At 32.1% G+C, this 72,089-nt stretch overlaps 2 protein-coding genes across 4 annotated transcripts; both read left to right on the top strand.

The window, feature by feature from the left end:
• The first annotated feature begins 27,792 nt into the window (after positions 1 to 27,792).
• Positions 27,793 to 51,666, top strand: LOC134721507 (ileal sodium/bile acid cotransporter-like). 3 transcript variants are annotated; one of them, XM_063584581.1, is made up of 4 exons: positions 27,793 to 27,905; positions 48,496 to 49,010; positions 49,595 to 49,799; positions 50,466 to 51,666. In XM_063584581.1, the coding sequence occupies exons 2-4, from the start codon at positions 48,544 to 48,546 to the stop codon at positions 50,877 to 50,879; spliced, it is 1,086 nt and encodes a 361-aa protein (XP_063440651.1). In that variant the 5' UTR covers positions 27,793 to 27,905; positions 48,496 to 48,543; the 3' UTR covers positions 50,880 to 51,666. The 3 variants fall into 3 exon arrangements, with proteins under 3 accessions (XP_063440651.1, XP_063440652.1, XP_063440650.1); XM_063584582.1 differs by lacking the exon at positions 27,793 to 27,905 and adding an exon at positions 35,139 to 35,332; XM_063584580.1 differs by lacking the exon at positions 27,793 to 27,905 and adding an exon at positions 35,793 to 35,935.
• Positions 51,667 to 68,176: 16,510 nt separating this feature from the next.
• Positions 68,177 to 71,280, top strand: LOC134723524 (ileal sodium/bile acid cotransporter-like). Its single transcript, XM_063587112.1, has 3 exons — positions 68,177 to 68,693; positions 69,829 to 70,033; positions 70,806 to 71,280. Exons 1-3 carry the CDS (start codon positions 68,227 to 68,229, stop codon positions 71,217 to 71,219), a joined length of 1,086 nt encoding a protein of 361 aa, XP_063443182.1. The 5' UTR covers positions 68,177 to 68,226; the 3' UTR covers positions 71,220 to 71,280.
• The last annotated feature ends 809 nt before the right edge of the window (positions 71,281 to 72,089 follow it).

Genomic DNA, 72,089 nt, shown 5'->3' with positions numbered 1-72,089 from the left:
AGACTCATTAGTGACGCTCGAATCCAAAAATGTTAAAAAGGCCAAATAAAGTACGACGTTGAAGAGCATTGAGGACAAAAAATCAAAAAAAGTTAAGCCAAATACAACTAAGGTAATTTATGCCTGAGGTAGAAAAGCCTTAGTATTTCAAACATTCAAAATTTTGTAAACAGTTAATTTTTAAATAGAATCATATTCAAAACAGTGTGGTCCTGGCCATTGATTGACGACCTAAATTATCCCATTGACTGGGACAGATAAGGTGAACGTTTGTCTGTTACGACCATTGATCAATTCTTACTTACTATAGAATTTTAACTGTGAGGTCACCAAAGATTCTTAACACCTTTAATAATAAAATAATTCGAAAAATTATTCAGGAATAACCTTTGTTTTGCTTCATATTATTGATAAAAATCAACACATCGTATTATTCCGGATTCGTTTTTCGAATTGCTTTATTTAGGTGTTGAGAACCTTTAGTGACCCCACAGATTCAGTGTCTTTAACAAGTACATACTGAGTAGTGATTGTTACAGACAAACGTTCACCTAATCTGTCCAAGTCAATGGGATAATTTAGGTCGTCAATCAATGTCCAGGACCACACTGTTTTGAATATGATTCTATAACCATATCAATGATAAATCATGTCAGGATTGATTGTTGATTGTTGGTTGCTTTACGCCGCATTAGCACAAAAAGGCTATATCGCGGCGAAATCATGTCAGGACGAAAAGTGTGAGCGTTTTTGACGGACACAGGTAGATTTCGTGCTCGTACTCTAGATATATACGTAACACTTCGTTCACGTTCATAGAAGTACGCATAAATGTTTGTTCACGCACCATGGAGGTACGCGTAATGTTTGTTCGTGCAGCTTACCGCAACCAAATATCTGTCATCCGATCCCTGAGTAATAGAATGTCTGTGTCAAGAAAAAAGTAAAATCACAAAAATACTGAAGTTAGAGGAAAATCTAATCGGAAAGTCCATAATCACATGGAAAATTCAAATAACAAAACACATAAAAAACGAATGGACAAGAACTGTAATATTCCTGACTTGGTACAGGGATTTTCAAATGTAAAAAATGGTGGATGGACACTGGTTTTATAGCGCTAACCCTCTCATTTCGATGACAGTCTCATCAAATTCCGTTATATTTATAATGATGCATGAACTAAAAACACATAATAGATAAAATAGTCAAAATATCGGTACAGTAGTCATCGTTTTACAATTTAAAAAGGAACAATTCTACAGAACACAAAAACATCTATCTACAAACACAACCATTGATTCGCGTGTCTAACGTCAGAAAATTGTATACATCACATATATTTGTCCTTTAATGTATATACAAACCGTTTCAAAATTTCACATTGACAATATAAGCATATAAACAGGGTTAAAAAATCTAAAGTAGGTAAGAATTAATTTCAGAAATAGACCGATATACAAAATACTCAAAAAAATATATAGAATTTATAAGAATCCACAACTAGTTCATTCCACTACGCGATTGAATAATTTTGATGTTTGTGATTCAACGTATTTTGTCATTCATAATAGAACTTTTTGTAATTTGACAATATCTGAAAACAAACCGAAGAATCATGAATGAAAGGATACCCATGGCCAAGTGAGAGGAAAAAACCCACTTAAAGTTGAGCAACAGTCAACTGAAAAAATACAGGTATAAAGTAGAGATAAAGTTAAGTCAGGTATCTGGTAGCATTTGAACGATTCATGTATTCCGGTAATTTTATCGAATTTTTATTTGAACCTGCGTATAAATGAAATTGAAAATCAAAATTGCGAAAAAAAAAACACAAAGATAAAATAAATAAAATTCAATTAATAATTGTCAATGTAAACAGATAAACGATTTGAGCGTGAATACTTGAATCTAACACTAGCTATATATAGGAGTAGTACAAACAATAAAAAAAGGTAGCTGTTGGTGTCACATAGTACATTACAAACAATGTACTTTAAGTTGTCTAGACTTTATGTTCGTTTGCATCAAAGTTTAACATTTCCAAGATTTAAACAAGAAACGGAATATCAAGCAGACAGAACATTGAAATATTCTATTGTGCAAATTGAGTATTTGTTTAAAGAAAACAATAACGTTATTTAAATAGTAAAACTATTGTACTTTATAACGTAGTGTCGTTATTACATAATCTTTACTTCTTTGATTGAAATTAAGTTTAAAAAATGATCAATTTCCAGGAAATTGACGGATGAAATAAAACTACATTTTCACCAGATGATGCTGTTCAACACTGCGTAAAGCTTTTATCTTTCCTTACAAATTATTCACATACACCTTATGACTTCCATTCAATTTGATAAACAACTGTCTTATAATGGAAATGGTTGAATACCTACATCAGGAAGAGGTTTGTAAAAGTACAATTATATTGTGTGAAACAGAACACAATAGGACAGTCTGATAGACGATCAACATCTAATTGTTCTGATTTCTAAAGTCGGACAATTGTCGGGATAATAAACATGTTTTTGTTTTGTAGTTAAATTTTGGTATATTTATAGATTATTTATGTTTTTTTAAACGAGATGCATTTTCTCATTCTCATCTCATCGAAGGGCGGAGCCCTGAGATGAGATTAGAATGAGAAAATGCATCGAGTTTAAAGAAAACATAAATAATCTATTTATCGCTATTATTTGTATTTTCGAATATCACTTAATTTAAATTTCAGTAAAAAAAAGTGTCTTAAACGATGATAATGCATTTTCTTTTGTGGTACTATTTTTTTTTTGGCGGAGGCTTATTTGATATAATTATGTAGTCGCTCAGGTAGTTCATTCATTTGAAAAAAGATATCTCATCTGACCATCCGGCGTGTTCAAATATGGCAAAGACCATTTTCATTGTTGATAAGCTGTAATTTGGTGTTTCTACGTATCCAAATGAAGCGAACGGTTGAATATAAAATGTATTTTCAAAGCAGACGAAGAAATATACATGCATGAAGAAATGTACATGCTGACAGACCAACGATGATTTGTCGAATTGAAGTAGACATATGTAAAAAAGGACATTTGTTATTTGTTAAAAACATGAATTGATTACTTTTATTGACTTCCAATAAATTATTTAACGGCGAAATTCATGGTAAAATATTAAAAAGGGAAATCATCTTGTGTTGTTGACATTTCAGCGCGCAGTCATCAGATTACATTTTTTTGTATAGTTCCGGCTAATCTTTTCTGATTGGCCAACACTCTAGCGCATGAATTACATTAATACGCTGTTGCTAAGGTCCTTAGAAACTAGCGATAATTTTCATTCTCACTCTACACGAGTGATATGAAAATTATCACAAAAAAACATCAAAGGAAAAATACAGATAATAGCGATAATTTGGGGTATTGACAAATAGTCATCTAGGTATGCAATTTACTGCGGCCATAGATTGAAAATTTTAATTGATATTTTTCGTACATGTTCCTGCTTTGAAGTATTTACGTTTGTTTTACTGATAAACTTTTGATAGGTAAAATTAACAAAACAGGATATGACAAAATGATATTAAGTAAACCAAAGGTTTGTCTTATTATCAAAATTATGAATACAATTATCAATACAATTGTATTCATTTTATAACATATTTAAAATCCCTTAAAGTTCAGTAAAATAAATATGATGAAAAAATATGTTGTACAGTAAGTGATATTTGCAGTTGTAGTCCTTTTTGAATACAACAGAAAAAGATTCAATCATATGATAAGTGACAACTATTGAATTTAAGTAAATCTACGTCTTTTTCACTAATTTCAGCTTATACTATACTGAGTCACAATTGTATGCGAAAACACCACAAGACAAAAATTACCAGATAAAAATTTAATTCAAGTAAGGTATCAAATGAATAATTTCCGTTTATCTACCTTTAAGATAAAATGTATACCTTTTCAAGGATTTCCCCTTTCAAGTTCAAACTATGGTATGCTGGTTTATTTTATGTTTTGTTCTATAAATTCTCAATCTGACCTGTAGTTAAATTAGAATAATATAATTTAATTAGATAGAAATAAAATTTTGTCATTGAATTTTTTAAAACGTAACGAAATGAAAAAAGATTTTAAATTTAATCGATATCAATTATGGTTGAAAATTGATGTCTCCTTTTTTCTTCTTCAAAATCTTACATGTAGTTAAGATACTCTCTGTAAACGGCATCCTGTGTATTCCGATATCTAGTCTAAGTATGATGTATACTACTCTTAACCACATTAATCATTACCTGTTAAAATTGTTTGTTTCAATTAATTCATCATAATAGTCTTGATCGATATGCAATCAAAACATAATTGTTTATATAAGATGGGCTGCCAGGATATTCAATTAACAAGGTGTTAAACCGTTAATTTACAGTAGTGAGATTTATTCTTTAAAATAAAATACTATTATGATTTTTGTTTAATTGCAGAATAAGTTTACAAAGAGTTTTCGAAATACTGGTTTTCCTTGTTGTGACCTCCGACAGCCATGGCCCAGTTAACCAAGAAGTTCCAGGTGAGGACATTGCAATGTCGAGTTTAGAGGTATCGTTCATTGAATGACAATATTTCGTTCAAGATTAAATTTTGTTTGATAAAAATCTTGATTTTTATTATATTTTACTAGCTTACGAAAAGAACGATGGAAGTCTAACGGCAATCTCGTGGAACAATTCAAGCAAAGCTAGGATTCTGGTGCAAATGAAAACAATACGCTCAAAGTGAAAGTAAAACTGATGAATCGAAAATATTTAATTAATCCAAGTGCCATAGTAATAAAAAGTATATTTAGCATGACAAAATTGAACTTTTCCTTTTGATCTTGGTATTAATCATCACGAATGTGGAACATTATCAGGAAAGAAACTGTTTTCAATTTTATTCTTCTGGAACAGTTTTGATGCAACACAATAATCCAATAATAATGTGAATTTTCAGAGTAATTAAAAAAATTGCACTCATTCATCGATATATTGCTTTTATTGTTATGTCATGAATTTATCAATGCCTATAATCATAAAAGTCCTGCTCTTCAATAGACGTTCAAAGTAAAAAAAATAATCGTTAAGTTTGAATGAATATTCAATATTTAACAACTGAAAATGAAGAATCTTTTACTTAGGCTCTAGGTTTCTTTGCCGTCATTTCGTCCGTCCGTTAACTTAAACAAACTTTTTTTTACTTTACAACATCTTAGCTATAGGCGAATGGATTCGGATTCACACATATTTATAATTTTAATGGCGATGTTCGTTTCTTTGACCTATGAAATAAACTTGATCGCGTGAAAAAAATGTAGTCTAATATTAAGGTACCAGTAATATCCCGCTGTTCGAAAGCCATAAATCGGTTTAAACAAAAACAAATCTGGGTTTCAAACTAAAACAGACGGAAACACATCAACTATCAGAGGAAAACAACGAAGCGAAAGGCTGTCCATTTAACAGTAGATAAATCTTAAAATAAGTTTTAACGGTACTTATTCTGATTTTGATTTTGATAATTTAAAACATAATCATAATTATATATATGAATATGTATGTACAGTTATGCAAAATCATGAACCTACGTCCCACGGATACTGCTCACGTATATTTTGGTATAGCGCAAGGTTACATTGATTTCCCATACTGTTTATAATATCCCTTCACTAAATCCATTTGATGTGTTTGATTTATACCTTAGTATGTGATTGCAATGTCTATGTATTAGTTGTTATCACATTATTATGCTTTGATCTTGCTTTGATTAAACTGTGAGTGTATATTTATATGAGTTTGAGTGTCCCTCTGGTATCTTTTGTCCCTCTTTTATTGTTATTTCCAATGTTATTTAGCTGATCGGGTGGAGCTTACGTTTTAATTTGCATAAAGACAGTCTATGTGAAGATGTATGTGATAAGGATGAATGCTGTTATAATTTCTACTGATTTCTAATCACCTATTAGTGTCATAAAAGGAATTTACAAAATAATTACTGGTTTATCCTAAAACACATACCTATAGATAGACTGGTTAATTATAAGCAAACCGGTTAAACTCCGCCCAGTCAAGTGAAATAAATCGAGCAAAAGTTGATTTGGTGTCTTGTACCGATGTTATCAGTTCATCCAGTTGCAACGTATTTATTTTCGTTTGTATTCATATTATGCTGTATCATCACTATTTCAGATAAGGTGATTAAGCAAAACAAACGTGTGAAACCCTGCTAAATTTGTAATGCGCCTGTCCCAAGTCAGGACCTTTTAGCTAACTGTCGATTTTATTTGTTTTTCGTAAAATATTTTAGTAAAAATTCAACTGTAAGTTTTCTCGTTTGTGCCGTTTCTATTTCTATGTTGGGGACAAGTATATACGACTGTTACGTATTGGGTTGTATCCTTGGTAAATTGCTAACAGCGATATGTTATTCCTAATATCCATTTAGTACGTTGGGTATGTCGTATTGGCAATCATACCACATCTCCCAAGTTGTTGTATAGTAATTGTGAATTTCAATTATTGCAGAATTAGGAAAACTATGAAGGATTGAGAAAAGACTCCTTATTTTTAATACATATATACCATAGATTCAGAAGTCTATACAACCTTTACTGTGCTCTTTGTAAAATATAAAATAACAAAATATCGAAACTCCTAAGAAAATTATAAATGGCAAGTTCTATAAACATGTCACTGATTAGAGTAACAGTTGAGGCTGAATACGACGTGCTTAGGAAACATGGATATTGGGATGCATTAATTGCAAACTAAAAATGAATAACTGGAACACAAAAGCACCCGTTTGTTGTCTGGTTTCTCATTGTATGTGTCTCTTGAATAATGTCACAAGTTAAATTCTCGGAATGAAGTAATATACGTTCTTCAATTCTATGCAAATTGATCTTACTCATTTGGAAATAAGCAAAAAATATACGTTTGGCTTCAATCATCATGCATAACTAGTACCGTATAAAAGCGTGTTTGTATCTTGAAAGTATTTATTCAATTTAGATTATCAAATTATGAAAAGAGTTATCCATTTAAAATATTTGAAACAATTTGAAACAATATAAATGAGTTAAATCTTAGTGCAGAAAAGTTAAATTATCAACAGAACTGCAATTAATAATCTAATAAAGATTTGAATGATTTTATAATCTACATCTAATTTATAAAAACGAGTGTAAAAATCACATGTGAGATTGGTGAAATCATAGAATGTCATGTTTACCGTCAGAATTGATGTGCAGATATTTTATTGAATGTTGAAGAGACTCAGTAGATACACCATTGACTATACAGATAATCGTGCAATCTCTGTGTATAATAAATTGATTAAAGATTATAACTATCGTCTTTGACGGAAATATTAAAGGATAACATGATGAATGATTTTTAATCTTCTACTCTTAACAATTTAATGTGTTTAGATCAACGACCACTGTAAATGTCATTTTAGGTTACTAGAATTCAGTCTTATGCCTTATACATACTAAAATACTAAAATATTTTTAACTAGGTCCATATTGTTGTTCCATAAAATAGTGTTTTTGATTTTTTTCCTTCTGTGTTGATTTTTCCTTTCCCTTTTGTTTGGGTAATTTTGTTATTTTTCTTTTTAATTCATATCGGATTTTTAAAATGATAGGAACACAAGTGTTCAGTAAGTCCTAGTGTAAAATGTTCAGTCCTCAAAGTTGATAAAACAATTAATTGTTGCCAGCCTTTTTTTATTTCATTGTTTCTTTTTGCAAATATTTGTAATTTCTGTATATTCATTAGATGCCATCCTTATGTACTTAAATTGCTCTTTAAATTTCTGGACATCTTTTGGTAGCGTGTTCACTTCGAGAACGAAATAATTTTTTTAAAAAAGAATAAAAACCCGGAAAAGTCGAATAATTTAGACGATCTTTTCTGGTGATTTGTATGAGGTCATAAAATTTCTTGAAGACTATTGAATTCCATTTGATTTCAATTTATACATTTGTAATTACTGCCTACTAAAGTCCCCATGTTATAATGTGTTGCTTGTTATGTAGATGCCAACCACAAAAGCTTTAAATAAATCAAATGTTTATGGCGAAAGACCCTCACTCCACATCACGATCAATCAATGTTAATTTCAGTTTGATTTTATATTTGTTATTCTCGTGGTGTTTTGTCTGTTGCTTGGTCCGTTTCGGTGTTGTGTCGTTGTTCTCCTCTTATATTTAATGCGTTTCCCTCGGTTTTAGTTTGTTACCCTGATTTTGTTTTTTGTCCATGGATTTATGAGTTTTGAACAGCGGTATACTACTGTTGCCTTTATTTATCGTACCGGATTTTGAACATCATTAACACCTTGTCTTCAAAGTGTTTTGGATTATCAAATTTTCTTAATGTACCACTCTTCTTGTTTATTTTTTTCAGTACTGCTTTTTATTTGAATCAGGACTTTCTTTGAAGTATTTTCGTTAATAAGCTCTGTAAGCCATTATTTTCGATAATAAGCTCTGTAAACCATTATTTTCGTTAATAAGCTCTGTAAGCCATTATTTTCGATAATAAGCTCTGTAAGCCATTATTTTCGTTAATAAGCTCTGTAAACCATTTCCAAATATATCTATAACATATGTTTAATGGGTTTTCGTTTTCTTTTGAACAGGATAGAATAAAAGTTTGATGGGTATTAAATAATTTTCACAATATTTTTGAATATCCAAGTCTGTTTTAAGTTATGACTATAACCTAATGGAATGTTTGTTATGTTGATGACAACCACCAAAGCTTCAGATTAATCATATTTCTTTATGCTTTAGATTCATATTATATTTTTGTTGGTAAAACAAGGGTAGGTAATCTTAAATACCTTTAACAAGGAAGAGTATTTCAACAATTAAAATGAGGAAAAACAGTATGAAGCTGTTTCATTATACAAGTTAATATATATAGTAAGTAAACTTTTACTTGCATGTAGCTTGTAAAATGGTTATTTTCAAATTGAGTATGTTGATACATTTACAAAATGTATGTAATTATATAATAGAAGATAATGATTCTTCTAAAACGTAAAGATATATAAGATTAAGAAGATGTGGTATGATTGCCAATGAACGTTGTTTCAACTAAAGACTGCATTACAAATACATTAACAACTATAGGTCAGTCACCGAGTGGCCTTTAGCAATGAGTTAAACATATCCAGAAATCAACGCCACTTTGCTTATTTGAATATTATACTAAAGAAATCGGATACGGGTTACGGACATTACTAAAAATGATAGGGAATTTTGAAAAAATCGTCTTTTTTAATTCTAATTCAAGTGATAAACAGGTTGCCGGGTCAGAAAATGAATATACACAACAATATACACCATTTAAACGAAACATAATGACTGCTTTTGCAAAAATACAGGTTCCTGAGCTATTTTAAATATCGAAGCGAGAGGCCTTTCACATTGCAGTGTAAAATGCAGGCTAAAATGGCTGAAACGACAAATTTGCCAACAAGTCCAAACCTTGTATGTGTAGTCGTTGAACTCTAGGTTCCCACGTAAAATTAAAATGTCACTATTTCAAGAAGAATCAACTCACGAAAGCACGAAAAAAATCACTAAATTCACGTTCATTGTTTTGATTTTGACCGCCTGACAACTTTACGGAAATATCAAAGTGATTGTAAATAAGGACTCTGTGACGGGCAACTTATAATATCCGTGTTTTAAAGATTTTAATGATATCAAGCCTATCAAGCCAGTCCAGTTCAAACTACTATCACGTGGTACAATTCTCATTTAAATATTATGAATATTAATTAGCAAAACCACTACTAATTTCTGGCTATGACTAATACCGGATTGCCAGTTTGAATGACAAATGTAAAATAGTTCAAACAAAAAAACTAACGGTCTGATTATGTTCAAAATAATTAACGAAAAACAAATATTATACATTGCAAAACAAACGACAACCACTAAATAAGCTACAGACTTGGGATAGGCACACACTGAATGTGGCGGAGTTAAAATAATTTGAAGGCACCTATACCATCCTTTAACTTTGAACAGTGGTGTAACAGAACAAAATAACAAACAATGAAAATCAATTGCAAAGGGCTTAAGTATCTGATTTCTAAAATTTTAATTGCAAAAGTTAAAAAGTGAACAATTATTGAAAAGAGACAAGCAGAAATAAGTACGACAACATAGTTAAAACGAATAACAACAACAGTTCATACAACATCACAGGCGAACGTTAAGGTCAGCACCCCATTTTTCTTAAAGATTAATTTAAAATTCCGGATGTGATCAGCAGTTCCTTCGTAAATAGTGACACGATAGGTATTAACCATGTTGAAATGGGAGTACCTAATTCAAATGATTTGCCAATACAAATATGGTCAGCGTCTATTTACCTTCTCTCAAAAGGGACACCGGCTGTCAAAATCTTATTCAAAATTTCATATTTAATTTATAGCATAAGTTTACATTTTCAAATTATAACATATTTTTAATAAACAGTAAACAATGAATATATTAGATAGTCTAGACGCCACCTAATTAACCATCGAGATTACCCCGAAAACAACTTTTTTTTATTTACCTGCATAAGAATGACTTGTTTGTGAACCGAACCAGTCAATCAATATAATTTATCTTTGTTTTACTTTCAATGTAGGCATTCTTGAAAAAACAAACAGTATTATTTATTTAATCACATGAAACAAACCGGATGTGGTATTCAGTACGTAGGTGAAACTGGACGATATTTATCTTAACGCACTCAAGAACATCTGTATCGCTTTAAAAGACCCAATAAGTTTAAAAGTATCATTTATCAACACTTTAAGAAGCACAATCATCCTATTAAATGTTTATCAGTTCAACCTTTAGAAGTAGTAAATAAATCTCATTCAAGGTTTGTACGATCACGGAAAATAATTTAATTAAATTGGATTAAAAAAATTACAGACAGTCTATCCTCTCGGTCTTAATGATAATATCATGGGAATTGGTAATATATCAAGAACCGAAACCGTTAACATTTTAGATATAGTTTCTAAACCTGTTCGTAAAAACCGTTCTCACGGTCTTAGAAAAAATCGCAATCAATCATATCAATATTTCGGACTTATTTCTATTTCAAAAAACAACGGCAGACATTATCTGTTAACAAAGCTCTGTTCATTACAGGTTGATAGGCTAAATAAATTTTGGAGGATTGCAACACAATTTCATATAACTGTCCTAAGTATGAAATAGTTCAAATTATTATGGCATATTGTTATTTTAAACTATTTCCAAAAATTGATGGCCCTAAAGATCATTAAAAACATTTTATTAAAATAAAGTATTTCAATAAAGGTTTTGATTTTGTAAATATTGCCGGTATATTTAACGACCATTCTGTTAAAGAACCAATTCCTGGATATTTTTACAATACTGAGCTCCATCTTATTTGTTATATTTTCAAGAAATCACCTCGAAAATTTGTGTTCAATTATAACCAATTGTGTAAAGATGTTAGTATCAGTGAAAATTCACCTACTTCATGTAATTGTATTAATTCCGAATACATTTATGGACCCACTTCCCATGTTATAACAGGAGACCTTAACATCGTTCAAGACCGAGAGTTAAAATCATTCCTCAGTAAATTAAGGACCTAAATATCGTCCCCCTTCAGATATTAATTGGAATGAGTGTCGTAATACCATCCACGACTCACTCAGTACTTACTGTTTGAAATGGATAAAACGGGAAAAAGCTGCCAAAAAATCTTAGGACTTCAAACATAAACTAAAAGAACTAGCCAAGGAATTTGTTTTTGTCCCGGCCGATAAAGCTGTTAATAATATTATTATTGTTTGACGTAAAATTTATATTGAGGTTCTGAAAAAAGAAATTACCAATTCACTAACATTCCAACTGACTCCATTTTCAGAAAACGACATCTGTAACAAACATAAACTTTTAGCTTCCGCTTACAAGCAGAACCAAGTACAATGAAAGTTCCAACTATGTATTGGCTTCCGAAGCTCCACAAAACACCTTACAAATATAGATTTATTTCATCTTCAAGCCATTGTTCCGCAACTAAATCGTCTATTCTTCTTACCAGTACACTTGGTACAATAAAAAACCTGTTAATAAATTGTTCAAATAAGGCTTTCGAAAATAGTGGAATTAATTACTTTTCGAGTGTCAAGAACTCGTTGGAAGTACTTGATACATTGCATGCTTAATTTGGTGATTTTGAATCTGTTCAAAGTTTAGATTTTTCTACCCTGTATACCACATTGCCTCGCATTCTCATGAAGACAAAAATATCCTACCTTATTAATTGGCCATTTAAAAAGTCATAATGTGAATATATATGTTCAAACTCTTTTAGGTCATTTTTTAGTAGCAATAAACAAAAAAAAACTATGTCAATTGGACATGCTTTGATACTATATATGCCCTTGAATTTTTACTAGATAACATTTATGTTCGCTTTAGAGATTCCGTATATCGACAGGTTATCGGAATTCCAATGGGGACTAGCTGTGCACCACTTATTGCGGACCTGTTTTTTTTTGCTATGAGTTACAATTCATGACAAAAATCAGCAAAGACCCATCGAAACAACACCTGATCTACAAATTTTATAATACTTCTAGATATTTGGATGACATTTTGGCTCTCAATAATGGCCACTTCAGTATGTATACTAAAAAAAAGTATCCTGTTGAACTAACTTTAAATAAAGCAAATACTAACAATGACCACTGCCTTTTTCTCGATCTTGATATCTATATTACTAACGGAAAGCTTAATACTAAAATTTATGATAAAAGTGATGACTTTTCATTTCCTATCGTTAATTATCCATTTTTAGATGGTGACGTTCCCTTGTCACCATCTTACGGTGTTTATTTATCTCAACTTGTTCGATTCGCTCGTGTATGTAACAATGTTTCAGATTTTAACGAGAGAAATTTATGTATTACTGAAAAATTATTACACAAGGGTTTTCGATATCACAAACTAGTGAAAACATTTACTAAATTTTATCATCGGTATAAGGACATTATTCGTAAATATAGCTCAACATGCAGACTTCTTATACGTTTAGGTATTTCACATCCAATGATTTATGGAAACATTCTTTATAGAGCACAAAAATGTCAGTATTCCCCGCAGAAACTAACAAAACCTTTAAATAGACTTATTAAGAAAGGATATAGTTACGATACTGTTGTCAGGTCATTAAAGATTGCATACTTTGGCGTTAATATTGATTAACTTATAGGGTCTTTGCATCGGAACTTATCGGTGTGAGCCAAGGCTCCGTGTTGAAGGCCGTACTTTAACCTATAATGGTTTACTTTTTAAATTGTTATTTGGATGGAGAGTTGTCTCATTGGCACTCACACCACATCTTCCTATATCTATAAACACATTTATTCAAAAAACAGTTGTTGGCATGACACAGGTTATGTTCTTCTCATATATGTTATGATGGTATGATACTAAACCCCAAACGGGAAGGATTGTGCCTGATATGCATATGATGAAATCGTTAATCTTTCAATCAGTTTAATTGAAATCTGGAGCTGACATGTCAGGTAACTGCTAGTAGTCTGTTGTTATATATGTACAATTGTCTTTTTGTTTATTTTCTTTGGTTACATCTTCTGACATCAGACTCGGACTTCTATTGAATTGAATTTTAAATGTACGTATTGTTATGCGTTTACTTTTCTACATTGGCTAGAGGTATAGGGGAGGGTTGAGGTTTCATAAACATGTTTAACCCCGCCGCATTTTTGCGCCTGTCCCAATGCAAGTCAGGAGCCTCTGGCCTTTGTTAGTCTTGTATTATTTTAATTTTAGTTTCTTGGGTACAATTTGGAAATTAGTATGGCGTTCATTATCACTGAACTAGTATATATTTAGTTTAGGGGCCAGCTGAAGGACGCCTCTGGATGCGGGAATTTCTCGTTACTTTGAAGACCTGTTGGTGAACTTCTGCTGTTGTTTTTTCTATGGTCGGGTTGTTGTCTCTTTGATACATTCCCCATTTCCATTCTCAATTTTATTCATCTCTATTAAGGTTTTAACTAATACTACACGGAGATACATATGTAAAATCAGCTAAACGTTTTAATTACGTTCTACATGTTCTATCGTTAAGGAAATATTATTGCCAAACTGCAATTATCCCGTTTATTTGTTTCCGAGAAACTGATTGGAAATTTACTCATTTCCTTCAATAGGTCAAGTTACATATTATGTCAAAATTTTATGAAAAATTAAACAAGCAATAATTTAAGTGAAGGTGTTGGCCATGAGTACCACCTTAACTAGTAAACACTCATAACTCATGTGTACTCCAATTCTAACTGGGGGGTTGAATAAGAGTTGGCATGCATACCGATTCAATGAGGTCGAATTATTCACTTGCAAGTGAATAATTCATCATCGATGTTTCTTAGCTTATTTTGACAAAATTGAACCGGACGTATACTGGCTGCTAAAGGCAAATTATTATTTTACTACATATATTTCACATTTATTAACGATTGAGCAAATAAAATCGTATTTTTTTGTTTATGTATCTCGTATCTTAAGTGCCCTCTTTCTAATAATAATAATAATAATAATAATAATAATAATAATAATAATAATAATAATAATAATAATAATTATAATAATAATAATAATAATAATAATAATAATAATAATAATAATAATAATAATAATAATAATAATAACAATAATGATAATAATGATAATAATAATAAAAACAACTTTTGTTTATCTATTCCAGTACTCAATCAGCCTCCACTTGCAACAGTTTCATTTGTATAATTTTGAAGAACAAAAGTAGACAGGTAGAAACAACAACATCATCTATCAACACCAATAAATATGATTTACAGATACCTTTTTAATCTTTCGTACGCACTTGCATGAAGTTTATACAGCAATAAGCTTTGTCTAATGATCAACAGATAAAATTTTCATATCGATCTATCATACTGCCTACTGGTTATTGTCTGGATTATTATTGTACAACACAAATGTTAATTATTTAAATTTATATGCACTTTGCATGATTTTGATGTAAAACGAATAGAATTTATCAAACAATTAGTTATACAACACGCATGGTAATTATTCAAATTTATTTTGTTCAGTTTCGTTTTCGAAAAGGAAGGGAACTGCAACAGATTGACATTTACAAACAGAACACAAATGCATTGTTATCTTATGCATTTTTTTATTCTTAGCTAGAGACATAAGACAATTCTAAAGTACCGGGTACCGTTTTAAATCCTTGTTTCAATATATACGCATACTGATAAATAACCAAGGAGCCAAATATTGCCCAATCAAACCGTTAAGCTGTGCATGAAATAAATTATGTTCAAAGTGTGTTGTTACAATATTAAGTTGTTGATTTCAAAACAAAGAGATTTAAAGTCTATAATAGATTCATCAGGATATGTAACACATAAATGCAAAACCTTTAATCATTTTTATAGCATGCAACTAAGTGGACGGGATATATAACGGCTTGACCATGTCTGTAATTTCGGCATTCGCCGTTCCGAAACACCGCGAAAACTGTTTATCTATGCTTAAATGATAAGACTGAATATTGTAGTCAATTCGACGTTTTGTTATTGTTACTTCATTTAACGGTCCCTTGATATTGAAGGTTTTACCAGACCAATGTGTTTGTTAAAGTTATCACTTGTAACTCGAGCTGATAAAGATTAAATTTACTTTGGAACAAACTGTTCATAGATGAGTGACGAATATCTAAAGTTAAACAATTGCAATAAAATACGACGAATTTATAAACAGTCTCAACAAAAAATAATATTTCTTACATAAAGAAATGAAATCGTTGCATTCAAATATTTCAAATATATCACGACAACCATTATTAAATTACTGTAACGTTCGTTATTTTTAATAAATAGTCGAAAGACCTTGAATTGAATTTCAAAGGAATGATATACTATGTATTCTCTTGTTTTGACTTTGATGACAGAAGATCAACTGGTATTTGCTGAGAACAGAAGTATGGTGATGAGTTACCTATCAAGGCTGTGGTTTGTTTTCTGCGGTATATTTTGAACCCGAAGGGACATCCATCAAAAACGTAAGAAAATCGCACACAAAGAGATAAAGACCCTTGTTTTTCCAACTTAATTTACATTAAACGTAATTTCGAAAAAAGAATAGCTAGTATGAGCATTTAAATATTTTAAATATATCACGACAACCATTATTAAATTACTGTAAATTTCGTTTTTTAATAGATAATAAAAGACCTTTGAATTGAATTAAAAAAAAATATGCTATACTGTACATTGTCTTGGTTTGACTTTTCCCCTTTGATTACAGAAGTTTAACTGGTATTTGCTAAAGGACAGAAGTATGGTGATGAGTTACATAGCAAAGCTGTGGTTTGTTTTCTGAGGTATATTGTGAACCATAAAATGGTTCCGGTAGAAAAAAAAAGAAGTAAAAGCAGCTACTGCGTTAAAGCAAAAACGTTCCTGAAATTCTTTAAACTAAATCATGGTTATGAACTATTCAATGATGAACGATGATAATGCACAAATTTTAAAAGTAATAAATATACTACATTTAAAATACTCGTAATGTTTCCAATGCTCGGGATAACCCTTTTACACCAGTGCAATGTTAAAAAAAAGTAAATTGCCGATAAGAATTAGACGCTTCTTTTTCGGTTTATTGTAAATCATATTGAAAGATACAAGAGCGACATCAAATTGAACACAAAACACAACACAACAAAGATTAGACCGAGCAACACGATTCCCACCAAACGGGACACATAAAAAAAATGGTTGAAAGATATCATATAATCTTCTATACTGGAAATAATGATAGATAGCACTCTGTTTGAAATACAAGTGTTAGAAATATATTCAATGAGTAGGTTCTGTTGCAATATTACCACATATACATGAAAAGTTCACAGTTTGGAAACGAGAGTCATTCTTTTCGTCGTAAAGTTTTGTTCTCAACATAGTTATTTCAATAATATTTAATTTACCTCATGGTTTGCTATTTTCTATTACTAATTTTTTTTTTTTCAAAATAAAAGTCGTTTATTATACAACAGTAAGCAAATACAGTGTGTACAAATTATTTAGGATTTATGACTATTCTTAATGCCCGCGTCACACTGTACCGATTTTAACTTCGATGACAACACGATTACGGAAATTTTCAAAATCGGGACTGATCGTATCCAGATTGGGCTATTCGCAGTGCCATCTTTAACCATCGTAGAACCATGGGCCATTTTTTCTACCCTTCGGGGACAACTTCGGAAAGGGTTCTAAATTTTTTAACATGTTAAAAAATCCCCGAAGGTTCGTCCGATGTTGATTGTTCGTATAGAGTTCGTATCACCATCCTCATCATCGTAATGTCACCGGAAATGCATCTTTGAACATCGTATCGCATTCGTGTTTCCATCGTTTTCATCGGGCAGATTTGACATTACGATGTCTACACGAATGAATCACGAAGCTACCCGAAGGTCTTACAATGGCAACACGACTTCGTGAAGACCTCGTAATCTCGTCGTGTTGCCATAAAATAAAAGTACGAAGGCCACAAGACGGAACTACGACGGCAATAAATCCAGCTAAATGTAAGTTAATTTTCGCGCTAAATTACATTTAAAGTGCCATGCACGATATGCACTGGTCAGTGGATGGACGCCTTTCTTAACTGTCGTATTAGACTCAGTCTAATACGACAGTTAAGAAAGGCGTCCATAAAACATGGAGCACATATAAGATTCTATGAGAACAAGAAAGGCGACAGCGTTGTTTCTATTAATTCTAATGGAACAAGAGCAGTTATTACAGGCTCAGGATTTACTTTTACAAGTAAAATTAAAAAATTTGGCAATTTTTCATATCAAGTAACATAATGAAAATCATAAACACGCTTCGTAAACCAACACTGCAGGTACACGTATATAAGGAAAACAACTTTTTCTTTATTATTCTGATTTTTCATGTATCGTCTGAGATGTTATCACACGAATGTTTACTCCATAACCATTTTGTTTTCTATATGACATATTTTGCCGCATTTTTTGCTTTCCCCAAATCCTGCCTTTTGTCTATATTATTATGATATTCTCCCGAAAAGAGCTCTTTTTGAATAAGAGGGATCAACGAACCCATTACCTTACCTTTAAGATAGATCAGTAAACATGGGCATAATTATGGGTGATTATTCAGACTAGTGCACACATTTTACAGTTCAAACAAGGCAATGCCGAGCGTGGCATCCCCTCGACAAATATGGACACTATATTTGTATATGACACATGCAGAAAATGGTAAATTGAATATGCATATTTGATACATAAACTTTATTTTTAGAAATCAGCCTTAACATTCAGTTACTGGAAATACCTTTAATATTGTTTTTAAAACCAGCAGGTAAAAAAAGGAGCAACCAATTTCCTGTTTATTATGCTATTTCAAGGAGAAAAAGACAAGTCCATTTGCATGACCTTGACCTTTGGCCTTGAACGTAAAAATGTCAGATCATTACAAGGAGGAACAATATACCAAATGTGGTTAAAATCGTTTGAAGCATATTGGTTTTAAAGTGTCCACAAAGGTTATATTGCCTTGTATTACAACTGCCACTGTGACCTTGACCTTTGAACTTTAAAGGCAATAGCGCTTGAGATATTCTTAACGAGTACAATGTAACACCATACCAAGTTTTGAGCATTTTGGTTCTAGAGTGTCCATAATAATTTTATCTACACGCAACTTACATGTAGTAGGCGAGGGGATAATAAAGTAAGTTTTATAAGAATTAGGCAAAAAGATCGATTTCCCGCTATGCATGGCAGACTAGTACAGAAACGATATGTTGTCGAAATTCTGTTCGTATCATAAAAAGTTCAAAACAGAACGCATTTTTAGATCGTTTGTATACTTGCATTATGTACATATATGTATTTTATCTGCATTTATCTTGTTTAAAACGCGTGATGCCTTCGGCATATAATTTAACTGCATCGTAATCTGTACACGACGTCGTTTATACATCGTATGGCCATCGCGCCATCATCGCAATCCATCGTGTAGCTTTCGTGATCCATCGTGTAGGCTTCGGTTGTTATATAAAGCTTAAATAGCCGTCTTCGGTTAACCTTCGTATATCCATCTTTTGCTCTCGTATATATTTCGGCACCATCGTATAGACTTCGTTATTCATCGTACTTGCTTTGGTCACTTTTTGGTATTTTAAGAAGATCGGGACCAACTTTGTACGAACTTACAATTTTCGCATTCGGGTGTCCATCGTATATAAAAATCGGGACAGTGTGACGCGGCCATAAGTGTGATCCTCATTGAAAAGACAAATAGTAAAATAAAAAAAAATACTCTTAAAAACAAATCCAATTAAAAGATTTAAATAAATACTCTAAAAATATTTTCCGTAAATATATATTCAATTATTTATTTTCAATTAACAGAGTTTAATAAACAACTGGCTGACGTCAGTTTGCAGTAAGACGTTCGATCAAGTTTTTGTATACCAAACTTTGGTGATATTATTTTCCAGTGATTTTTCTACATATAATTTGAACAAAAGAGAGTATAGATTGTATGTCGACAAAACAGAAGTTTAACAACATAAAACCTACAAGGGACACTTATTGGTCAATAAAGTGTCGTTTCTAGTATATTTGTTGGAGATAGCAAGGTTCAATCCACGACGTTCTACATATTAAAATGCCTGTGCCAAGTCAGGAATATGACAGTTGTTATCCATTCGTTTGATGTGTTTGTGCTTTTGATTTTGCCATTTAATTGTTGACTTTTCGTTTTGAATTTTCCTCGCAGTTCAGTTTTTTTTTGAGATTTTACTTTTTACTGTTATAATTGAATTCAACAACATTAATTCCCCCAACCTTAGTAGCAATATACCAACTCAACCTGCATATGGGATGTATATTTCCCAAACTTTTTGATATTCAAGAGCTTGATAGTACCAACTCAGACTTTATTTACTATGTAACATTGGTATATAGATGCTTAATTACAAAACAGGGATTTTCTGACATAAAAGTAAAAGTACCTAACCTGTTGATAAAGGAAATCTGCAGTCGTTTAAAAGTGGTTGTAATTTCGTGCAATGTAGAAAATGAAAACATACACTCAGTACAAAAATAATTGAAAAACCCAGTTTAAGTCTGTCAATCTGTACATAAACGAATTTATATAAATCGAAAGTTTACCAGAAACAATGATACATGTACGATTTACCAACAAAAGTACAATAGTTGAAGGTTTGTGTTTCTGCAGTGATTTATTTTTTATAGGACATAGCGAACTGCTTTAATGTACTTGGAATAATGTTAACGGTACCCCATTTAACTGCTGAATCTGTTCAACCAACCATTTTAATAGAAAAGCTAAAACGAACCTTTTGAAATTCATACGGTCGTACTTATAATAACTTATTTTCCTTGGTGAAATATTTATGTAAGAAATGAGATGATCGTTGTGACAACTTTTCAAAGTCTCCTCTATTTATCCAGATCATCGAATGCAACTGACATGTATGGCATGATCGACCAGACGAATTGTTGTTCGTCACATCTTTTTTTTTCCATTTTATAATTGAAAATAAGGAAGTTTTTTGGGAGCATTTTTGTTTTCGTCTTCAGTGAACACTTTCAAGAAATCTGTTTTATAATCTGTTTGCGAATTTTGACATCTGAGAAAAAATGAAACATCGGAAATTGTAAATATGAAACAATTTATTTAAAATTTTCTGACAAAGTAAGCACTAATTCAGGAATATGACAGTTGTTATCCATTCGGTTAAGCTTTTTATTTTATCATTCGATTAGGGAATTTCCGTTTTGAATTTTCCGTGGAGTTCAGTACTTTTGTGATTTATTTTTCAATAATGCAAACAATTTTACTTCACATCAATCATAGTGCAAATTAGAAGTCATGCCATCATTTGATTAGTTTTATTATAAAGATATATTTATTACTTCCTTTTCCCTATGCTATTGCTCTATAAGTATAAGCTATAAGCTGGCTTAAATAAAAAACAAAAAAAAACAAATGTACCTTCATAGTAACTGCGTTGGAATTTTCTTAATCTATTTTATTTCGCCTCAACAAGCTGTTGTATAATAAAGGTGTATTGCTAATGTTGTTGTTTTTCAATATCGCATTATTTATGATGTTCTTTTGTGAAGATAAGTAGCTGTAATAAGCTGACATCAAAATGATATTGTTGCAAATATCAGTAAACAATTTGTTAAAAGGAAACGGTTATTCGTGAAAGTATGGTCTTCAAAAAGGAGTATAACAACAGCATGCTATAAAGGGTCTAGACCAATAGCTAGTATAAAACCATTTAAACGGGAAACCCAACTGTCTAATCGATATAAAAAAAAACAGAAACACTTACGAAACACATCATGTACATCTACAAACGCTAACCACTGAAAAAAGATTCCTGACAGATGAAAGCAAATGCAGCAGGTTTAAACGTTTTAAAAACGCCAACATTCGCCCTAATCTGAATCAGTAGTATAACATTACACCATAGAAATACACACTATGAAATAAGTCGTTTTAATTTTTTTTAAATACAAGTAAACATAAATACAAAGACAAAAATCTATGAAACATTACAATATGTAAAAAGTAAAATCACAAAAATACTGAACTTAGAGATAAATCAATTCGGAAAGTCCATAATCAATGTTAAAAAATGTAACAATAACCTAAGACAAATTGACAATAAATAAAATAACAAGCAAAGGTAACTATAAATAAAATAACTTTATTGTTAAGAGGACGGAAATATCTTTTTACAAAACAATTTTGTTGTTCATAATACGAGAACATAAGTAAAAATGTATTTTTTTGCTTAACACTTGTCAAAGATGTTACATTTATAAAAAATAAAACAGGGAGACGTGATCGATACAACACAAAAACAAGCAAACATTGGATAAAACCAGATGCACTGCAAATTTTGTCAACTGGTCGAATAATACAAAAATACGATTTGAGAGTACTCGCAGTTATTGAAATCTAGTTAAAAGTCAAAACAATTAATAATAAATAAACATGCTTCTGATTCTTACATCAATCTTAACAGATCATTTTAACCTTAAAATAAATATACATATAATGTTACATGTATAAATAAAGCAATCTCTATATAGAAAACAAACTTTGATGTGTATTTATAAACCCCCCGACAAAAACAGACACATATACAAATTTATTTATGTTTTCAAACTTGTTGATGACAAAATCGATATACATGTATGCCTATGTAAAAAATATTCAAAGAACTTGATACATTTACAAAATTAATAAGATAACTTTTACTAAGAGATTGTTTTATGGTTCCATGAGTTTAAACAGGTCACCGTACGTGGTTTGTGCGCTTATAGTATGTACAACATGTACTATATAACCGTAAAATTGAGAATGTGAAATACCGTTTTTAATAAGTAATGTTGTTTAATTAGACTTTTTAGACTATTCACATTTATAATATTGACCGGGTTTGTTATCACATAAGCCACATGACGGGTGCCACATGTGTAGCAGGACCTGCTTACCGTGCCGGAGCACCTGAGATCACCCCTAGTTTTCGGTGGGGTTCGTGTTGCTTATTATTTAGTTTTCTATGTTGTGTCATGTGTACTATTGTTTGTCTGTTTGTCTTTTTCATTTTTAGTCATGACTTTGTCAGTTTATTTTTTATTTATGAGTTTGACTGTCCCTCTGTTATCTTTCGTCTCTCTTTTCTTTGTCTAAAGGTACGATCAAATTTACTTCTCACATCTTTGTATCTATGAAGGAATTTAGTAAATTTATGTTTTAAGTAACTTATGGTTACAAAATCCTAAACCTAATTTACCAGTGATGCATTGATCACGCCCGTTAAAATCTATGGCAGCACTACGCACATGGATACAACGAACGTGTTGGGATAATAGACAACTTTCGAGTTTGATTCATTTCCGCCAAAAACTTTAGTTGAAGTGAACATCATTCGTGTGTTTAGGGGCGTCGTCAATTCCGTCCCAATGTTGAGCGAGTGGTTGGAAAACTATACGGCAAGTTGAATTCTCATAATTGTCTATCAGCACTGCTGTCATTGGGGAATTGTGATTAAGTACCTACAGAACAAATACTATTTCTAGTTTATCCTGCACAACGACGATCAGTAAGACGCTTGATGGACGTTAATCGAGCAGGATATAGGCGATTCCCTCTATCAGGTAAATGAAGTCATAAAGGCGCGTATCACTGGCGAGTTTTTTTCCGGTGACGAATGAACTCGAAAGGGGTCTATTTTGAGTAGCACTCCACAGTTAGAAAATAAAATCAAAAATGAGCCCCAAAATGTTTTATCATCTCCTATTCCTGGATTTCTAATACATTAATCTAACTGTTTGTGTTGAACATGTGCATATGTATGTAATCAGTATCTTCCATAGACTTGATTTTTAAAAATTCCTTTTATGTGTATCCATGGCAACATCCTGTATTTATTTACCATTAAATATTGCAAAAAGGGGGGAGTGAACATGTCACATATCCCCCAAAAATTTGGATCAAACTAGAATTTCAATGCCATTGAGTGATACCTTTTTAGAAACTATTTTCATAATTCTTCCTAATGATCAAATGAAAAATGGATGTCTTTTGCCTCATTTTTTCGTAAAATCCAATCACAAAGTTCGTGCGATAAAAAATTGATTGCCGAACCAAGGTATAGTACAAAAATGTATGGACATGCAAATACGGACTGTCATACAGAAAACAGCCTATATTACATACATTACATAACCTTTATGTTCATATAAACCCAATAAAAAGGCTATTTTAATACTCAGCTATCCAACAATGAATTTTATTGCACACTAGCTCTCATATTTACGAAATTCACAGGGGCCAAAATGCGAAACTACACACCTAACTTTGGAGTGCTAGCTTATATCAACATTGTATGATAGAGCAGAAGAAACCTCGCCGTCAACCACATGTAACAAAGATGTGTCTTTACAGAGTTGGGTCATTAAATGAGATTCATAGCAACACATGAATAAATCTGCTAACACAGAGGCGCAACTAATGTTCTGAAGAAATCCTTCAACCTATCGATATCACCAAACGTACATGTGTGTTGTCCAAGAGAAAATTTAAAGCTTCAATCATATCCTCACATTTCGTAACAGAAATAGGCTTTCTATGTTGTGATGTTACACTATTATTCCAGATAATGGTGAAGGTTGGTACATGTACCTATTAAAACGTTTACACCTGCTTCATTTCGTTGTATATGTCCTATGTCAGGTTTCGGATGTTCTGTGGTTGTCTTTAGTTGATGTGGTTCATAAATGTTTCTTGTTTTTCATTTTTTATATTATATATTAGACTGTTGGTTTTCCCGTTTGGATGGTTTTGCACAAGTATTTTATGGCTTGCTGTTCGGTGTGAGCTAAGGCTCCATGTTGAAGACCGTACTTTTATCTTAATAGTTTACGTTTACAAATAATGACTTTGATGGAGTGTTGTCTATTTGGCACTCATGCTTGTACTTCATCATCTAATATATAAACATTTTGTAAAAGACTATTTTATTAAATATTTTAAAAAACTTTTTTTTTTTTTTTTTTAACGTGGATAGTATACTTTATTGCACTCTATTGCTGTAAACAATTTACTTAGTGTACAGCATTGCACTAAGTATCCCGGATATTTTAGTTATTATGTATCCAGGGAGAATATCTAATAAAAGTAAATTGGTGTTACATTACAATATTACAATATTTTAAATGATTTCATGTTTACCGGAGAATTTCACTTCCGTACGATAGTGTTTTTTAATATTAGATAAATGTGCATCGTTTGCCATCATCATCTATGTGATTTGGATAAATTAAATTCACAATACTTAGACAGTTTGTCTTATTAAGAAGGTAAGTTGATCATAACTTTCTAGATGTTTTGAATCATTTAGAAGTGTTAACTTATTTGAAAACTGTTGTATTTAAGACTGATATATCACAGGCACTTGTCTCAAAAAATAATTTCCCATACACCCCAATACAACACAAGGTACTTAACCAAACCTTTTGAAAAAAAATTCTTGATAAAATTGTATGGAAGTGTATTGCGGAGAGTAGAAAAATCATAACATTCTGATTTTCGGTGTGTTCGTCCATTCGTTCGTCCGTTCGTCCGTCTGTCCCGCTTCATGTTAAAGATTTTGGTTTAAGTTTTTGGTTATGGTAGTGTTTGGTGAATTTTTAGTCCAATCAACTTGAAACTTAGAACACATGTTCCCTATGATATGATCTTTTTAATCTCAATGCAAATTTAGAGTTTTGACACCAATTTCACGGTTCATTGAACATAGAAAATGATAGTGCTTGTTGGTTATCCGTGCACTATGCACACAATCGTGTTGTTGGATATATGTTTTGTATCCATCTGGTTAGTTATAATTAAGCCTTTTAAAACTGATTTTCATAGTATGTTTTTATGCTGTACTGTAACACCCCAGTCCAATGTTAGAGGAGTTTTTTAAAATTATTTTTGAGAGATGATGGAGCGTTCTTCCTACAAGTGCACGATACTCGTGGTCAACAACATTTAATTTAGCAATTCTTCTTCATTCAGGTCCGAACGCACCACAGAGATTCGAATTGAAGCATATCACTTCAACTACCAAGTCTAAAGCCTCTTCAGAACATTTGAAAGTAGCGCCTGTATCATTTCGGGGTCTTTACTAGCTGATTACGCGGTATGGACTTTAGTATGTTAAGGCCGTACGATGACCTATATTCGTTAATTTCTATGTCATTTTGTATCTTGTAAAGAGTTGTCTCATTGACTATCACACCACGTCTTCTTTTTACATATGTACTGGTTAGAATTTAGTACATTGTAAGTGTACTACTTATAATCTGTTAGTGCTTCTTAATACCTCCCTTACTACTATCAAAGAACTTGTTATTAACTTTTGTAATAAAGCTTATGAAAATAATTGTATTAAATAGTTTTGAAGTGTTCAACACTCTTTAGAGGTGAATTTAATCGTCCTTTTAATTCGGTTGACAGTTATGACGTGGACGGATGCTTAAACATCCTAAAACATAAAAGACACTTAGTACAGATCTCAGTGTACTCGCAGTTACTGACAGCTATATCAAAGCCAATACCAGCTATTTAAAATACTAGTAATCATGTATCTTAGTCGACAGTATAAAATGTTTCATTGTTTATGTCTGAACATATAAAAAAAAAGATGTGGTATGATTGTCAATGAGACAACTATCCACAAAAGACCAAAATGACACAAACATTAACAACTGCATGACTGTATAGGTCACCGTACGGCTTCAACAATGAGCAAAGCCCATACCGCATAGTCAGCTATAATAGGCCCCGATAATACAATGTAAAACAATTCAAACAAGAAAACTAACGGCCTTATTTATATAAAAAAATGAACGAAACACAAATATGTAACACATAAACAAACGACAACCACTGAATTACAGGCTCCTGACTTGGGACATGCACATACATAAATAATGTAGCGGGGTTAAACATGTTAGCGGGATCCCAACCCTCCCCATAACATGGGACAGTGATGTAACAGTACAACATAAGAACGAACTATAAAAATCAGTTGAAAAAGGCTTAACTTATCAGATGGACAAAAATACAAGCGGACGTGGCCGGGTACTTATACATCCCGACACAAAAAAAAAAAACGCGAAATGAACAGATCTGAGAGTACTCGCAGTTATCTGACAGCTAGTTCAAAGCCACTTACAACTAATAAAAAAATCATGCATCTAAGACTAAACAGTTTATTTATTTATTTATCTAATAAATATTTTCCTACATTGAACTCACACTAATAATATAGTCTTTTACTCACAGGTTGTCTAATCCTTCTTAATATGTTTCGAATATCAAAGACTAAAAGCTATTTTTTTTTTAAAGAAAACATTCCTCGTTAACATGCTTATTATATTTCGATGCTATGCGAATATAACTCTTTAATTTTGTTTTGTGGTGTATAATCGGAGTGGTTTTAATTACCATTGATTACTATAATTATTGTTTATATCTGTTTGTTCTTTTTTGTGTAAAGCTCATCATCTTTTTAATTAGCTTTAGATTTTCAAATATTTTGGCCTTGAATATCACTAGAGACATTGATTGCTGAAATGTCCACTAAGGACCTCCACTAAATATAATTTGAATTCGATATCAGGAATTAATATGGTTATCACGAACTTACACGGAGTGAAGAATTCGTTTTCACTGATTAAAATTGTTATCAGTCACGAATTTATGGAATTAGTTAACCAATTATGTTAGTTTTAGGTAAGGGAGCTACCATTTGATTTTTATAGGGGGTTGGGGTTGGGGGGGGGGGGCTAGGATGAAAAATGTTGTCCTGCATTTTTTTTTAGCTGCAATCTCTGTCCTGCCTTTATTTTTCCCTCTGTTCGGTCCTGCATTTTTTTTTAGTTTATCCTGACTCTTTTTTTACCGAAATTGTCGTCCTGACTTTTTTTTTGCAAGTGTCTCATCCTGCCTTTTCTTTTTACTCAAAACTCCTGTCCTGCCTATTTTTTCAAATTTCATCCTAGACCCCCCCCCCTAAAAATCAAATGGTAGCTCCCTAATTCGTAATCAAGGATTATATTGGTGACAGAGAGGTTACTGCTTTTATTTTACATATCCCATTTGTCAGGGTTAACGGATTATATTTGAAATAAATGTTTGTGCACTTATAAAGAATCACAATATGTGGTGAGTAAAATACTATAATTACAACACAGTAATTATGTAGTATGTTATATAGATATCCATTCTCAATTTTATAGGAAGATGTGGTACAATGTATGAGTACCAATGAGACAAGTTGAACTCTCCACACAAATAACAATTTATAAAGTAAACCATTATATACATATTTATAAAATGTAAACTATATATTGAATTAACTTATTTAAATTAGAGCGATTGTTGGTAAATAAGGGTGTCAACAATATACACCAGTCCAAAGAGGTCACATACCTTAATATTCACACGTCTTAACCTGATACGTGTACGATCAAACTGTAAATTTTTGTAATTTTACACTGTTTGGTGAGACTCTGTATAAAAGGTGAATAAATAAAATTTGATATTGTCGCATGTCATTATTGCTTATCTTCCCAGGCAAGGATTGAAAGATATCCGTTTGGCAGCACCAATTAATGCATGATACAATATTTTTCTCAACACATAAGGTAATGGCCGATTTTGGACTCAGATTTTAGATTCAGTTTTTAAACACTTAAATGTCTACTTCAGACGATTCAATTAGTTTATGAGAAATATTTCACTGATTTGGTACGTCAAATTTTAATCTTTAATATGAAATATTTATCAAATGTGCCATAATGTCACTTTACATAAGGTTATTGTAAAAAATGAGAGGGGCCGCATCCGTGTTCACTCTCAACCTTTATATATGTTATTAATATCATCAAATACAATTCAACTTAGTAATATCATTTGCATGTAAATATTTAAGAATGAACACAAATGCGGCCACTTCCATTTAAGACGAAAACCGTCAAAAATTTAACTAAAATGCTAAAATTGTGAGGATTTCAGTATTTTAACATGTCATTGACTTAATGATGCTTGTACTAGATACATGTACATTGTATATGTGCATTGTATTGTAAAAAGGGCCATATTTATGTAGCAGTACTATAGTATTTTACTTTCCAATAAATAGCTACATGTAAATGTTTACATTTTTACAATTTTTTAAATTTGCTATTTTTTGGGGCCAAAAAGGAGGCTTACTGGACGTATTCATTTGTTTTTAATATAAATATATATTTTTTTCATATTTATACATACTCCTGTGGTTGTTGCATTTGTTTGCGTTTCCGTTCATTTCTATGTTTTATCATTTCCCGATGTTTTCATTGTCGCACAATATCGAAGTTGTTTTTGGGGTTTATGTTTTTCTCATATTCATATTTTGGGTGGTATTATGTATATCTTTTGTCTTTTATAATTGCCAGCAAAATGTTTTTATTTTATTTTTATCACTTTTGTATTAACAACTCGTGCTCATTTTTAGACTAATGTTACCCCCTGGAATTTTATTTTCCACCTTTCCATCGATCGAGTTAATATTATGAGGGGCAAAATATGCCCTTTTGATTTTTACAAATAGAAACACCATTTTACCAGGATAAGCGGAACAGTCATATGTTTTATTTGCAATCTTTATATATCTAGGATCAATAGATTATCTCAAGAGCAATAAGAGAAAAAAAAAGCATATTTGTTAACTTTATATATTCGCTTGTTTTTGGATGAGAAAAAACAATTTACTGCTCATTTACGTTAATATTATGAAATTATGATTGGTCATAAATTGAACAATGATATATAAAAAAGGAAAAATTCAGATGTCATCCACAGTGGGATTCGAACCCGCGACCTCCGGATTTGAAGACAGGCGCTATCCCCTGCTAACTCGCACATGTTATTACGTTGAATGTTTCAATAGTATTACATGGACAAAAAATTAAAAAAAACATAACCCCTTTGAGCAAATAATTTATGATAGATTATATTTTGGTGCACGAATCTAGCAGGAACAAACACGAATTCTTAAGTTTTTATTGGCCTTTATTTATTGACTTTTTTTGTTGTGGGATGTGTAAATATCCATCCACGTCCGGTGTGTGATAGTGTAAAAAAACAATCTGCTTATGCAGCTTTTAGAAGAAATTATAAAGCCCGGGGGATGAAGTCCTTTCAAACTGATTTTTATAATGTGTTTTTACACCACTGTCATAGTTATTCAGGACTGGCACAAAATAAATATATTGTTACACGTAGTATACAAGTGTGGACACAGATCAGTGTGCCTGGGTAGTATGTTTGGATGTTTGACAGTGTGTTTTGTCAAAAAGAGCTCCCTGTTTTCGCCATACTGAGATTCTATATTAAAATGTGAGCATAATGAAAGTCAACTTGATCCAAAAAACAATCATCAGTAGTGTTTGTTTATTTAATATTTAGTTTTAATTTTCAACACGGCCATGGAGGCGATTCGACTTTAACAAATGATTATGATGGATTAACATACTCCAAACTTTGGATAGCTAGAAGAGGAACACAGATGATTAGTTTCAGCATGATGTTATTAAATATGGGAGATTGACTGTATCTGAGAACATACATGCAGGTACTATTTACATAGTTCTATTTGTGATAATTTGTGGTGGTCACTTCTTACTTGGGTTCGTCTGTAAATTGGGTGATAGAGGATCTTCCCAGTATAGTATCATTAAATTAGTTCAACTAATTATCGTGTTTCTCTGATCAATACGCATGGGCTCTGTTCAACGGTATCTCCTAAAAAGATATTAATGATGATAATGGAAGTTTTTAACGACCTTGACTGGCTATATATGTTGTTGGTTGTCTTTTTCAGTCCTCATACTGATTTACAAAATTTAAAATGAACCTTCCCAAAAGGACATTTTTCTGCCAGTGCAAGAGTAACACAGAATAATTTTTAACAACAGCCATCGATGTCCTAAAAATTGACTGAAAATTATAATCTCTAAATAAATTGTATGTCAAAATAGGTCTTATAAGTGTTTCAAATGATTTACATGACAAATTAGTGGTAACAAAATTATTTTTTTTTCAAATAAAAATAAAACTTTAATACTTTTTTCTAGACAGCTCTTTGTATTGTAGTTTTTGCAAAATTTTCTCTGTAATAGTAAATAATATTTCCTAGAATCTTGAAAGTCCTTGACTTTAGTCAAAAATTATTCATTAAACAATAGGTTTATACATATTTTGAAACACTAGAAAGTTATTCATCTTCATAGCAAATGCACCTCATTGTCTTAAGACGTCTCGAGACATCTTCAGATATCTCAAGACCATGAGGTTCATTTGCTATGTTTGTATAATTTAATGCAATATTAACTAAGATTGTCTAAAGCTGTTTGTAGCCCCTGGTGTGTCTCAGAGATTAACACTAAATCATCTGCATAACAGAGAATTTGGAGACTTAAAGTATCAAGAACTAGAGGGTTACAATACGAGTTTCATATAAAAAATGTTACCATTAAACAAAGTAGGACTCAAACTGTCGCCTTGTCTTACAACTATAATAATGGGGAAAGACAAATAGTGTTCATTACCAATGTTCAGTGACCCTGAAATCAGATATTAATACATTTTTATCAAAGTATTTTAAAATTTAACACCAACACTTTCACTTATTAATTTATACAACAGACCATAGTGTATTTTAAAATAAATATGCTACCAGAAGTTCTATGGTTTGACGAAAACCAAATTTGTGATTGCAGCGTGATTAAACGTTTTAATGGTACCAAACCTTTTCCCTGTTCTGAAACAATAGTATAACATCACAACATAGAAAAACACACAAAATATCAATTGGAAGGATTCATACTTATTTAGGTTAATATCTGTTGAGGGGCTTCATTTTTCAAATTTCTTTTATTTGGATTTCCCAATAATTTGGCCATGTTCTTGCAGATTTTTTAATATTTCAAAATATTCTATAATTCAAATATATTTTCCCTTCCCTTTACTTGTTGTTATAATATTTTTTAGCATGTTAAAAACAAGTGTATGTCCTCCAACAATGAATAATCTTCTTGCACTAGTATCAAAGTGACAAAAATACGTTTTTTATGAACTCTTTTAATTCAAGAGTACATGACTTATCAAGGTCAAATTCCAAATTTAAATACTAGTATCATAATATCATAATGATTCATACTGTCTCTTGATCATCAAGAGGGTTACAGTTGTTAAATTAATGAGACTCGTCAAACTTAGTGTCTTGGTCAAGATTCGCATAAAAATGTTATAAATGATAATAAGAATATGAAGAAAAAATAATATGTTGCATGCGCTCGAAGCATGTCATGGAAACTATTATCAGACAAAATGTAGAAGTATGATGCACAAGATGAATAATACATATGTATAAATATTAATGAACAGCTCTTAGGGAGCTACCATTTGATTTTTATGGGGGGGGGGGGGGGGGGGACTAGGATGAAAAATGTTGTCCTGCATTTTTTTTTAGTTGTAATATCTGTCCTGCATTTTGTTTTAGTTGTAATATCTGTCCTGCCTTTTTATTTTTCACTCTATCTGGTCCTGCTTTTTTTTTTAGTTTATCCTGACTTTTTTTACATAAATTGTCATCCTGACTTTTTTTTTGCAAGTGTCTCATCCTGCCTTTTTTTTTTACTTAAAACCCCTGTCCTGCCTATTTTTTTTTAATGTCATCCTAGCCCAGCCCCCCCCCCCCCCCCGCCCCAAAAAAAATCAAATGGTAGCTCCCTTACATTTGGTAAAAGATAAATCTAGAAAAATAATTGCATCTGATAAATATATTTTTGAATGATGTTGTCGTGTAGGGCGTACATGTAAAACATGTCTATGTGATGTCATATAACATGTAAAATGCATGTTATAAAGAGAGGTAACATTTAGTTACCACATGAAAGAATTGATTACGACGCATGTAAAGGTATGCATACGCATGTATGACATAGAATTTGTCCTCTAAAATTTCAATCTTTTGACCCACGATATTTTTTTTAAAACAGAACTTTTCCTAATCACATAAAACTTAAAATATTGTACTTTACCATAGAATAAGGACATCTGGCCTTGAAGGCATAAAACTTTGCTCAGTGCTCGGAGCAAAAAACCATGCTCGAAACATGAAATCCAGCAATTTGATTTGTTGATTTTCGAGTCTGAGTACAAAAATTATGCTCGAAAGTTTTATGACCGTGAGGCAACTAAGATTTAAGCGATTTTGTGTTACCATACGGCGTTCAACAATGAGAATAACCAATACAGTTTAGTCAGCTACATGTATAAAAAAAACAGTGATTTGACGCAAAATAGAACTATTAAAAAAACACCCAAGAACATGATTTACTAACGCACAATAAACGAAAACCAGATATAACAGACGGCAACCAACGACTGGGTATTAGGTACACGCGAATTATGAAGGTTTAACCAATGTTTGCGAACGCCCAACCACTCCCCTAACCCGGGACTATGGTGTAAAAAAAGTACGATATTAGAATTAACTGTTGACAGTACTTTACTCGCCAGATCGACACGAAGCACGAAACAACAGACATAAGCACACACTACAAAATGTATCGATCTAAGAGTATTTACAGTAACTGAAAGTTACTAGTAGTTCAAAGCCAATAACAAGTAATAAAAATATCAGACACTGATTTTTCCAGACTACATACAGTCGGAAACCCGGTTGAAATAGAACAAAAGAATCGAAGCTCTTTGTTAGAGAAGGCGATAAAGCTTACTGTCATGTTTACTATATTAACAAATTTAAAAGTTAATACAAATAAACAAAATGAAATTTTTCTTCTCAATTAAGAAGTGTTCTATTTTAAAAACACCATTTGCATAAGGTTTCAATTTATCTATCACATAGTTAAGCAGAACAATTAGATATCAAGTCGACGACATGGGTATATATCAAGTTGGATGTAGAATATGCATAACCTCCGATTTTTTGGAAAAAATTTCCACGGACGGAGAACATATCAATCTATTAGTTCAGTAATTTTCGTGTCTGCCCTTCCATTATGCGACTCATTAAAAAATTCTAACAAGATGGGTAACAATTGTATCGGAAAGAGATAATTCTGTTTTATATATAGTGTGGAGACGATATAAACAGTCTAAGAAATGCTAAACTTTTTTGCTATGCCAAAATATAATTAGTACATCTTATCGACAGGATCAGCACCATACGTTTTCATAAACGAAAAACAATACTTATTTGCATCTGTCCTAAGTCAGGATCTGATGTTCAGTGGCTGTCGTTTGTTGATGTGGTCCATAAGTGTTTCTCGTTTTCCCTTTTCATATAGATTAGACCGTTGGTTTTCCCGTTTGAATTGTTTTACATTCATTTAGTAATTTTATGGCCTTTATAGCTTGCTGTTTGACGTGAGCCCCAGCTCCGTGTTGTAGGCCGTACCAACTACATGTACCTTGACCTATAATAATTAATTAATTAATAAATTAATTTTTATAATGGTTTATTATTATATATTGTGACTTGGATGGAGAGTTGTCTCATTGCCACTCATACCACATCTTCCTATATCTAAGTTATGATGTTTGAATAATATCAAAATCAATGTTAGTACCGATAAGAGCAAGCATGTTCAAAGATCTGTTTAACCGGGGTAAAAATCCTACACAAGTAAGTTCAGTTAAACGTATAAAAGTGTACTAGGTATGGTTTCTTTGGTGACTCTTTAGCTTGCTATGCTGCATGAGTTTTTGTTCAGTATTGAGGGCTGTACGAGCACCGATATAATTTATGCTTACATCTAAGATAGTTAGTTTCTTATGGAAATTATCATTATTTTATACTGTGTAGATCTACAAATACATGTATCAGTTTAACTAGTGACTTTATCTTACAAGGAAAACGGATTTTTATAAGTTGTTCGTGTTTCCCAGTCCCTATTTTTCTATTGTTTGATAGTTTTTTGTGCACTTTTGTATACAAAATGTTGTTTAAACTAATTAACCTTTTAGTAATAAGTTTACTACAATTAGTCCAACGCATTTTTGAAAAAAAATTGAGTCGCAAATATTTTTTATAGTAATATCAAACGCGTTCTTATAAATTTTCGAACAGACGTTTTTGATTTTGGAATAAGACCTATTGACGTCGCTGGAAATCAAGTAAAAACCCCTTTATTTCTTTAAACTGCAAGGTTTTAAATTAACTGAAAGCCATGATAAAATGATAATTGTTGATGCAAGTTCCAAATTGAATGTATGATCATTCTCGGGGATAAATATCTAATAGAGACCAATTTTCGGGTAATTGATATACATTTTCATCAATAATTCTAAAGTAATATTACATTGTAATATAACCCACCTAATCTAAATTAGTTTTTTTTTATTTCTATGCTGTAGAGTTTAACTTTATGACCAGGAATATGTTACATAAATTTTTAAGTCTTTTAAGTAACTACATGACATCGGAACTAGTTATGTTAACTGTCAACATATTTGAATCGTTAGGGGTCAAATGTACATTAGTTTTATTAACGTCAAAGTCGGATATCAATACTGTATTTGTACGTATCAAATCTTATCATGCTTACAGTTGAAACAAAGCTTGTTGTTGTTTTGACTGACAAACAAATACATTAATAATTAGACAACACGCGGACCCTTTTTGATACAGACTGGAGATGCGGGACTTCTAAAAATTTCTCCTTATGAACTGTAAGTAAATATGTATATTTATATATTTAACGAATATTCTTCGAAATAAGAAACAATGTATTGTAGCTATATAGGTTCTTTGAAATTATGCAGACAAGTTGCTTCTAAATCATTTATAAGAATCCAAGTCTATTGTTTTACCAAGAAAACTTCCTGTCAAAGAAACACGCGACCTTAGGGACACCAATAAACATCAAATCCATCATATATTAAGAAATATGAGATAAAACATATATAATATGTATGTCCATGTAAGTAATATTGATATTACTTCGGAATCTATGGTACATGTTTGTCAAAGTTCACTTGGCCAGAATTTTTATATACCAAGGAGGTTATATGAGATCTCCTTGTATATATTGAGAATCCATACGTTAAGTAAAATGTTAATCTCAGAGATTAACATTTTACTTGACGTATGGATGGAATTTCATAAAACTTTAATATTTCATGTAAGTAATATTATAGATTTTATAAATAATACAATTTAATATACTTAAAAAACTACAGTGTTAAGTTTTGCCATTTTATTCTTCTCTTCTCAAACTGTTTAATCAAATCAAATTAAATTTTACACATTCACACCTAATAGAAATGTTCACGGGAATGTTCTCAATAGAATTTCTTCAAGTACCGATCGAATATTCAACACGGCTCTCTACAAACTTTGTGCCGATTGGAATTTCAAAACGACACCATCTTGGGAAATAATTACAAATACAAGTAGTATAGGACCCAATGGGAAATGAACACAAACGATTCCATTTTTTTCGAAATTGGTAGTCATAATTCATACTATACGTAATTGTTGTATGTGTATCCTTGGCCTGTTCTTTATTTGTAATTTGGGGCAAATTGGAATTCATAGACTGATACAATTGCATGACAAAGTTAGTAGGTGTATAGTTTAGGCCGATAGTTTTTCGTTTGAATTGTCATACATTTTTCATTGCGGGGCCTTTTATAGCTGACTATGAGGCATGGGCTTTGCTCATGGTTGAAGCCCTTACGATGACAAATACAATGAGCCGTGGTGTAGTGGTTAATGCATCGGACTACTAACACAAAGGTTCCTGGTTCGATTCCCGTTTGAGATGATAATTTCAGGAACTCAATTTTCGGCTCTCCCTTGACACCATTTGCCAGTATGGTCTTAAGGAAACGATGATAGTCCGTCAGAAAGGGACGATAAATGGCTGACCCGTGTTAAGAGAGAGCCATATCTCTTGCACGTTAAAGACACCCTTGTAGATTTCGAAAAAGAGTAGGCTAATGCCGCTACAAGGCAGCGTGGAAAGGGATTAATATAAGTTGCAAAACTTGTTTCCCAATCCACTCTAAATAAATATGTTTAAACTAATGTTGTTGTTAATTTCTGGGTCAATTGTTCTCTTGTGGAGAGTTGTCTCATTGGCAATCATACCACATCTTCTTTTTGATATATACAATCGGAAAAATACGAACATATATTAGCAGAGTAAATGGATTCGTTGTCAGAATGATTATATGATGATCCTCTATAAGTTTTTTTTCTATTTTTGTGATGACAAGGGGGGGGGGGGCAAATTCTTACCCTCGTTCTCTACTTTTTTTTTTATCGAAGTTGACAAAATTGTGTTCTCGAGAAAGAAAGAATAATCACATCGACAAAACATGACGTAAGCTGCACGCAATCGTAAGTTTTTTTAAGAGGAATTTAAATGTAAATTGAAGTAATCAAATTATAGATTGAAAAATTATATTTGTTATCCAAGGCTTCCCCTATTAAGAAGGACTTTTTAAAAAATGAAGAAATAGCGTAATCATCAATGGAAATAAATCTTTACAGTGGTTGGGTCGTCACCTCATTGATGTACATTTTGTACAACGTCTCCTTTAATTCCTGGTAACATAATTGTCTATAAATTATACCAAGCGCCTCTTACACCCGCAGCGACAACACTAACACCAATTGGACTCTTCAATCATAATTAGATTTGTAGAAGATGTAAAGTAGGGACTTATTGTGAGGCAAAACACTTATAATATAAACACTCAACGACATGTTCATTTTGTATTACTTCTTTAACGTTCATCCCCTCGATATAGCCACCCCCTGGATATATGATTTGCACACGTTTTAAAATTTTAGGTGTATATCTCCTCCGCTCGTACTTAGTCAAAGTTTAATAATGCAGAAGTATATTGCACTTGCGTCTTCAAATTCTTACCGAGAAGCACATGTCCAGGGTTGCTTGTTCATTGTGAAGTGATACAAATAAGCCATTACTTGAGTCTGAATGGGATTTTCAGCATCTATAGAGAATGAACTTAGTTTCTTATAAGAAATCGTCAATATTGGCATCCTGTTATACGTAGTTAAAAACCTTATTTTCAAGGCACTGGCTACGATTACGTTGAAATGTAGCATGGATAACCAAAGAAGTTATTTTTTCGTTGTACAGTAGATGTCGGAATAATAGTTTGGGTTAGAAGCCGAATGATTACGAACGTAACAATAATATTTTTATGTATTGTCACGTTTTAAACGTAATCGTAGCCAGTGCCTTTTTGCAAAAGTAATGTTATAAAACTAGTTTATACGTACATGTAACACTGCAGGTGATTTGATTTGGGTGTTGCTAAACGGGGGAAACGGAAAACAGAACGGAAACTGAAAAAATTATATTTATGTGAACGGAATTAAAAAGAGAAATGGAAAGAACTGCGAAAAACGACTGAAGTAACGACATCTCGCAACAATTTTATTGACCATAGGATAGGAGTTAGTTATCAAAGAAAATAGAAAACAGTTTTGCAAATACATATATATATAACAGCTCTAACAAACAAAAAAAACAACCCACGAGGCTTTACAGAGCACGAGTCATTCATCTAGGTCTATGTGCATCTAAAACAATTAGAACTCTGGAACATTAAAGACTGGACAAATTCATGAGAAAAATTACTATCTTCTTGAGTTGTTAACCCAAACCACAGAGGATATTTAAGGGCAATCATTACTTTAAAAAAGCATGCCGACTATAACGGAATTTTTTACTTGACTGTATCTTTCTTTTTTGTTTTGAAAGTTTCTTGCTATCGTTATTGTTTTCAAAAAATTTGGCACCAAAGAGCAAAAACTCCTCAAACGGTTCGACTAACGATTTCGGCGAACATTTTGACCGACCGTTGTCTTTTTTTATGGTAATTTTTACTAGCAAAAGTTTCTTCCTATTTATTATATAGTTTGATATAAAGGACAAACATGGAAAGAGGAAAAACTTGACAAGGACGATAACCCTTATAAGACATCATTTGACGTTTTTACTTAAATGAACTTTGGGTAGAGCTCAATATTCTAAACACCCTTTTTTACATCAGATGTTCGCTATTTATAGCAGTTTTCGATAGGCAGCACTCGCAGTTTACACCTACGTTTTAATTTTAACCATGTCGTCTATCTTGGCTGGTAAGCAGGGTTATCCAACACACTTTTCAAACTATATATGTTCCGGACCATATGAGTATTTGGACCATACGCGTATGGTCATGACCATATGGGTATATACTCATTTGGTCCGACCATACGCGTATGGTCCGACCGTACGCGTATGGTCGGGGTAATTTACACTCTGTTACAGTTTACTTTCAATACTTCTAAACTCGTTCATTAAAAAGACGCTATCATATATTTAATAGGTAATTTTATTATAATATCATAATAAAACGATTAACTGAATAAGAATTAGAAGTTTCACACAGTTAATTTTACTTACTTGTCAAAACTATAATAAGCACATTTTATACCGATGGTCATTACCGATTTGTTAATAATGGCAATATGTCGACTTCAAAAATTAATTCCAAAAATTTCTTAATGAACTGTTACCCGAGGAAGTCACTGGAAAGTAAAATAGTTTGTTTAAGTTATCTTGTGAGTATGGTGTATTGCAGTCATGCTACGATATTTGAGATCTAGAGCTTCATAAAAAAAACAAAAGGTGTAAATGAAAAGGATCGTGCACAACCAAGTCTTGCAAATGCAAAAAAGCTATGATACCGTGTTGAAGTAAATGTCACCCAAGCCTATATGCAAGAATGTAATTAGCGATGAAAACTAACTTTTGCATCAATATTTTATTTTAACGTAGTATTCAAATTATAAAAATAGTACCTTGCCATCTAACCATCATTGTTTTTATTAGATAAAGTTATGGTATTATTGAAACTTGAATAATGTAATTTTAACAAAAATACCTATATGGTCCCAATACTCATATGGTCCGGCCCGTTAATAACCAAACTAGTATTATACTCATATGGTCCGACCATACGCGTATGGTCGGACCATATGAGTATACGCATATGGTCATGACCATACGCGTATGGTCCAAATACTCATATGGTCCGGAACATATACACCAATGATAATTGTAGCCAAATTTAATTAACCAAAACTGTCAGACGACTTCCTTTAAGACAAGTGTTCGATAATATTTGCCCACTAATTTCAGAGAAGATTTTTGAAAAGTTAACTAAGATGAAAACGAACGACGGACGCCAAGTAACAAGAAAAGCTCACTGGGTAGGACCAGGTCAGATCACGAAAAAGAACTCTCAAAGTATATCACCACTTAAGACTAAATATAAAAAAGACGTGTTATGAATAAAATTGAGAATGGAAATGGGGAATGTGTCAAAGAGACAACAACCCGACCAAAATAAAAAACAACAGCAGAAGGTCACCAACAGGTCTTCAATGTAGCGAGAAATTCCAGCACCCGGAGGCGTCCTTCAGCTGGCCCCTAAACAAATATATACTAGTTCAGTGATAATGAACGCCATACTAATTTCCAAATTGTACACAAGAAACTAATATAAAAATAATACAAGACTAACAAAGGCCAGAGGCTCCCGACTTGGGACAGGCGCAAAAATGCGGCGGGGTTAAACATGTTTGTGAGATCTCAACCCTCCCCCTATACCTCTAACCAATGTAGAAAAATAAACGCATAACAATACGCACATTAAAATTCAGTTCAAGAGAAGTCCGAGTCTGATGTCAGAAGATGTAACCAAAGAAAATAAACAAAATGACAATAATACATAAATAACAACAGACTACTAGCAGTTAACTGACATGCCAGCTCCAGACTTCAATTAAACTGACTGAAAGATTATGATTTCATTATATGAACCTCAGGCACAATCCTTCCCGTTAGGGGTTTAGTATCATACCATCATAACATATATGAGAAGAACATAACCCGTGTCATGCCAACAACTGTTTTTAGAATAAATGTCTTTAGTTCCGACGCAAAGACCTTATCAGTGACTCAATATTAACGCCAAAATATGCAATCTTTAATGACTTGACAACAGTATCGTAATTATATCCCTTCTTAATCAGTCTATTTAAAGGTTTTGTAAGTTTCTGAGGTGAATACTGACACCTTTGTGCTTTATAAAGAATATTTCCATAAAAAATTGGATGTGAAATACCTGAACGTATAAAAAGTCTGCATGTTGAGCTATATTTACGAATGATGTCTTTATACCGATGATAAAATTTAGTAAATGTTTTGACTAGTTTGTGATATCGAAAACCCTGGTGTAATAATTTTTCAGTAATACATAAATTTCTCTCGTTAAAATCTAAAACATTGTTACAAACACGAGCGAATCGTACAAGTTGAGATATATAAACACCGTAAGATGGTGACAAGGGAACGTCACCATCTAAAAACGGATAATTAACGATAGGAAATGAAAAATCATCCCTTTTATCATAATTTTTTGTATTCAGCTTTCCGTTAGTGATATAGATATCAAGATCGAGGAAAGGGCAGTGGTCATTATTAGTATTAGCTTTATTTAAAGTAAGTTCAGCAGGATAAATTTCATTAATATACATACTGAAGTCGTCATTATTGAGAGCCAAAATATCATCCAAATATCTAAAAGTATTATTAAATTTGTTTATCAAATGTTGTTTTGATGGGTCTTTGCTTATTTTTGTCATAAATTGTAACTCATAACAATACAAAAAGAGGTCCGCAATAAGTGGTTCACAGTTAGTTCCCATTGGAATTCCGATAATCTGACGATATACGGAATCCCCAAAGCGAACAAAAATGTTATCTAGTAAAAATTCAAGGGCATATATAGTATCAAAGCATGTCCAAGTAACATAGTTTTTTTGTTTATTGCTACTAAAAAATGACCTAAAAGAGTTTGAACATATATATTCACATTCTGATTTTTTGAATGCCCATTTAATTAGGTGTGTGAATTTTTTCTTAATGAGAATGTGAGGCAATGTGGTATACAGGGTAGAAAAATCAAAACTTTGAACAGATTCAAAATCACCAATATGAGCATGCAATTTATCAAGTACTTCCAACGAGTTCTTGACACTCCAAAAGTAATTTATTCCACTATTTTCGAAGGCCTTATTTGAACAATTTATTATAAGGTTTTTAATTGTACCAAGTGTGCTGGTAAGAAGAATAGACAATTTAGTAGTTGAACAATGGCTTGAAGACGAAATGAATGCCTACCATGCCTAACAACTACTAATTAGTTAGCAGCTATTACACGGCCGACACTCGGCTAACCGAGAGATAGGTCGGTTAATCTATATTGAGTATGCGGCTATATCGGCGGTGGGTCTGTTAATCGGATTGGCTAAAGTCTGTTAATCAGGCGTTCTCGTGAAAATCAGTGCAAGGTCAGCATGTTTCATTGTATAACTTTTTAATTATATTTATATCATAAAAACTATTCATGTCTGACAAAATGATTTGGAGTACTGAATCCAGTGGTGTAATTATTTTTTTTCTAGCTTCAATAAACGATCTATAAAATGAAAAGGCGAGTTACTCATCAGTAAATTTATACACATTTTACACACACAAAATATACACAAAAATGACAAGTTGGTTGAGTTTACTTGCATGCAATCTTTTGAACATCGAAAACAGACTGGCATTATGTTTGTTTACCGTATTAACATCAATATGTGAAAAATCTACACGAAAAACTGTATTTTGGTGACATAAATTGATTTTTGATAAAATTAGGGTCTGTTAATGGGTCGGATGTATGAAACTCGGTCTGTTAATTGGGCTGTTAAGAGTTATGAATGACATTACAAGTATAATTCAATTGCTATATGGGGTGTTATCTGAATAAAGAGATAGGCCCAAGATTAGTGGCTAGAATACATGGAAACAACACATGAACAATAAAACATAAGTTTAGACAATGGAATCTGAAAATTGATAGAAATGATTTTAAAAAGTGTAATATCAAAGTAATATTAATTTCATCAAAGAATGGTCGCATATATCATGTGGATTCTGTTTCATTGATATGAGTGGCACCAATTTGTCAATAAATACATAGTTAACAAGTACATAAATCAGAGATAAACTTCCTAATGTTTTGATTTTTTTTATCAAATGAACTGCATGAAATATGTTTATAATGCAAACAAATATAGACAAACCTTTCAATATCAACCTTTCTCTACACCACCTTGAAGGTCACTCGATAGAAAAACAGGCACGTTTGCGGACTGCGAGTCGGCTAAATGACTTACGATATCATAAGAATACATCATTACTCGAAAAATAAAATGCATATTATGCATTTATTGTGATTTACAGGAAAATAAAATTGTCGTGTTGTTACACATTAAATCAGCACCCAACACTAATATAAAAAAAACTTACTAATGTCTATGTCTTGTTTAGAACCACAGTTTAGAACTTGGTACAGACATTTCCTTAGGCGGCAGAACATGAGAATGATGACTCGGTACAAAGGAAAATACATACCGGAAATAAACTCCTCATAGATACTAGGACTGAAATTTGATATTTGCGCCTTATATTTACGCCAGACACGCGTTTCGTCTACGAAAAACTCATCAGTGACGCTCGAAAAAAATGTTTAAAAGGCCAAAAACAAAGTGGAAAAGCATTGAGGAAATACAACTACTACCGGCGTTACACATCAGCGTAAAGCTCCGACGTGTTAAAAATCATTTACGCTGCCAATATGCTTTAAGCGTGTATTGGGCGCACTAGAAGCGTACCTAAGGTTAAGCGTTTATCCGGCGTTCAAGAAACGTATTTTGGCGTATGTTGTATGTTTTTTATGCTGCATACAAATTTCCTCGGGTTGTAGCGTTCATCAAGCGTATTTACTTTCCTTCAGTGGCTAGAGGTATAGGGGAGGGTTGATATCTCATAAACATGTTTGTCCCCTCCGCAATTTTGCGCCTGTCCCAAGTCAGGAGCCTCTGGCCTTTGTTAGTCTTATATGATTTTTAATTTTAGTTTCTTGTGTATAATTCGGAGTTCATTATGACGTCTATTATCACTGTGCTAGTATGCATATTTTTCAAGGGGCCAGCTGAAGGACGTGCGTGAGTTTTCTCTACATTGAATACTCATTGGTGGCCTTTGTCTGTTGCCTGTTCTATGGTCGGGTTGTTGTTGCTTTGACACATTCCCCATTTCCTTTCTCAATTTTACCTTTGTATTTCGACGTACTTCAAACTTATGCAACGTGCTTTGAACGATTGCTAAGCGTTCATATGGCGTGCAACTAACGTTTACCGACTTTGTCAGTTTTCTCTGTACGTTTGGTGCACGCTGGTCTATCCGCCAATGTGTGACGCCGGCATAAGGTAATCTATTCCTGAGGTAGAAATGCCTTAGTATTCAAAAGAAAACGCATGGAATTTAACCTTGTCCAGCTGAATTGCAACACATGAAGAATTCATAGATGTTACAGACTTTGAACAGACAAAAAAATAAGGCTGATTGATAACTTGGCGTAAATAATAAATTCATGCGAATTCGAGCAGCCAATCAGTCAATATAACGCTAGTTTGAAGTGACACACCCTTTTAATGAAATGCAGAGAAAAATAAAATAAAAATAAAAGTGCTCTTTCTATAAGGATACTGTTGCACCGTATTGTAATTTTTTCGTTATAAGTACATCTCATTTTTTTCAATTTGAAAATATAAACTCAAGGTAGTAAGACTATTGTCGTGGCTAAACAACTCTTAACTGACACGATTTAAATTGTCCAACCCATTAACAGACTGTATTTCCCAAATATTCATTAAAATGTGGTATAACTCAACTTATATAACAATTATGAAATATTTATCAATGACAATTGATTTTTTAGAACCAAAGTATTACTTTGTGTCCTTTAAATCATATCTAAATATGGTTTTTGGCCTTTTATCTAATATATTGCTATGCGTACAAGCATAAAAACCACATACTTGCGCGACGCCTTTTCGTTTTACTTAAAATTACGCAGGCTATGCAATTTTTTTAACGGTGGAAAATGTTCTATGATAGATATCATTTTGTCAGACACTTTTCTTTTTTTGATGTGATTCTCATAATGTGCCAAAAAACTGTATATTTAACAGAGTTTAACATTAAATTGTGAGTTTTACTCTTAACAGACGTATAACCAACCCGATTAACAGACCCACCGCCGATATAGCCGCATACTCAATACAGATTAACCGACCTATCTCTCGGTTAGCGGAGTGTCGGCCGTGTATTATATCACTTTTCACCAATGTTTCAACTGTCACCAATACCAGCTTAATACCTGATAAATGGACAACAGAAGAAGTTTGTGCATTTACCCTTAGTATCTAAAACATGCTTTCTCTGCAAGATGTTCTAACATTAAGTATGCTCCAACATAAAGCGTAACCGGCTGGATTATTATAAAATATCATCAGTGCGTTTCGTAAATATCTCAGTTGCAACTCTGTGCTGTCATCATGATCAATGATTGCGCCACAAACATCGATTAGGACAAGTTACAGATAAATGTATGTTATATTTTGAAAAAGCCCCATTTAAACTACCTAAATCAAATAAAGCAGTTACATGAATGAAACCAGGTCAAACACAATGTTGGATTTACTAATTACTGAGCGTTGTCAGTTTCTTTATTAGATGTGAGTTTGAATGTCCCTTTGGTACCTTTCGTCTATCTTTTGATGTTTTCAACTATAGTAACACAGCATACTGAATATTTTCAATTGTAATATTAATATATTAACAAAACGGCATGATATTTAAAGCAGTGTGGACCATTTTAGTTTGAAACTATAGAACATAAATACCATTAACTTGGTAGTTAAGGGCACTGTGCAAATCCATGTAGGTTACTATTTTTTTCGCAACTTGTTTCACATGAAATCCTATTTATAGATGTCAAATTCTGGGAGATGTAATGCGTTTCCGACGTCAATACTATAAATAGCGTACTGCATTATTGTAATCGGATAAGAAAGGCTTTGTAAAGTGACTGATAATGTCAATTTTTACTTAATGACAAAGTGTATTCAAGTTTCTATTCTACTTCCCGGGATTCCTTATCGGTTGTTGTCCGTACATCATTCGGTCCAATTTGGTTTCTTTTACGTTTTCTTTCAATTATACAAGAAAAAATACAACGAAAATTTTATTACTTCACAACCTATCTATAGGTTCGGGACCAATGTCAGTATTTTTAGGCGGAATTTTTGTTGTTGTTGAGGTTACTTTCTTATTACATATATCTAACATTTATTTTTTAAATAAAAAAGTCGAACAAACTATTATACTGAATCGCATGAATAATGTATGCATGATCTGATCAAATATTTCAAAAACATAGTCTCATTATCTCCTTCTAACTATTTTATTACATTATGCTTTAAAATCTTTTACTTTAAATCTATTCGTTTGGTTTCTTACTGGGAAACGGGTGTTATACTCTATGAAGCATGGATAAATTAACAAAAAAGAAAAGATGATAGTTTTTGTCAGTTTCCGGTTTTTTTTCCGTTCCGTATTCCGTTCCGTTTTCCGTTTCCGCCGTTTAGCAACACCCGATTTGAATTAACTTATCTTACAAATTGGGAGGTATTTTGACTAGTAAATAGATTTATGTTGAACAATATTGTTTTAATTAATGACATAAGGAAGTTTTTGAAGACATAATTGTTTTAGAAGGGAACATCTTTTTGACTGTTATACTATTTCAAAAGGATGCACGATGACGGCCAAATCCGACAAAATTGTTTTAGAAGAAAACATCTTTTTGATTGTCATAATATTCTAGAAGGATGCATGATGACGGCCAAATCCAATTTTACAAAATAAAACTTTTATATGAAATCAAGAACATGTGGAATTATCGCAGAACCATTACCACCATAAACCAAAAAGCGGGGATGTAAACTGGGATTTTTGTATTCCCATTGGAATGCCAACTGTGGTCATTCTCTAGTCATTCTTTTATGTGTGTGATAGACTTCACACAGGACTTCTAAATATAAGTTACCAAGAACACAGTTATTTCGTATATCATTTCTTTAAGACAATAAATTGAAATTAAAAAAATCGTATCTGCTCTATCTCAATTTTTTTTTACGGTTAGTGTACTATATTGGGACAAATAATATCAACATTATATAAACTTCTACCAGCTCTAACTCAAATTATTGACAATTCTGTGTTAAGGGGGTTAAACATTCAGTTCGACATCTTCAGACGTACTAAATTTTTACTTTTGTAAATGGACCAAATCAATACTTAACGAAGATTCAACACCCAATTTGTTGAACCATGTAAATTTATCCCCTTATTTAATATTTCATGCATTTTAATACCAAGAAATAAATTGGGAAAGTGTATACAAAATTCATTTTAACCACTGTTCACACTAGGGACTATATTTCCTTGAACCATTTTACAATTGGGCGATATCTTTTTGCGCCAAAAAGTAACTCATTTGCGCCACAACTTAATTGCGCCAATACTTCTTTTGCGCCACCTAATTTTTAAAACTATAGGTATCATTTGCGCCAATAAAATAATCATCTAATTGCGCCAATTTTATTTATTTTTATATAACAACTAAATGATTGACTGGTATCATCAGCAAAAAAATCCTCTGACATTGTACACAGAAAATAGCCTCGCATCCTAATAATATTATCCCGCCTTGTGGATCGTTACACAATACAAAGTCATCATCTTTGTTTGTAACAACACCAATTTTTAGGTTAAGCCGAACGCAGTTTTCTTCTCTCTCTGTACATAGACTGACGCACATATTTTAAATCTTTCTTTTCTAAATTTTCTTCTTCAATTTTGAAGATCTCTGAATTTATTATTTTTGAAGGTCGCTCTGAAAACATTATGGTTGGTTTTCTTATGCTCGCAGATCTCAAAATTTGACGTTTTAATTTCTGGAGACTGATCATGAAATAATTATATTTCTTTTTACAAATGAAAATGTGGTATTGTATACTGCCAAAATCTGCTGTGAATTTTTCATAAAGCAAAAATGTATTTGATACGTGATAGTTGACTTGTATTTTTATTATGATTTTAAGAAAAAAAATGTTTTATAGTCTCTCAAAATTCTTTATAGAGTGGCTCTTGTTCTTATCTTGTGTTTTAAAAAGCTGTATATTTTATATGTAACAAGTGGTGAGGCTTTCATAAAGTATTTGTTTTGTCTTGTCTTGTCTTGTCTTGATATAGGTAAAACATGTACAGGTATGATATAGGTAAAAAATATTAACAGGTAAATGTGGCGCAATTCCATTTCATTTATTGGCGCAATTAATACCATCAAAATAAAAGAGAGTGGCGCAATTAATACCTTTTCAAAACTGCAATTGGAGCAAATTGATTCTGCCCATACAATAAATTTGTAGTTTGATAAAGGTAATATTGGTTAATTGTTTTAATTGTTTTACATTGTCTTATCGGGGCCTTTTATAGCTGACTATGCGGTATGGGCTTTGCTCATTGTTGAAGGCCGTACGGTGACCTATAGTTGTTAATGTTTGTGTTATTTTGGTCTTTTGTGGATAGTTGTCTCATTGGCAATCATACCACATCTTCTTTTTTATAAGTTAGAATTGATCTTATTTGTTAAAACATCAGTGATATTGAGACACATTTGCTTGTATTTTCAGATAATAATAGTAAATAGTACCCATTAGTTTGGCTAGACTGATTTGACGATGACGGCTGTACATGTACATGTAGTGAGGGGAATGACTCAAGCAGTTTTTACCAACACAGCATTCAACAATACATCATTCAACAACACAATGTTCAATAACAACACAATGCTTAACACCAACACATCATTCAACAACACAACATTATATGTAGTAATTGATCCTACAACAGTCATATTAAAGAGGCTGACGAGTTCTCTTTTGATTGTTCTTCTTGCAATCATTATGATGTCGCTTGGTTGTACCATTGAAGTAGATAAACTGATCCAACAGATCAAAAGACCACTTCCAGCTATAATCGGAATGGCATTACAGTTTATAGTCTACCCGTTAGTGGTTTTCGGTTTGGTGCATGCATTTCAGCTTGATCATTACAATGCTCTAGGTATGCTCCTACTCGGTACCTGTCCAGGAGGAAGTTTGTCGAATCTGATAACATACTGGTGTTCCGGAGACGTTGTTTTAAGGTATGGTAATGTATTGCTAAAGACAGTTTTTCTGTCTACTTTTATTTTATCTAAAAAAAAAAAACTACGACCAATTAATTGTTTAGTCTAACCCATAATAGGATACTCAAATTTCTGATTGGATTTTCTAATTGGAGTCATTCTGATAATTTCTATTAAGTTTTAAGATGGCACAGGAATAATTTTGTGGATTCGTGATAGCACGCACTAAGTCATTTTTCTTTCATGTGCCTACTTCTCGTTCTTGGAGAAGGGGAGATACATGTAACTCACGTAAATAACGTTGGTTGTGTTTTATCTAAAATTCCGTTAGAGACGTGAAATTACGCATACTTCGCCTCGTTCACAAACACACTAAATTTTGTATAAATTTGGAACACAAAATAAAAATTTCCAATTTATCATTTTCAACTTAGTGTGCTTCAAACGAACGAGTTATGATTTTAAATCTTAAACAGTATGTATGATCAGTGAAGTATAAAATCACCCCTTTAAAAAAAAAAAAACAAAAAAAAAAACAACCAACAATAAACTTGACAAAATAGAAGATTATAATTTTACAATGCTTTTTTTACTTGTTACAGCGTTTGTATGACGTCATTGGCGACCACACTTGCTATAGGTATGATGCCGTTGAATCTATATATATACTATAGCAGTTTCTCGTCTCAGTATTTGACGATTCCCTACGTAAAAATAGCTACTGGCCTGGTCCTTATATTGATACCAGTATCTGTTGGAATGCTTATCCTCAGAAAATTGCCGAAAGTTGCAGCAATTGTTGTAAATGTAAGTTTTAATACTATACACAAATCATCATTCACGCGCTTAACAATTAACATCAAGAATAAGGAAAATACAATAAGCATAATCTGATGTAAAAAAAAAAAAGGATTCAAAACATTTCATACAAATCATTGAAACAAGAAATACAACAGTTACTCCGCCTTACACATGAAACGTACATTTGTCATTATTTATTTTGCAAAATGTTGTTCAACAACATCTGCACACTTTTAACTGTTAATCGATCAGGAAATAACGCATCTACAATTCTCACTTTAGCACTTCAGCCCTTTTCAATTAAAACATTCTGTACATTCGTAAACCTTTTTATTTACGGAAACAATTATTTTACATGCAATACATACGAAAAGTAAAAGACTGAAATAAATTGGGTTAGCAGCAAATCAATGGAAATACGAAAAAAGAGAAAAGAAAAAAACAAAAAACAAATGTTTCAAACATTTAAAAAAAAATTACCATAAAAATACTATAACAAAATAGAGAATTATACAATGACGCACACACTCTCACACTCACACTGACTCACACAAATATATGGTTGTAGTACGTCCGGATATATATATGAATATATTATAGTAACAGATTCTTTGATGGTCAATGCATCAATATGATTAGAATTGAATTAATCCACTTTTTTTCACATTTCAGATTGGAGGGGGCATAGGATTCCTCTTTATCCTACTTGTTACTGGTATCAACTTTTATCTGTACCCACAGATGTTTGACGTAGGATGGAAGTTATGGTGCGCAGCCTCACTGATGCCTATATTTGGTCTGATGATCGGGTACCTAGGGGCATGGGCATGTTGTTTTACTCGCAATCAATGTCGAACAGTTGCTATTGAAGTTTCATCACAGAACGTTGCTCTGTGTTTGACATTAATTTTCGTGTCATTCAAACTCGAGGAATCCACAAAAATTGCTATGTTTCCTCTAATATTTGGAATTTTTAATGTCACAATACTTGTGATCTTTACAATTATTTGTAGAATAGCATTTAAACTTTCGAAGAAAAAAGACCCCAGTGAGAAGCAGGAAAATGTAAACGATAGCAAGCTATGATATCGCTATAGCTGTCAATTCAGATCTTTATTTCTAACTTTATCTATTGTTGATGTTCATATCAGCAGAATTGTCATTTATTTACCGGTGCTTTAATATGTGATACAGATGGTAAAATAATTAAAATATATATTATATATACAAGTATACATGCTAGCATACTTTCTTACACATACACTCTATTCCATACCCTTATCTCTTCCCTTATCTCATTCTCTTATCACGCACCCTAATAGGTGTCATACAACCAATCACTCCCTCAAATTTAGAACGTAAAAAGTAGGCCTACTCGGACCAAAAATAGTGCATTTGATGTCATTGTTCACCTAATAAACTATCAAACAAATTTGCAGAAATGAAACTTTTGTTGAAAGAGAAAAAAAATAAGACTATTTTGAGCCAAATTTTACCTGTATAGGAGTTTGCATTTAGAATTGAGGATAAATGCGCTCCACGGTATACTAATTTAAAATTTCCACAAAACCGGGGGTTATTTTTAGTGGTACTTCATTTCGGGAGCTCTCTTCTTTCTCATATGATTTTAATGTATGTTGAAAAATGGCATGCAGAAAGGTGACAACTGTACAATTCAGGATATACATATATACCTAGTTTCTATGTAGTTAAACTTAAGGTAAAATATTTAGAAAGCTGTGAAAATTGCAAAGTTTGGTTGAACAGATAGGGACTTTTAATTAGTGGTATGACACCTAATAGTATACCGGAGTCGCATAACACGAATCGCTTAATGTACTAGTGGCGGATTTAGGGGGGGGGGCGTAGAGGGCGTACGTCCCCCCCTTTGCTCGGACTTTTTTTTTTTTTTTTGTAAAATTATTAATCAGACTAGACTTCGTGAACTTTGCCATTTCCCGAGTATTTAATTTTTATACGACAATTCTTTACTTATAAAGATATTTTTCGCTGGTATTTACTGATTGTCAAAGTCATGTGATTTGCTATGGTGGAGTTGACCAGTGCGTTGAAAAAACGGCACACGGTAATTTTGAAATTCAAATTACAGTAATACACATTGCTTAGGCTGAGGATGTCATGACAATCGGGAAACCTTCATAGCGACATAGGATTGAACAAGAACGTATTGACTTCTATTTTTCTATTCCACCAAACAGAAAGTAATAGTAAATATTATACTCTATAGACTATTACACTCTCGTGAAAAAAAAGTTCCATAATATTATTTACCTACGAAAACATGTTTAACCCCAAATGCCCCAGCTTATTTTATAAATAACAAAGTTGAATAATGATCCCCAGTCATCCCGCCGCATTTTTGCGCCTGTTCCAAGTCAGGAGCCTCTAGCCTTTGTTAGTTTTGTATTATTTTATTTTTAGTTTCTACAATAAATTATTTGAAAATTAGTATGGCGTTCATTATCACTGAACTAGTATATATTTGTTTAGGGGTCAGCTGAAGGACGCCTCCAGGTGCGGGAATTTCTCGCTACATTGAAGACCTGTTCGTGACCTGCTGATGTTGTTTTTTCTATGGTCGGGTTGTTGTCTCTTTGAAACATTCCCCATTTCCATTCTCAATTTTAGTATAAGCTCTAGAAATATTTCAAGTCTCATGTACGAACCATTTGATTTGAGGAGGCAGTCTGAGATATTTACAAAAGAATAAAATGACTCTGATTCTTGCCTTAAACAAAAATTCTGGCCGTATCTGGATTGAAAACAATAGTCTTGTCCACTTTTTTGCTATTAAAAACGAAAATTTGCAACAAAATTATTTAGCATGAAATGAACATGATGAATAAAAACGGGCGTAGTTTTTTTTTGTGGCCGGGGTTTGCATGTCTGTTTCGCCGGACTTATATATATTGAATACTTTTTCAAGACCAGACTGTAACCTGCCTGCTGGGTGTGACCTTTAGGTCTCCATTTGTCGACCTTCATTCTAACTTCGTTGTCATTTCAGACAATTTCGTAATCTTTGGTGGATTTGGAACCCCTCACTTTGGTTCTCTAAGTTATGTTGGGTGAAACATATCAATCAAACATTTTGATAAAAACTGCTTGTTTGTCTTTTTTAACTCGTGTAGGTCGTATTGTAAATTTCATCGAATTTCCTTGTCTATTTTTTACTGACAAGTCCTACCTACATCAAATATATCAGTTCATAGCTTTGGATCAATACTATCATTTTGTGATAGACAATTAATAAGGAGAATACAGCATAAAATATGTCCAACCCTTACACTTTACAGCAACTATAAAATATACATGCCCCAAGCCAGGAACCGTTTAAATAGTGCATAATACACTTATTTTATGTTTTTAGGCCTAAAAAGGTACCAAAATTTTTTTCGCCTTGCTCAGCTCGGCGAAATTAAAAGTCTCCGCCCTCTTTCAAAAATCCTGGAACCGCCCCTGGGTACATATGTATATTATGCCGCCTAAATTGTATACCCAGTATTATAAATGTGTTACCCTATATGCATTTTTTCTACAATTGGTATATCTAAAAATATGATAAAGTGAGCTATACATTTAAAAAGTGACTTTTGTCATATTTAGTACGAATTTGATAGATACTAGAAGAATTTGTCTCTGAATAAAACTTACCCTATATACTTAAATATCATAAACATTTATTTACATACCTTTTTTAAACAACATAGCACAAGGTACCTAATAATATGTTTGAAAAATGTCACCAGATAGCGAATTTAGTTGTGGTTGTCTATCCAATGAAACTTATTATTGCGTAGATCTGTTATAATAAATATATACAAAAGTCATGTACAAACTGATTATAACATGCCTTTTCCTATCGTCGGAACTATATTTGGTAGCTATTATTCTAGCGTTTCTCTGGCCTATATGTTCTCCTATTTATTTGTATTGTAGTCTGGTGAATATGTAATGTCATTTTAATGTTATATTTAACATTGCCATAAAAGCGGGATGTTTGTCTAGACACGAAATCGGGTTCAATCAACCATTTTTTTCTAAAAAAATGTCCTGTACCAAGTCAGGAAAATGACAATTGTTATTGTTTAGTTTGTTTCTGTGTGTGTTGCATTGTTGTTTGTCTTTTGTTCACTTCAGTGTTGAGTTGTCGAAATGTACTATTTTGTATTGTTTATTTGCGTAATTCTCTGTCCTGAATGTTTTTGCATTTATTAGTTCTGTATTCTTGTCATGTAATGATGTCATGTTAGTGTTATATTTAAAATTGCAATACAAGTGCAAGGTTTGGCTAGCCACAAAACTAGGTTCAACCCACCATTTTTTCTTAAAATGTCCAGTACCAAGTCAGGAAAATTGCCATTGTTATATTATAGTTCGTATCTGTGTGTGTTACATTTAAGTGTTGTGTTTCTGTTGTGTCGTAGTTCTCCTCTTATATTTGAGGTGTTTCCTTCAATTTTAGTTTGTAACCCGAATTTATTCTTTTCAATCGAATTATGAATTTCGAAAAGCAGTATATTGCTGTTGCCTTTGTTTATTCGTAACAGTTGTTCTTAGTATTTCAATATCAAGTATTTCTACCACACACAGTCCATCAAAATGTTAACGTTTTTGGTCAAGGTAGTTTATGATGAAGCTGCAGTCCAATCAACTTGAAACTTAATACACATATTCCTTATGATATGATCTTTCTTATTTAAAAAAAAATCAAACTTTTGACCCCATTTTCATGGTCTACTCAACTTATAACTTAGTACACATATTCCCTATTGGTTGATCATTTTACTTTTAAGGCCAAATTAGATTTTTTACCCAGTTTCATGGTCCATTGAACATGGAAAATGACAATGCAAGTGGGGCATCCGTGTACTTTTGACACATTCTTGTTCACTTATCATATACGTACATGTATGTCAGTTTAATATTGGTCAATATTGTTGCTAAATATAAATATACTGAGGAGTTATCCCGATGTTATGTATAGTTAAGATAAACTCATCATAGATACAGAAAGAATCTAATTGACATAATCGTCGCCTTGTTGGATGGGAAATTGTTTTTATTCGTAGCTCATTTCACGAAATCAATCGTTTAATAATTTACTACCTGTTAGTGGATTATATTCAGAGAAATGCTAACATTTTGTTTTAGTTATCAAAGGTACCAGGATTATAATTTAGTACGCCAGACGCGCGTTTCGTCTACATAAGACTTATCAGTAACGCTCATATCAAAATATTCAAAAGCCAAACAAGTACAAAGTTGAAGAGCATTGAGGATCCAAAATTCCAAAAAAGTTGTGCCAAATACGGCTAAGGTAATCTATGCCTGGGATAAGAAAATCTTTAGTTTTTCGAAAAATTCAAAGTTTTGTAACAGGTAATTTATGAAAATGACCACATTATTAATATTCATGTCAACACCGAAGTGTTGACTATTGGGCTGGTGATACCCTCGGGGACGAAACGTCCACCAGCAGTGGCATCGACCCAGTGGTGTAAATAGTTATCAAAGGTACCAGGATTTTAATTTAGTACGCCAGACGCGCGTTTCGTTTACATAAGACTCATCAGTGACGCTCATATCAAAATATTTATAAAGCCAAACAAGTACAAAGTTAAAGAGCATTGAGGATCCAAAATTCCAAAAGAAAGTGCAAAATACGGCTAAGGTAACCTATGCCTGGGTTAAGAAAATCCTTAGATTTTCGAAAAAATCAAAGTTTTGTAACAGGAAATTTATTAAAATGACCACATTATTGATATTCATGTCAACATAGAAGTGTTGACTACTGGGCTGGTGATACCCTCGGGGACGAATCGTCCACCAGCAGTGGCATCGACCCAGTGGTGTAAATAGTTATCAAAGGTACCAGGATTATAATTTAGTACGCCAGACGCGCGTTTCGTCTACAAATGATTCATCAGTGACGCTCATATCAAAATATTTATAAAGCCAAACAAGTACAAAGTTGAAGAGCATTGAGGATCTAAAATTCCAAAATGTTGTGCCAAATACGTCTAAGGTAATCTATGCCTGGGATAAGAATATCATTAGATTTTCGAAAAAATCAAAGTTTTGTAACAGGAAATTTATTAAAATGACCACATTATTGATATTCATGTCAACACCGAGGTGTTGACTACTGGGCTGGTGATACCCTTGGGGACAAAACGTCCACCAGCAGTGGCATCCACCCAGTGGTGTAAATAGTTATCAAAGGTACCAGGATAATAATTTAGTATGCCAGACGGGTTTAAATTAATCATTTTCTGTGGGATTAACATTTCTTTGGTCTGTGAGAAGACGAAATAATTACGAAAAACATGGAAAACTGTTACAAATAAATCCTACAATAAAAAAAAGCATGTTATACACTTTTTAGTTACTCTGTAGTAATTTAATGTAGATCCATGCAATAACAAGTTTCAGTGAAAATATAACAGAAGTTTGCGACCGATCAGGTTACACAGATCGTAAATAAATGTCCAGGCTCGATTAACACCATCTCCGTAAAAAAGAACGTGCTATCTTGTTAGAAATGAGTTTTCTACAGGATTTACACTTGCGATTAATAAAGGAGACTGTCCCGATAGTGTTCAATCGAATTGGAAATGTTGGGCTAGTTCAATTAAACCAATACATCACTAGTATAACAGGTGATCCCTGCCGAGAAGAAATTTCGGATAGGTTCATATTCATTTTTTTCTTTCCTGATGCATTGCCCTAAAAATTAGCATATTTGAATTGTTTTTAAATTAGTATATATCTTTAAAGGCGGTTGTATAGTAATATTTTACCTACATGTTGCTTTGAAATTACCTTTTGTAACTTGAATATGTAACCAAGCCGTGGTGTTAAAGAGGTAAATTAGTAACATGGGCGGATCCATCTATTTCACAAAGAGGGAGATTAAAACACACGTAATATTTCAAATTTTCCGAGAAAAAAAACCCCGAAAGGATCCAATCACTGACCCAACCTCCCTAACCAATGCGTCCTACAGTGTCGCTTTTTTATGTGGTTATCTTTAATTAACTTTTTCAACTTTCAACATTATATCAAACATTTCTTTTTAATTTACTTTTGACTAATTATTTTAATTTTTTTTTTTTTATAAATATTGATATAAGAAACCCTTTCATTTTATGGTCGGTGGTGCTTGATTAATTTGTTCTATTTCTAACGTTTTTGGCGAAATTTCGATTTAACCTATTTTGTTCTAGCTTGCAAACACGATTTATTCTATTTTCTGAATCATCTGGTTTTACAGCCATTATTTTTACTTTGCCTTTTGATTTTGTAAATGCTATTTGTAAATTTGTTCATTATAAATTAAAGGGTCATGCATGTTTATTTCAAATTCGAACTTTATAATAAGAAAAGGTATTTTTCTTTTTTAATAGTCGTGAACATGGGATTGAAAGCAAAAATATTCAAACCAATTACATTTGGAATACTGTATATACTGTCAATGTTCTTCAACTTTTTACTTGTTTGGCTTTATAATATTTTGATATGAGCGTCACTGATGAGTCTTATGTAGATAAAACGCGCGTCTGGCGTACTAAATTATAATCCTGGTACCTTTGATAACTACTTGTCTAAGAATGAGTTATTCGTTATATTAGGTATTATTCTTTGTCACAGGCATATCTTACATATGGGTGTCAATGTTTGTGTCATTTGGTCTCTTGTGGAGAGTTGTTTCATTGGCAATCATACCACATCTTGCGTTTCATATATACAATAATTTCTTGTTGTGACCGCGGTTAATGAACAAAAAATGGGGGCCTCTTATAGCTGACTATGCGGTATGGGTTTTGCTCATTGTTGAAGACCGTTAGGTGACCTATAGTTGGTAATTTCTGTGTCATTTTGGTCTCCTGTGTATATTTGTCTCATTTGCAATCATACCGTCTTTTTTCTACCTATTTACAAATCTACGTCATATTGTTCGTATGAGTATTATGTTTGTACCATGTTTTAAAGAATTAGAATGTATAAAGTGTCATTGAACTACTATATATATATGTTAACATCTAATGTTATAACAATATGAAAAATCCATTGATTTCATTTAAACTAAAATGTATTTTCTAGAAAAAGGCCTTGTCTGATGAATTCATCCAAATACAGTGTAAAGTCCAACTAAAAAAAGCAAGATATGGTAATAAAAAACACCATGCACCATCTGGTTTTTTAAGTCATATGCTATTTTGTGTTTTATTAAGTACTAATTTCATTTACTGCTTTAAGAATGAAAATGCATCATGAATCCTTTAAATAATATAATGTGGATTCATGAAACATGAGGAAGCTTGATTTATCTTTACAAAAGAGAAATGTCTAGATTAGGGGGAATATGCGCAGAATATATCTCCTAAATTTAAACAATAACGGACACGTTTTAGAAATTGTTGATAATCTGGCGTTTAAAAGGAATGCGTGTACAAAACTGAAGTCATTTAAAATTGTCAATGAATACACATTAAAACTTAAGTGGGACATGTTTAACATATTTGAATTTAAAAGCCCAAGAAACATCTACAATTGTGTAGTTAATGTCGGCTGAAGCTGAACTGCAGAACTTAGGTAACATCAACAAGCTGCGATGATTGATAGCTTCAAAAAATTGTCATGAACTGCGCGTCTGGCGTATCAATTTATAAGCCTGGTACCTTTGATAACTTTTTACACTACTGGGTCGATGTTTCGTCCCCGAGGGTAACACCAGCCCAGTAGTCAGCAAATTAGTGTTGACATGAATATTAATTACACCTGGATTGGGAATACTTACTGTTTGTAAAAGTATGAATTATTTGAAATTCTAAGGATTTTTTTATCCCAGGCATAGATCACCTTAGCCGTTTTTGGCAAAATAATTCGGAATTTTGGGTCCTCAATGCTGTTCAACTTTGGAATTGTTTAGCTTTCTAACTATTTTGATCTGAACGTCACTGATGAGTCTTATGTAGACAAAACGCGTGCTTAGCGTATCAAATCATGGTACCTTTGATAAACAGTAGCTACATGCATTGCCAAACATTTAAACCTATAAAAATCAAAAGTCCCTAATTATTTCTGGAACATATAAAGGATTTTAACAAACACTAGAGATATTGTACTTCTTGACTAAATTTTACAAACAAAATTACAACAATTGGAGTAATTATTCACATAAATGTTACAGAACAGGATATTAATAGCTGGATACATGTAGAGAAGCCCAGCTGTATATATTGTTTTCATGTTACTTCCGTGACAAAATTCAAATTCAAAATACTTTACATGTACTTTTATAGTGTAATACTTGTACTGTACGCTATAACGGTCATACAAGGTCGTACAATAAACCGGAATTGATCAAATCTTGGACATTAAGTTGATGCCTCAATGGCAACCACACTAGATATATCTGTTTTATGTTGTGTTTTGCATGATGTATTGGAAATCGTTAGCAGACCCTTATCAATGGTAAACTATGAAATATGTACTCTTTTTAACTGATTAAAGGATGATTTCACATAAAAGACTTGTTGCTATCGCTTTAGAACTAGCCTAGTCCACATTTTTTTAAACGTTTCAATATCCCTTTCACAATCTCCTAATTTTGAAAATTAATTAGTTGTAAAAAGTAACTATTAATCCGATTTCAGTTCAAGAATGAAAATGAAGTTTGAAAGACGTATCAGATAGGATTAATAACATCGTAAAGAGCTTAAAATTAAGATAAATAGAATCCTCGACCCTTATATTTTTAATTAACTGATGTGTCTGGGCATCACATTTATGGCAAACATTATTGATCAGGGGGACAAAATAACATTAAACACAACCAAAGAGGTAGAGACCAAATACAAACATTCACATAAGGTCTTTGCGTCGGAACTAAACACATTTATTCTAAAAACAGTTGTTGGCATGACACGGGTTATGTTCTTCTCATATATGGTATGCTACTAAACCCCTTACGGGAAGGATTGTGCCTGATGTTCATATGATGAAATCATAATCTTTCAGTTAGTTTAATTGAAGTCTGGAGCTGGCATGTCAGTTAACTGCTAGTAGTCTGTTGTTATTTATGTATTATTGTCATTTTTTTAATTTTTTTGGTTACGCCTTCTGACATCAGACTCGGACTTCTCTTGAACTGAATTTTAATGTGCGTATTGTTATGCTTTTACTTTTCTACACTGGTTAGAGGTATAGGGGGAGGGTTGAGATCTCACAAACATGTTTAACCCCGCCCCATTTTTGCGCCTGTCCCAAGTCAGGAGCCTCTGGCCTTTGTTAGTCTTGTATTATTTAAATTTTAGTTTCTTGTGTTCAATTTGGAAATTAGTATGGCGTTCATTATCACTGAACTAGAATATATTTGTTTAGGGGCCAGCTGAAGGACGCCTCCGGATGCGGGAATTTCTCGCTACATTGAAGACCTGTTGGTGACCTTCTGCTGTTGTGTTTTTTTTATTTTGATCGGGTTGTTGTCTCTTTGACACATTCCCCATTTTCATTCTCAATTTTACATAAAATCTAACATGTCTAATATGGTCATCGTCCAATGGATAATCAAACAAAAGAATAAAATGCACGGATATTAAAACATATTTGTCACAAAAGCGTTTAAGATATTAACGTGGCATTCGCAAACTTGTTGCGCAATTTGAAAACATTAGCTGTTCACCTGACTAGCACACTGACTGTTCTACCCTGTCCGTCACAATTCCAATTAGAGCAGATTTATCAAATTGAAACATTTGAATATCAAGTAAGTCAAAATCTTAAAATAATGGATATGATCAAAACATTAAAGGTGCAATTAAAAGGTAGTAGGGCGTAAACCATTTTGTTAACCTCCACCTTTGAAATGTACATCAAAAGCCTATTTTATTTTATTTCAAATTTGAATTTAAATACTCCTGGTTTATATGATTTAGACATTGTGAATAGTTTTAAGAGACCCCATGTCCTCAAGCAATGCAAATATATTTATTTTTTACTCATTGATATGTCTATCAAGTGAAAGTCCGAAGCCCTCGATTGCGTTTACCTTCTTAAGGAACGCGGGAAAACGAATATTTGACAATTCTTTGACATTTGTTCTTTTGAATGATGTAGTCAACAGTTTAACTGTGTCAGGTTTTGTTTACTTCTATTTTTTATTTATGTTCGAGCTTTTTTGTTTATTGATAATGGCAACAGAAGTGCATGTATACCGCTGTTTAATAGTCATTAATCGATAAAGCGAAAACAAACCATGGGCAAACTAATCACAGGAAACACATCAATTATAAAAGGAAATTAATGGAACAACATAAACACTGAACTTCTACAAAAACAAACGCCAACATAGAAACCATAAAATTACAACGGAAACCAACTCCCATGAATTTACCAAAAAAAAAATAAACGTTTTTACTTAATACGATGTTTGTATGTTTAAACATATATGTGTACGAATTACGCTACGGTGAATACTTAATACATTAATTCAAGATATACCTTTATCGAGAATACCGAACCTCAAACATTTGAAAGTCAAAGATATAAACATACGATCACATGGTACCTAACAAATATAAAACTTTCTCGAAAGTCAACGTTGATTGTCGGAGAAGGACCTTAAGGACTTATATATTTCTTAATGTATCAAAGAACAAATAAAGATTTTTTTGGGGGTGTAAATCACGGCTGCATGACAAACCGATTACTGAATTAGTGATACTCTCAGATACTTATAGTCAAACAGCAGTGGTAGCAATTCAATGCCAGTTAGTGAAAATAACACTATTGACTCCATGCGTCCAAAGCGCTTCTCTGAATTTAACTTTATCAGAATAAATCTGAAAGCTTTGGATAAATAACAAATAAATAGGTGATAAGACATGCATATGCTCAGTAAGAATCTTATTAAAACATAGTCAAATGTATCTTAACTTCAAACTTGCTTGGATGAATTGAAAGCTTGGTTTCTAAATAATAGCTCCTTAATTTCTTAAGACAAGATGTTATATATCACGACAGTACCTAAGCAAGTATGTTTCTATACAAACCATCCCAAATGTGGCCAAGTAATGTTGTGTCTTTCTTAATATATAGCTGTCATCAAAAATAAAATAATGGTTGTAAATTTCACAAGCTTGCCAACTTCTTCATATTTTACATTATTGTAACAATCGTCAGTGTTATTGAGTGCATTTAAAGAAAGAAAGCTATGAATATCGGATGAAATATATAGCTCAATTTGGTTTTGTTTCTTAAAAAAAAATCACATTTTATTTATAGATTCAGTCGAATATTTTAAGATTTGGTTCATTATGATCAATACTTATATAGTTGTCGTATATGCATCTTGAAACTGATACAATTGTCATACAAGTGAGAGGTTTAGCTAGATACATGTATAACATATATAAAATCAGGTTCTATCCACCATTTTCTAGTTACAAAAATGCACGTACCAAGTCAGGAATATGACAGTTGTTGTTTGATGTGTCTGAGGTTTTGATTTTGCTATTTGATTTGGGACTGTCCGTTTTGAATGTTTCTAGAAGATTAGCATTTTTGTAATTTTACTTTAGGTCTCAATGGACTTTTCAACACAAAACAATCAATAATCGTACCTTACTGTTTGCAGCGTTTTGGGCTAAATATGTACTAAATCCAGCTACACATTTTAGTGTTATATCTTTTGACAACTCAAAATAAAATATTAAAAGGCCAAATCTAAATTATATACTAAAATATGCAAAATATATATATTCAAATATCTGAAAACTGATTAATCTTTAAATTTCTACTGATATATAAGTTCTTGTTCAACCATGTATAACTTCTTGTTCGGCCTTTTAATTTCAAAATTTAAAAGACATTAGGTTTTGAAATCACCATTTCCTGCATGAATGTTGTCCTCAAAATATGAAATTATTAACATTTTGCATTATTTATCTCTATTTGAATTTTTCTTATATATTATTTTAATATCTTTGTAAAACATTTGTATTATTTTCTTCCATTTTGATGCAAGATATGACAAGAAATCGATTTAACATCATGTTCTTTGTCAAATATTGCGATTTATTCATATTATTATGTCATGTTATTTTTTTTTATGAATAATATAATTTAATGTAAGGGAGTCATGTTGTTTTATTTCTGTTCATAATTATTGAACAATGCATAATTATGTATGAAAATAAAAACAAGTAAACAAAATTATATGTTAATTCACTATTGTAATGAATCGTGTTGATACTGTCCTAAAACGAACATCCAGTGTACATGATAACTAGACATATTTGACTGGTCAAAGTTGCAAGCGACATATCCTAGGACTGCCCCGAACCAAATATTTTTAGCTGCATTAATCAATACTGGCCAAACTCATCCCGACAATGTAAATTATATGCCGATATAATAAAGAATGTATAAATCTGTAACATGATTTTTTAAAATAATTAAACAAATTAAGGCAAGATATGCACTTAAGTGTTTAATGAAGACTCATTATATCCGTTACATTGATGATTTAAACAATATAAAAATAAGAAGATGGGATATAACTGTCACCCTTACAACTCTCCACTATAGACCAAATTGCATACAAGTAAACAACTAAAGATAATCATACGACCTTTAGCAATGGGAAAAACTTAAACTGCATAGTCAGCCATAAAAATCATCGAAATAACAAATGTAAAAACAATTCGGTTTGTTGTTGTAAAAAGAACAAATAACGGATTAAAAATATAGGACAACTACTTAATCAATAGCTCCGGACTTGTAACAGGTACATGCATCATGTGGCGGGGTTAAGTGTGATAGTATGAACAATGACAAACAATTCAATCGAGAATCTTAACGTTCAGTTTTATAACAAAACAATTTACTAAGTACACATATGAACAAACAACAACCCCTGCACTTTAAACTTCAAGGCCCGCACATTTGACAATAAATAATTATGATGTTAGGTATAAAAGCTTACCATATCAGTTATGGAAGCTACATGCAGTTTAATGTCCCTTCGTGATTTGTGATATTTAAAATGTTTTTGATCATCTTTTTTTTTGGCAGGTTGAATATATTATACTCGTGTTTCATCATATCTATTAGTCAGCCGAAGTAAAATTTAAGCACTTGTCCATCTGACATAATTTACATAACATCTACACGTTGAAAATCAGGTTTATTGGAGTGAGTTCTATTCCATAAATATGAATGCTTGGGTTTATCTTCAAACTGGAGAGTTATGTCAAAATTTAATTATTAGACATATGTAAATGTTGAAACTCTGACTCTTTATGTCTAAATACATATTATCAAAGTTCTTGATTTCTTGTTGGCTCAATAGTCTTGATAAGCGCTTCAAATTTATTTAAATACATTTTGAAAAAAAATGCATCTATTGATTTTTATCAAGGCATGAAATACGAGTGTACCCACTTTAAATTCGTTTAAATTATGATCACAACAGCATTTGGTTCCTAAATTTTAAGATTATTGAAATAATTATAAAAAATCTCCTATTACATTTAGAATGTTCCATTACTATAGTAATATTGCATTAGATAATGTCTAATGGAATGAAAAAAAGCAATGGTATTCCATTCGACATATAGTATACGTTACGGTTGTACATCAAACCCTGTATCACACAAGATTACCTAGATATAAATTTAAATCATTCGACAAAATGAGGTGATTTGTTTAGCAGCCAATACAAAATAGGCATTTGTTTAAACAGAATACAGACAGTAAACATTCAAGAATCATGACCTTTTACGTTAAACATTTAACAAGTACAAAAGACCGATTTATTCAGGAAGAGTTGTATCTGTTCGTATTTTTATGTGTATACTATACTTTTTTTTTTTAAATGAATTGTGAAACTTTTTCAGCTGCATTTAGAGCGACAGTACCTGTAGTTATTCAACCAGTGTCGGTTAGAATAAAGTCATATATACAGAGATCCTTCTGAATCAAGAAGGAGAGTATCATCCCTCTACCGGTATTTTTTAATACGTTTAAAAATGCTGATAATTACTCTGTGTCTGTATCCATGATGTCAGGCCTAGTAACCGCTCACACTACTCTTAGGAACAAGGGAGCGATTTAAGTATGGCTATTCTCTAATAATGAATATGATATGGCTTCTTAAACTATCAACATTGAACTAGAAAGAAACGACCAAAAAATTTACGTTATTAAAAGTGGACGTACATACGATCGTTGGTTATAATCAATAACCACAATATAAGAATGAAAGAATTTATGCGTGTACCGTTTTGTATTGATTGAATTAAACTTCTTATGTGAAATTATCAAACATAAATATTTTAGAATTAATTTCATAAATATTTGCTGAGATTGTTACATAAAATATATATTGAACCTTTTTAATGATATTGGACTGAACCGTTATAACATTAATTACCATTCAATGCAAAACATATGTGAACATAGTGAGTATACTATTTTTGTAAAGTCATTATTGATTTGTCGATTTGAGGAGAATTCGTTTGAATTTTACATTGCATCAATTTAGCCTTAACCGTTCACATATGTGAATGTTGTCATTTTGAGTGGATCAACAGAAAGGGTATAGCGTGTGTTATACACGAAGATAAAATGTCCGATGACAATAGAGAAAAAATAATTCACTTGTATAAATTAATTGAAAATAAACCTTCATTTTTGTATAATTCTGGAAGTGTATACAATATAACAGTGGATAAATTTTCGATTACGTTCTATACAATTCGCATAGAATTAGAATATAAAGTTAACATAATAGTACTTTTAATCTTAAAAATTAAATGTTTCGTTTCCCAATTAGTAATAATTGCTCATCTGTTTGATTTACACCACCGGATTTCTTTAACTTGTTTTTTAATCTGGCGATTTTAAAATGTTTCCAATCTTAAAACTAACTCAATTTTTCAATTTTTACTTGAAAAAAAATACAACTGTACACCATGCGTGAATTTTTCAATTTTCGATTTAACATTTCCTCCATTCACTTAAACGAACTTTTTGTAAAAAAGATCGTTTATTTCATTAATAGATATAAATACATTATATATACTTGGATCAGCATCTCAAAACCTTACAGGTCTACATAACATAAAATATACACATAACACAAAAAACAAATGACAGTCACAATACAAGTGTAAAAGAGGGACGAAAATACAAGAGGGAGAGTCAAACGCTTAGATAGAAAAAAAACTGACAACGCTATGACTTAAAATAAACAGACAAACAGAAACAATACACACCATAAAAAACTAAAGACTTAGCAACTCGAACCCCATCAAAACTGGGATGATCTCAGATTGTCCGGAAGGGTAAGCAGATCCGGCTTCACATGTGACACCCGTCGTGTTGCTTATCTTATTACAGATCCGGTGTAAATAGTAACTTACTCAAACAGAAGGTACAAAAACCTATCTTTGAAAAATAACCCGCTTAGCACATAGAAGAACAAAATATTCTGAATAAAATTATGATTTTTTTTAAATCGTCCTCGGTCGGTGGGTATTCCAAGAAATATATTTTTAAGTCGAAAAACGTAATAAGTGATTGTTTAAAAAACACTGCATTTGTCTTCCTTGAAGAGACCTTTCATCCTCATCGAATCTATATTTTTTTCTTATCAACGAGACCTTCTCATATAAGGATTGTAAAAGTATAGATATCGGAATTGCTAGGTTATTTGTTTTAAATAAAAGTATAATTACCATTCAGACTCCCTCGAAACAAGATTGTGGAAATGGTCTTCACACATCAACTTGTGGTTGAATAGATGCATCTATTTGCCGTTAGTTTAATATTGTACAAACATGTCTGATACAATTCTGTCTTTTTTGTGGGTTTAGGAAAATATTGAAACTTTTGTCAGAAACTTGTCAGACAAAACAACCGTACGATTGACAAGACATTTTCACACTGAGTGATCGTCTACGGTTATCCGTTATTGATGATTGGAATTTTTAACCCACGGTCGGTAATTCTCTGATTGATTTTGGACAGTGTGGTTTATAGATATCACGTGACATTTTAGATCGAACATGCCAATTAAATGGCGATATCTCGAGTTTTTTATTTTGATCTCTTTTCATAGAGAATACAAGTGTTTTTATTTATCAACATGTGTTTTTTATGCTTAATGAACAAAATATCATATTTTTCTTTTTTGCAGAGTTTCCCCTTACCAAGATATGCATGTACACACATTTAAAAAAAAAAAAAAAAATCATTATAATTTGAAAAAAAACAAATCCGGGTTACAAACTATAACTGAGGGAAACGCATTAATATACATAAGAGGTGAACAACATTAAAATGTAACACAGAAACGAAATAAGCATTAAACAAAGTCCGATGAGAATAACAAATATAACATCAAAACTAAAAACATGAATATGGGATAAAAAAAAAAAAAGTACCGTCCAAATACCATACATAGGAAATCCAAATGGCTCTTTTCATTACTAAAACATATCAGTAATTCAAATAAACACTTTAGACATTGGCCTTCTTCAAAACAATTTACAGACAAGGATATTAATAAAGTTTAACGCTATTATTCATAACAAATGTGTTGCAGAACATGAAAAAATACAACAACTGTTAATACGTAAGCAAGAACATATTTTCATGTTAATTACGTATACAAATTCAATTTTACTCAATGACTGTATAAGGAATTTTACATGTACTTTTGTAGTGTACTTCAAGCTATGCTGTATTGTTTGTGCGGACTTTTAAAGGAACATATAATTATTCAAATCCTAGACACATGATGAGTAGTTTTGCAAGAAAATCAATTCTCTCTCTTTCTCTGTTTTATATTGTTTGAAACTGAATATTTTTGAAATATTTAGAAAGTACAAATGAAATTCATGCAATGGAATTTGTGGTCTCTTAAAGATTCAACACCCAATTTGTTGAACCAGGTAAATTCATCCCCTTACTTAATATTTCATGCATTTTAATACCAAGAAATAAATGGGGAAAGTGTATACAAAAAGCATTTCAACCACTGTTCACACTAGGGACTATATTTCCTTGAACCATTATACAATTGTAGTTTAATATAGCTAATATTGGTTAATTGTTTTAATTGTTTCACATTGTCTTATCGGGGCGATTTATAGCTGACTATGCGGTATGGGCTTTGCTCATTGTTGAAGGCCGTGTGGTGACCTTTAGTTGTTAATGTTTGTGTCATTTTGGTCTGTTGTGGATAGTTGTCTCATTGGCAATCATACCACATCTTCTTTTTTATAAGTTAGAATCGATCTTATTTGTTAAAGCATCAATAATATTGAGACACATTTGCTTGTATTTTCAGATAATAATAGTAAATAGTACCTATTAGTTGTGCTAGACTGATTTGACGATGACGGCTGTACATGTACATGTAGTGAGGGGAATGACTAAAGCAGTTTTTACCAACACAGCTTTCAACAATACAATATTCAACAACACAATGTTCAATAACAACACAATGCTTAACACCAACACATCATTCAACAACACAAAATTAGATGTAGTAATTGATCCTACAACAGTCATATTAAAGAGGCTGACGAGTTCTCTTTTGATTGTTCTTCTTGCAATCATTATGATGTCGCTTGGTTGTACTATTGAAGTAGACAAACTGATCCAACAGATCAAAAGACCACTTCCAGCTATAATCGGAATGGCATTACAGTTTATAGTATACCCGTTAGTGGTTTTCGGCTTGGTGCATGCATTTCAGCTTGATCATTACAATGCTCTAGGTATGCTCCTACTCGGTACCTGTCCAGGAGGAAGTTTGTCGAATCTGATAACATACTGGTGTTCCGGAGACGTTGTTTTAAGGTATGGTAATGAATTGCTAAAAACAGCTTTTCTGTCTACTTTTAGTTTATTTAAAAAAAAACGACTACGACCAATTTATTAATTGTTTAGTCAAACTCACTATAGGATACTCAGATTTGGAGTCATTCTGATACTTTCCATCAAGTTTTGAGATGGCACAGGCATTATTTTGTGGAGTCATTATCTTTCGTGTTCCTATTTCTCGTTCTTGGAGAAGGGAAGATAACTCGCGTTAATAACGATACATGTGTTTAATCCAAAATTCGCTAAAAACGTGTAGTCACGTATACTTCGCCTCATTGACAAATACACTAAATTTTGTACAAATTTTGTACACAAAATTCAAATTTCCAATTTATCATTTTCACCTAAGTGGTGTTTCAACCGAACAAGTTATTCTAAATCTTAAAGTATGATCGATGAAGTATAAAAGCAACCCCCCTTTTAAATACATATAAGTATATAATGTTGTGATCTTTTTTTTTTCTTTCTGTATGATGTATTGTAAAATTATTATGTTGATTGATTTATGCCTTCAACTCATATGGGTCAAAATGTGCATTTATGTTCAATAAAGATTTAAACAAAAAATAGGTAACTTTAATATTTATTATTCATGTTTTGTAAAAATTGATTTATACAAAACGAGAACCTAGTCTCATTTTAACTCTGATTCTACATGTTGTGTTTTTATTCATTAGAATCGTGTATTTTTCTCTCCTTTTTAACCAGAAATCATTAAATTACAATGTTTATTTTTCAATCTTAAATCATTAATTTATTTAAGGAATGACTGTAATATTTTTTCTGTCTATGAACAAATGCCATACAAAATTTGGTGCACACTGAATAACGCGCGTAGTCGGTTATTTAACAGTGTGCACCAAATTTTGTATGTTATTTCTTCATAGACAGTAATATATTACAGTCATTTCATATAATTTAATTCTAAATTCCATTTTAAACCGTAGAAAACCATGAAAAAACGTTCATGACGTCACGGTCATATGACTAAATTATGTCTATGCGCTTATAACAAAATAACGTCAGCCAATCAGAAGACGCCTTACATCCAAAACTAAATCATTATTTGATAATTAGACATTTCATAATTTGTCAATATTTCTTGTTACAGCGTTTGTATGACGTCACTGGCGACCACACTTGCTATAGGTATGATGCCGTTGAATCTATATATATACTATAGCAGTTTCTCGTCTCAGTATCTGACGATTCCCTATGTAAAAATAGCCACTGGTCTGATCCTTATATTGATACCAGTATCTGTTGGAATGCTTATCCTCAGAAAATTGCCGAAAGTTGCAGCAATTGTTGTAAATGTAAGTTAGGCTCCGTGTTGAAGGCCGTACTTTAACCTATAATTGTTTACTTTTTAAATTGTTATTTGGATGGAGAGTTGTCTAATTGGTACTCACACCACATCTTCCTATTACTATTAAATACTTAAAATTGCTGTCAGGAAATCATCATTCACGCGCTTAACAATTAACATCAAGAAAAAGGAAAATATAATAATCATAATCTGATGTTAAAAAAATCGGATTCAAAACTTTTCATACAAATCATTTCTAACAAAAAAGACAACAGTTACTCCGCCTTACACATGGAACGTACATTTTTCCATTATTTTTTTTGCACTATGTTGTTCAACAACATCTGCACACTTTTAACTGTAACCGCATCTACAATTCTCACTTTAGCACTTTAGCCCTTTTCAATTAAATCATTCTGTACATGCGTAAACCTTTTTATTTACAGAAACAATTATTTTACATAGAAAACATACGATAAGTGATGTAAGAGACTTTTGAAAACTGAAATTTAGTTCGGGTTAGCAGCCAATGTCGCACAAATCAATGGAAATACGAAAAAAGAGAAAAGGAAAAAAAAAGCCCCAACAAACTGTTTCAAACAATATAAAAAAAGACCATGAAAATACTATAACAAAATAAAGAATCATACTATGACACACACACTCTGACACTCACAGTGACTCACACAAATATATGGTTGAAGTACGTAACAGATTCTTTGTTGGTCAATGCATCAATATGATTAGAATTGAATAAATCCACTTTTTTCACATTTCAGTTTGGAGGGGGCATAGGATTCCTCTTTATCCTACTTGTTACTGGTATCAACTTTTATCTCTACCCACAGATGTTTGACGTAGGATGGAAGTTATGGTGCGCAGCCTCACTGATGCCTATATTTGGTCTAATGATCGGGTACCTAGGGGCATGGGCATGTTGTTTTACTCGCAATCAATGTCGAACAGTTGCTATTGAAGTTTCATCACAGAACGTTGCTCTGTGTTTGACATTGATTTTCGTGTCATTTAAACTCGAGGAATCCACAAAAATTGCTATGTTTCCTTTAATATTTGGAATTTTTAATGTCACAATACTTGTGATCTTTACAATTATTTGTAGAATAGCATTTAAACTTTCGAAGAAAAAAGACCCCAGTGAGAAGCAGGAAAATGTAAACGATAGCAAGTTATGATATCGCTATAGTTGTCAATTCAGATCTTTATTTCTAACTTTATTTATATTGTTGATGTTCATATCAGTATCATATATCATATATTTACCGAATTATACTTCTGCTTTTAATATGTGATACAGATGGTAACATTAAAGTATATATTCTATTAACATGTATACATGCATAAATGCTTTTACACTGGTAATTTTTGGGCCCTTTATAGCTTGTTGTTCGGTGTGAGCCAAGACTCCGCGTGACGGTCGTACTTTAACCTATAATGGTTTACTTTTTTAAATTGTTATTTGGATGGAGAGTTGTCTCATTGGCACTCACACCACATCTTCCTATATATATAAAGCATACTTTCTTACAAACATACTTTATTGCATACCCTTATCGCTTCCCTTATCTCTTTCTCTCATCACGCACCCTAATAGTATACAGAAGTCGCATAACACGAATCGCCATAAGCCTTATGGTGCAGATGTTTATTATGCCGCCTAAATTTTATACCCAGTGTTATAAATGCTTTACCCTATTAGCATTTTTTTCTATAATTGTTATACATGTACATGTATCTAAAAATATGATAAAGTGAGATATACATTTACTGCAGATTCCAGCGAGTATGAAGCTACATGTAGATTCTTTGGTTAGCTTCCTTGCTAGCTCAACCATGAAATCATTATTAGGTAAGGTAAACAAGGCTATGGTTGGATTCAATAGTTAAACATAGAACCAATCAGAGCTAGTGACAGGATATAAACACTGTAAAACTAGTTTTACAAGTCAGTTTAAAAATAAGTTTTCAATCTAAATTTTAAATTTATTGATAATTATAATCTTATTCACAAGCATGCTGTAGGTGTGTTTGATTTGCCAATTTTA

Source organism: Mytilus trossulus, chromosome 6, assembly GCF_036588685.1.
Source record: "Mytilus trossulus isolate FHL-02 chromosome 6, PNRI_Mtr1.1.1.hap1, whole genome shotgun sequence".
Taxonomy (NCBI): Eukaryota; Metazoa; Mollusca; class Bivalvia; order Mytilida; family Mytilidae; genus Mytilus; species Mytilus trossulus.
This window is presented reverse-complemented; position numbering and strand designations above follow the sequence as displayed.

What these genes read in the sequence shown, in the direction of transcription:
- LOC134721507 (XM_063584581.1), top strand. Translation starts at nt 48,544, where the DNA reads ATGACGGCTGTACATGTACATGTAGTGAGGGGAATGACTCAAGCAGTT. An exon ending in TCCGGAGACGTTGTTTTAAG is followed by an intron (nt 49,011 to 49,594) that starts GTATGGTAATGT and finishes TACTTGTTACAG; the next exon opens with CGTTTGTATGACGTCATTGG. An exon ending in TTGCAGCAATTGTTGTAAAT is followed by an intron (nt 49,800 to 50,465) that starts GTAAGTTTTAAT and finishes TTCACATTTCAG; the next exon opens with ATTGGAGGGGGCATAGGATT.
- LOC134723524 (XM_063587112.1), top strand. Translation starts at nt 68,227, where the DNA reads ATGACGGCTGTACATGTACATGTAGTGAGGGGAATGACTAAAGCAGTT. An exon ending in TCCGGAGACGTTGTTTTAAG is followed by an intron (nt 68,694 to 69,828) that starts GTATGGTAATGA and finishes TTCTTGTTACAG; the next exon opens with CGTTTGTATGACGTCACTGG. An exon ending in TTGCAGCAATTGTTGTAAAT is followed by an intron (nt 70,034 to 70,805) that starts GTAAGTTAGGCT and finishes TTCACATTTCAG; the next exon opens with TTTGGAGGGGGCATAGGATT.